The sequence below is a fragment of the Lemur catta genome, chromosome 3 (genome assembly GCF_020740605.2).
Source record: "Lemur catta isolate mLemCat1 chromosome 3, mLemCat1.pri, whole genome shotgun sequence".
Taxonomy (NCBI): Eukaryota; Metazoa; Chordata; class Mammalia; order Primates; family Lemuridae; genus Lemur; species Lemur catta.
In genome coordinates, this window is record NC_059130.1 from 56,084,439 (window position 1) to 56,137,758 (window position 53,320).

The 53,320-nt window shown below is 38.9% G+C and overlaps 1 protein-coding gene and 1 pseudogene across 2 annotated transcripts; one reads left to right on the forward strand and one right to left on the reverse strand.

Annotated features, from left to right (window-relative positions):
- Positions 1-9,249: 9,249 nt before the first annotated feature.
- On the reverse strand, positions 9,250-20,121 carry LOC123634837 (annotated as a pseudogene).
- Positions 20,122-33,957: 13,836 nt separating this feature from the next.
- GBP5 (guanylate binding protein 5) lies at positions 33,958-50,514 on the forward strand. 2 transcript variants are annotated; one of them, XM_045547581.1, is made up of 11 exons: positions 33,958-34,083; positions 41,863-42,071; positions 42,577-42,704; positions 43,927-44,033; positions 44,295-44,491; positions 44,839-45,081; positions 46,138-46,418; positions 47,185-47,397; positions 48,301-48,403; positions 48,699-48,880; positions 50,286-50,514. In XM_045547581.1, the coding sequence occupies exons 2-11, from the start codon at positions 41,882-41,884 to the stop codon at positions 50,394-50,396; spliced, it is 1,755 nt and encodes a 584-aa protein (XP_045403537.1). In that variant the 5' UTR covers positions 33,958-34,083; positions 41,863-41,881; the 3' UTR covers positions 50,397-50,514. The 2 variants fall into 2 exon arrangements, with proteins under 2 accessions (XP_045403537.1, XP_045403538.1); XM_045547582.1 differs by lacking the exon at positions 33,958-34,083 and adding an exon at positions 36,914-37,025.
- Positions 50,515-53,320: the final 2,806 nt, after the last annotated feature.

Here is a 53,320-nt window from a genome sequence, read left to right on the forward strand (position 1 = left end):
GATCAAGGTCTTCGTAAATGAGGGTATCAACACTACTAACTCCCAGGCCTTCCTTCCATTTTAATGTGTAACTTCAGGCAATTCCCCTCCATGCTTTTTTTTGCTTTTAAGAAATTGAGCCTTGAGTACAGAGAGTTAAGTTCATTGTATCCCTCAGTATTAGTCTGTGCAAGGTATCAATTTTGTTTAACTTTAATATTTTTTATGTCTTTCCCTCCAATTCTCATTCCCATTTCCTCCCCTGCCTTCTCAATAAATCTTCTCTAAGGTACTTGCTATGTGTCTTTAGATATATACATACTATTTTTAAATATACAGTATTATTTTATACATGTATGTGTTTTTAATTAAATGCGGTATATTTTACTACAGTATGTTTCTTACCATTTTCACTCATTGTTGTGTTGTTCAAGATTTGTCCATCACAGCATGTTAGCTATCCACACTGTAGTGTTGGGCATCTAGGGTGCTCCAATCCCCCCACACAGACACATGTCCATTTATATGTCCCTGTATAGAACTTTGCAAGAATGTCTCTGGAACATACATCCGACAGCTAGAAGCAGGGTTATGGGATGAGTATTGCCAGATTGCTCTCTAGAAAGAGCATTCTTCCATCAGAAGAACAAATGTTCTTGTTTGCTATCTTTTTGCTGACAGTGTTTTCTGATTCTGATTTTATATATTTATTAGTCTTCAGGTTTCCCCATTCTGTAGATACAAATAATCTATGTAGTTTATATGGATGTAAATCTTTTGCTCATTTCTTTATCAGCTTAACTAGCTTTTTGTTGTTATTGTTTATTAACATTTTAGATATTAATTCTTTGTTGGGTTAAGACATTTAAAATTTCTTGTCCAAATCTGTCACCCTTCTGTTAACTGTATCTATGTTATATATTCCAGATATACCTAGATATAGATATCAAGTCAATTACAGATGCTGTAACTAGCTTTGCCAAATCATCTGTATTTCATGGTTTGGGGGTCCCTTGATGAAAAGAAATTCTACAATTTTCTCCCTATTGTTTGTGATTTTTTTAAGTCTTATTAAAAATATCTCTCCCATCCCAAGATAATAAAGATGCTTTCCTATGGCCTTATTTGATCCTTCTGAAAAGTAATCAGTTGCAGAAGAGGCTCATTCCAGCTAAATTGGTAAATTCAGAAGAAGTATCACTTGGCTACTATAGCAGTTCAACTGTAAGGAATATGATAGTTTTTATAGTTGAATTTTACTAAAAATGATCCAACTTAAGCTTTGGAAAAAAGCTTAGGTCATCAATTAGTCAGCACCTAGTTTCTGCCAAGCACAGGTTGGACGTTCCAAAGCCATGTTGGAATTGGAAAAAGCCAATGGGAAAAATGAAGTGAGGTCAAGCTGAGTTCAGCTCCAGATTTGGGGCATGATTTCAGAACTGCTGCCCAGGCTGTCCACAGAGTAAATGAGGCACAATGATGAACAAAACTGTATATATTTATGTGTAATGGAGAAGTAATCAGCCATTTTAGAAATGTTTTGACTGTGACAAGAATGCATTTCTCAATCATGGATCAAGAGGACAATGATCAAAAGAATGCAGGGAATGAATGCAAAACTCACCAAAGAAATTGAAATATTAAAGAAAAATAAAACAGAACTTCCGGAAATGAAAATTTATTCAAGGAATTATAAAACACAGTGGGAAGTCTTAAGAATAGGTTAGGTCAAGCAGAAAAAAGAATCTCACAGTTTGAAGGCAACAGCTTTCAATTAAACAAGTCAGTTGCAGAGATAGAACAGAGAAATAAAATTGCAAAGACTATAAGAAATATGGGATTATGTGAAGAGGAGTAACATCGGAATCATAGGCATCCCTGAGGGTGAAGAAGAAAATACACAAGGGTTGAATAACCTATTTTAGAGAATAATGAAGGAAAATTTCTCTGGCCTTGCTAGAAAGCTAGATATCCAGGTACAAGAAGCTCAAAGGACTCCTGGGAGATTCATATCGCAAAGAGGAAAACACCACGACACACAGTCATCAGACAGCCCAAAATAAACACGAAGGAGCTTTGTGAATCTGGGTGCACCTGAGTTAGGTGCATAAATATTCAGAATTGTTATGTCTCCTTGTTGAATTTTTTCTTTTACCATTATATAATGACCATCTTTGTCTTTCATTATTTTTGTTGATTTGAAGACTAAATTATGTGAAATGAGAACTGCTACACCAGCTTTCTTTTGGTTTCCATTTGCATGGAATGTTGCTTTCCTTCCCTTTACCTTGAATCCTTGTGGGTTCCATGTGTTTCCTGAAGACAGCAGATACTTGACTTGTGTATATTTATCCATTCACCAGCCTATGTCTCTTTAGTGGGCAGTTCAAACCATTCACATTTGTTGAAAGAATTGATAAGTGGGGTGGATTTCTGTTCATCCTGTTCAGTTGAACCTTGTTACTTTGTTTTCTCTCTTAAGCCACTGTGGTATCTGGCCTTTGACCTTTAGCTTTTGGATGATATTACACTGGTGAGTGTTTTTTTTTTTGAGACAGAGTCTCACTTTGTTGCCCAGGCTACAGTGAGTGCTGTGGCATCAGCCTAGCTCACAGCAACCTCAAACTCCTGGGCTTAAGTGATCCTACTGCCTCAGCCTCCCGAGTAGCTGGGACTACAGGCATGAGCCACCATGCCCGGCTCATTTTTTTTTCTATATGTATTTTTAGTTGTCCAGGTAATTTTTATTTCTATTTTTAGTGGAGACGGGTTCTCGCTCAGGCTGGTCTCGAACTCCTGACCTCGAGCAATCCACCCGCCTCGGCCTCCCAGAGTGCTAGGATTATAGGCGTGAGCCACCGCACCCGGCCTGGTGAGTGTTTATTGTGCTGATTTGTGTGGAACACTGTTCTGAGTACTTCCTACAAAGAAGGTCTTGTCTTGATGAATTCCCTCAGTCTTTGCTTGTCTGAGAAAGTCTTTGTTTCTCCTTCATATGTAAACAAAATGATAAAGAGCAGCACCATAATAGCTGGGGACGTAAAAGGTCAACACCCCTCTGAGAGACCAGGACAGATCTTCCAAACACAAAATAAAGAAACAATGGATTTAAACAGTACTCTAGAATAAATGGGCCTGACAGACATTTACAGAACATTCTACCCCAAAACCACTGAATATACATTTTTTCTCATAAGCTCATGGGACATTCTCTAAGATTGACCATATCCTAGGCTACAAAATATGTCTCAACAAATTAAAAAACATAGAAATTATACCATGCTTTTTTATCAGACCAGTGTGAAATAAAATTAAAAATAAACTCCAACAGAATCACTCATCCCTACACAAAGTCATGGCAACCAAACAACCTTCTCCTGAATGATTATTGGGTCAAGGAGGAAATTAAGAGGGAAAATCAAAAGATTCTTTGAATTAAATGATAAAGGGGACAAAAGTTATCAAAATCTGTGGGACACAGCTAAAACAGTCCTGAGAGGAAAATCTGTAGCCATAAATTCCTGTATCCAAAAGACAGAAAGATCACAACAAACATCAAAAACAATCTAAGGAATTGTCTCAAAGAACTGGAAAAGGATAAGCAAACAAATCTCAAACCCAGAAGGAAAAAGAAATGATAAAGATTGGAGCAGAACTAAATGAAATTGATAATAAAAAAACTATACAGAAGATTAATAAAACCAAGTTGGTTCTTTGAAAAGATAAACAAAATTGACACGCTTCTCACTAGCCCAAAACAAAAAGAACAAATGGGGAGGCATCAATTTATCAGACTTCAAGCTATACTACAAGACTGTAGTAACTAAAACAGGATGGTACTGACACAAAAACAGAGACATAGACCAATGGAACAGAATTGAGAACCCACATATAAAACTATCCTCATATAGCCATCTAATCTTTGACAAAGCAGACAAAAACATACACTGGGGGAAATATCCTTATTCAATAAATGGTGCTGGGAAAATTGGATAGCCACATGTAGAAGACTGAAACAGGATCCACACCTTTCACTTCTCACAAAAATCAACTCACAATGGATAATGGACTTAAACCTAAGGCATGAAACTATAAGAATTCTAGAAGAAAATGTTAGAAAAACTCTTATAGACATTGGTTTAGGGACAGAATTTATGAAGAAGACCCCAAAGGCAACCACAGCAACAGCAAAAATAAATAAATGGGAACTGATCAAATTAAAAAGTTTCTGCACAGCCAAGGAAACTATCATGAGAGCAAACAGACAACCTACAGAATGGGAGAAAATATTCGCATGCTACACATCTGATAAAAGGCTGGTAACTAGAATCTATCTAGAACTCAAGAAAATCAACAGGAAAAAATCAAACAACCCTATCAAAAAGTAGGCAAAGGACATGAACAGGAAATTTTCAAAAGAAGATAGACTAATGGCCAACAAACATATGAAAAAATGCTCAACGTCTCTAATCATCAGGGAAATGCAAATCAAAACCACAATGAGCTATCACTTATCTCCAGTGAGAATGGCCTTTATCAAAAGGTCCCAAAACGGGATGGACACACTTGAAGCTCTGACTCTGGGGGGTGAGGGGCAAGGGCAATATATGTAACCTAAACTTTTGTACCCCCATAATATGCTGAAATAAAAAAAAGTCCCAAAACAATAAGTGTCGGCGTGGATGCGGAGAGATAGGAACACTTATACACCACTGGTGGGACTGCAAACTGGTACAACCTCTGTGGAAAGAAATATGGAGATATCTCAAAGAGCTACAAGTAGAACTACCATTTGATCCAGCAATCCCATTACTGTGCATGTACTTAAAGGAACAAAAGACATTCTATAAAAAAGACATCTGCACTAGAATGTTCATAGCAGCACAATTCACAATTGCAAAGATGTGGAAACAACCCATGTACATGAGAAGATTAATAAAATGTAGTATATGTATACCATGGAGTTCTACTCAGCCACAAAAAACAATGGTGATCTAGCACCTCTTGTATTATCCTGGATAGAGGTGGAGCCCATTCTTCTAAGTGAAATATCACAAGAATGGGAAAACAAGCAACACATGTTCTCACCATCCAATTGGTATTAACTGATCAACACTTAAGTGCACATATAGTAATAACATGCATCAGGTGTTGGGCAGATGGGAGTGGGTAGGAGAGGATGGGTATATACACACGTAATGGGTGCGGTGCGCGCCATGTTGGGAGTGGACATGCTTAAAGCTCTGACTCGGGTGGGGCAAAGGCAATATGCGTAATGTAAACATTTGTACCCCTGTAATATGCTGAAATAAAAAAATGAAAAATAAATATAAAAACAATAAGCATCTGTACCCCACTGGGTTATTGAGTAATCATTCTCATGCAATTCCCCTGTGCTTAAATATGTTAAATAAATCTATATGTCTCATCTCCTATTAAAAAAAAATAAAGAATTTACATTATAGCCAATGTTTACATTAGGCTACATATAGAAGCAACGTTATCATTGTATATCATCTGATTTACTTATATATATGGATTTCTACTTAATTATAATTTAAATTTATTATATAAGTTATCTTCATTATAATTTAAATATATAATAACCTATTTATTAATATGTTAGTAAATATTTTATAATTTATATTTAGTTAATACTTATAAATGTACAATATTTATAAATAATATGTAAATGTTATTTGTAATATTTGTAATAACACAGAAATAGCAAAGAGCTAATAAATAATAAATACATAACAATTTATATCTGTTTTATCATAATAAATTTATTTATATATTAAATAGTATGATTCAAATATAACTTAGATAATAATTTTATGTATATACTTCATATTTTATTATAATTCACAAGTTATTATGAATTTAGGTAAGTTCTACATTACCATCAATAAATTTCTATAACTTCTATATTGATAGCAATAAATCACTTTTCCTAGGAAAATGAAATCATTTATATATTACTGAATCAATTATGATTTTTGAGTCACCACATGATGGCAGTGGTTGCAAGCTTTCATCTCTTAGATAAATCCTTGTGCTGCATCCATGAGATCTGTGTTGTTCTTAATCTGTACTTTGGACAGACCATGTCTAGCAAATGCAGACAGAACTATCCCTGTAATGTCTATATTTATAATCTTCACCCCATTCAGTTCCTGTTTTGATTAATAAAGATGTGTTTGAGGCTAGTTTTAATGATTTAAAAATTCATGGTCCAAAACTGTAACTACTTTTGCACCAACCTATTCCTTTCATCAAAGCAGCTCTCTCTGCAGCTCTAAAGGGCCTCTGCTCAGGGACAGGGAGACTGTAAGGGTGGGGTAGGGATGGGAAGGGATTTTTATGGCTCAGTTAGTTTTCTTAAAAATAACCAGAACCAAGTTAGGCTGCAGCTGAGCTTGAGGTGGGATACAGGTCAGATGAAATCCCGGTGTTATCAGGGGAGGCATGTGCCCAAATGCTACTACTGAGCTTGTGTTGAATTAGGCACCAGTAGACATGGGGCTAAACTGATGGTTTGAAATGCACTAGGATTGCCTTTCTCTTTGTTAACGTTGTCTTTGTTGATTCGGGACACAATTAAATGACCGTTGTCCTTGATGGAGCCTGCTCTGTCCTGCTCTTATTGCAGCTAAGAGATGCAAAGGGCTACCAATGGGTTCCTTTTATGAGAAGGAAAGTATGGTAAATGAGATGCAGGGTAAACATCCCACCGATACTGTAAAAGACAAAGATAGAACAAATATACCCAGATTGAAAGATGAAAATTCATGAAAGCAGCATACTTTTTAATCATACATTTGAATTTTGTTTCAGAGTGGCATTCTTCCTTTAGCAACAGTCCAGGTGCACTGATTTCCTAGTGCCCACTCACTCCCTATCCCTACCAAGTAGAATGTGGTCTCACACCACTTTGCTAAAGGGCTTCCTCTTTAATTCTCCTGTAGTGCCTCCGTAAGGAGAACATCAACCAATAGCTGTTAAAAATAATAAACAAATTCAGTAATGTTGCAGGATACAAAATCAACATACAAAAAGTAATTGTGTTCCTAAACACTGACAACAAATTATCCAAAAAGAAATTACAAAAAAAAATCACCTTTCCAATAGAAGTAAAAATAAATAAATAAAGTCTGTAGGGATAAATTTAACCAAGGAGTTGAAAGATTTGTATACTCAAAAAAATAAAAAAGTAATGATAGAAATTGAGAAGCGATAAGACAAATTGAGATATAGCCCACGTACATAGTTGGCAGAATTAAGAATGTTATTATAAAATGTCCGTATTACCCCAAATGAACTATACTTTGAATGTAATCATTATCAAAATTCAATGGCTTTTTTTTGCACAAATGACAAAACAATCCTAAAATTTGATTCTATAATCAACAAGAACTTAAATAGCCAAGGCACTTCTGAACAACAAAATTAAAGTTGGGGGCCTCACACTACATGGTTTCAAAATCTACTGCAAAGATAGGGTAATCAAATAGCCTGATACTGCCATAAAAACAGAAACATAGACTAATGGAACAAAATAAAGAGTCAGGAAATAAATTAACTTATATACAGTCAAACAATTTTCAACCATGGTGCCAAGAATAAAAAACGGGGAAAGGACAATATCTTGATTAGATGTTACTGAGAAAATGGAATCTTCAGAAGAATGAATTGGACCCTTATCCCATACGCAAATATCAAATAAAAATGGATTAACTATTTAAACATAAGACCAGAAACCATAAAAATCCTAGAATAAAACTCAGGGGAAAAGCTCATGAACACTGGATTTCACAATGACTTTTTGGAGTAGACACCAAAAGCATAGACAACAAGTGCAAAAATAAAGAAGTGAAATGACAGGAAACTAAAGAGTTTCTGCACAGGACAGGAAGTAATCATCAAAATAAGAAGGTAACACACAGAAAAGGAAAAAGTATTTTCAAATTATATACTAATAAGATGTTATTATTCAAAATATATGAAGAACTCACATAACTCAATAGCAAAAATCCCAAATAACCCAATAATTTAAAAATCCCAATAATTTAAAAAATGGACAAGGAAACTTGGTAGACATTTCTCAAAACAATACATATAAATGGCCAACAGATATGTAAAAACATGCTCAAGATAAGTAATCTTCAAAGAAATGCAAATGAAAATCATACTGAGCTATCACCACACACATTCTATGGAATGACTATTATAAAGAAGTCAAAAGTAGGTTGAGCATGGTGGCTGAGGTGGAAGAATCACTTGAGGCCAGGTGTTCGAGACCGACCTGGGCAATGTAGGGAGACCACATTCTATAAAAAATAATAATCAAAAAAATTATCTGTGAATGATTGTGCGCACCTGTAGTCCCATCTATTGGGGAAGCTGAGCCAGGAGGATTGCTTGTACGAGGTTACACTGAGCTATGATTGTGCCACTGCACCACAGCCTGGGAGACAGAGCATAACATTGTCTCTACAAAAAAAAAAAAAAAAGCAAAGAAACAATGCCAAAAGATACCAAGTGTGGGCAAGATTGTGGAGAAAAGGAAACCCTTGGACAATGTTGGTAGGAATGTAAATTTGGTATAGGCATCATAAAACACAGTACATTGTTTCCTCAAAGGGGAAAATTCCGAGTGCCTAATGGCTGCCAAGTACATAGATCAGCCCTATCAGTTCTACCACTTGCTGGCTGTGTCATCTTAGGCAACTTATTAGCTTCTACCTGCATTACATTTCTCAAACTGCATAATGTGGAGGACAGTAGTACCTAATTTACATTATTCTGAGAATTAAATTAGTAATCCAACAAAATAACCTAAAACTGTACGTGGTATAGGAAGTGAATGCTCAGTGTGTGTGAGCCATTCTGCTCAACATCATCATTACGACAGTACATACCAGTATGACAACCGTAATCACTCCATATCTAGTCGGCTATTAATTTGTCCATATTAGCTAAGATTATAAGCTTCTTGAATACAAAGTTGTTTCTTTCATAATGTATCCTTTGTGCTTAGCACAAAACCTATTCCATAGTTTGATAAATAAATGGTTTGTTTCACTTGGATTCCCTATTCTAAACGCTCCTTAAGAAGAAATATTTCTGGTGTATGAGTAGCAAGTCATTGTGGATTTAAAAACTAAAATTATGAACATATCTCCATACTCTGTTTTCTCTCCTCAAGTGATGCTGTGGTCTTAGATTCTCAGAAGGAGCAACAAAGACCCTCTGACTATACTCTGTGGGTCATCCTCCTCTCCCCTTATTCCTCACCTTGACTCCTTTCCTGGGCACTAGCTCACACTCCCATTTAACCTTTCTCCTTGCTTCTAAGTAGAGCTTGTGCCCTCCAGGAATGCGGAAAGTTCCTCTCAAAATGCTTTCCATCAGGGGCTGTGAAAAATGCTTAAGCTCAGCCTTGCAATATTTCTTAGATGCCTCTTCATTCTGCTGCAAGAAATCTTTCATCTTTTCTTCCATTTTTATCTGCCAGGGAAATATAATAGAATGAAGTTGTTAGAAGGGAAGGTCCAAATGTGACATGCCTGGTAGAAGCAGTGTCATGGCCTCAGAGTGGCCTAAGGCATGGGAAGGACAAGAATCAGAAGACATTTTTAGTCCTAGTTCCAACCAATTTTCTTTGTGACCCTTGAAAAGTCCTTAACACCCTCAGGGCCAGGCTCATCATCTGTAAAATGATGCAGCTGTGCAACATGACCTCCATCTTTCCTTTAGCAGTGCTATGGTTAACCATGAGCCATCCACCAACAATGCCCAGTGGAAAATTGAATTGTGGCAGTGGTATAATAGTATTCTTAGAAAACATGGGTTGTTTATGTATACCTAGAAAAGTAATTTTCCCAGTAATGGCTTGTGTGTGCTCTGAACAGAGGTGGTAACTCTTGGAATGCTTCCAAAAAGGATTTGACATGGGAAGATATAGGAATTTAATTTTTTTTTTGCTTGCATTTATAAATTGTGATGTAGATGGTTTTCCTCAATATGTACTAATAGATTTTTGTCACTTGTGGATTGGTAAAAGATAGACTGAAAGAGGGATATCTACTGAAAGTGACCGCAGCAAGCAGATGTAAGATGTTCCCCAAGAGTTTTCCCCTTTGTTTCCACACTCTCTGTGGTCCCTGGATCATATTCCAGTATTATATGACACAAATTGACATCTAGAAAGGGAGATGCTTCAAGTGGGCATTACCAAATTACACGAGTTCCTTAATGTCAGAAATGTTTCTGTTCCTGAAGACAGAAGAGATAGTCAGAGGCATTAGAAAGAAGAGAAGCATTGGAGGTATGATTGCTCACTTAAAGACCGAGAGGGGTAACCCAGACCATCCAGGGAAGAACTGAGCTCAGTAGACGTCTTGTTTTCAGCTTATCATACACTGAGCAGAGATCCCAGACGCCCTGAAATGGACTTCTGACCTACAGAACAGTGAGCTTATGTAAGTGTATATTTTTGTGTTTCTTCAGTCTCAAAGTCAGGCAAATGCTTCTTTATTTTATTCTATTTATCTTTCTAAATATGACAATTAAAAATTATATACATATGTAATTATAGATGGATACAATTATATATGCCTATATATAACATATACATTATGATGTTTTGAACTATGCAATATGCAGTAACTACATCAAGCTAATTAACATGCATTACCTAATATTTTGTGGTGAGAATGCTTAAATACTTCTGTCATCTATAGTTACCATGTTGTATAAATGTGTTTTTTAATCTGCTAAAGCATCGTAATATGTACAATAGAAAATTAATAAATTTCCTATCCTTTAGAACAATAAAGAACTGTAGCCCCTTAGAGTCCTGTTACTTACAGGAATCCAAGCTCCCTCAACCGTGAGAAGGGAAAGAGCCATGACATTGAAAGTGTAGACTAAGTATCATTGTCAGAGGGCAGGAATCAAGAGGAAAAGATACAAAGACATTACTGCAAGATTCTTCTGGAACTCCCGCTCATCATCCTTGAAGGAGCGCTCCAGGAAGACCGCAATGGCGTCCCTCTCACAGGCCGCGTGCACGTCCAGCAGCTCCTGCAGCGTGTCCGCGGGGAGCCGCGCTCGCTGCGCCATCTGCTGGCCGTAGTGGTCGGCCGCCCTCTGCACAGCCGCTGAGTTCTCCAGCTGGGCCAGGGTCGTCACCGCGTTCTCCACGCAAGGCACTGCGCCACTGTTGATGGCATCCGCGTAGGTCACCGCCAGGGTCCCCAGCCCTGAATGAGTTATGAAATTTGGGGGGGTAAATGGAAAGGTTTCACTCATTGTTTTACAAGTATTGTACATCAGCATTCTAAAAAATCACAAGATTTCTATTTCACTTGAAATTTCCCTCCTTCTCCTCCCTCTTTTGCTTCTACTATTACTACAACTACTACTCTTGTTTATGAATCCACCTTTTTAGAGTAACATCACTGTTGTTTCTATTCCCTTTCTCTTATCATTTTCCAACTCATCACATTACAAAAATAATTGCTGAGCACTAGCCATACAGTCAAGGGTTTCCTAAAAAACACTTTCCCATTTCAATAAAATTTAAAAGGTATTTATGAGGCAGACAAAGTCAATTATGTCATTTGGGGGTCCTAGTTCTGAATGTAAATGCAGGTCTCTTTGTAAAAAACAAATCATCGAGAATTTCAAGACAGTGACAGAGCATGAAACTAACTGAATGGCTCTTCTCAGCACAGGCCACATGCTCATGAAGCCAGCTCTATACATAAGATGATACGGAATTTTGTATCTCAGAATCTCAAGGGACTTGCAAGGACTCATGGCTTATTTATTGTCTGTTATATATGAATTCATAATATATCTTGAATACTCTTACTCAAAAACATATCTATCCAATATCCCATAGGAATTCAAGTCACAACACAGTTGTTTATCTCCTTCACAGTTGTTTGTGCTTGTAAGTTTTCTTGAGATAGCGTAGGCCTCAATAAACAGTCACACAGGGAAAGAGACTCATGCTTTCCAGTGACAATGATTCCCTCTCTTAACCTCTTGGTCTTTGTGAAGGTGAAGATAGATGAACAGAAATTTTTTGATTGCTCCTGGAAACTACAATGTTGCTGGTCTTCTGGCACTTCTTCTACATGTTGCAAGAGTTTTTTGTCACTTGTTGGCCAGTCAAAGATAAAGCACTTCCATTTTGGGAAGAAATGCATGCCTGATATACTTTCTAGGCATGTTGGAATTTTGGATTTGGGGATTCTCACCTGCAGAAGTAGAAATAGAGAAAATACTGAAGAACAACTTCCAGGCAAAGCTGCGGATTTACATTTTCAGGGTTCCTTCCATCACTACAGTCTTCTGTGTCTCTCTGTGAATCCCCTTTTATCCAACCATGCAATCAACCTAATGCTAATCTACCTGAGGCAAGGGAAATCCATTTCTGCACAGAGTCAAGGAGGGGCTTCTGGAAAGGAAGGGAAGGTATCCAACCCACGTGAAGAAATTATAGGTGATTTCCTCAGCCCTTCTATGATATCTAGGAGATTGACTATCTATTATGTGTTTGTTGAATTATTAATTAATTAAAATATGGTAAGAAGTCCTTTTTTGTTTTAAATTATGTATATTTACAGTGTATATGTTTTGATATATGTATGCATAGAGAAATTGTTACTACAAGTAAATAAAACATATATTCATAACCTTCCATAGTTATGTTGTTTCCCTTCATTTGTGATAAGGGTAACTGCCATGTATTTTCTTTGTAAATTTCTAATAACTGATACAATAAAATATTATCAACTACATTTCTTATGCAGTATATTAGGTCTCTAGACTTATTCATGCTACAAAACTGCAGGTTTGTACACTTTGACCTAAATCTCTGAATTTCCTCTCTCAACCTGTCCCTGGTAACCACCATTCTGCTCTGTTTCTATGTATTTTTTTAGATTCCATATAAAAGTGAAGTCATTTTTCTTTCGTTGTCTAGCTTGTTTCACATAGCATAATGTATTTTTTTAAATCTTACTACCTCCGTGTCAGAAATGAAATGTGTAGTCAAAAAATAAAATCTGCTGGAAACCTGGATGTGATGCTGTTGGGGAAGATGTCAGAAAGAGACAGAAAATAGCCAGGTGAGTACAGAAAAAACTTTTATCAGTCAGAATAAAAAGAAAAATTACACAGTGTGAATATGTTTAGGAATTCTTTTAGTAAAATCCTCTGAAGACTGTGGTTACCTAAATGAAACTAGGAGACCTCAGCTTTCTCTTACCGGGTTATACTGGACTTGACAGTGTCTTGCAGAGGGATTCTGTGACATACACCAGTTGTTCAAAATATGTGTGTGAAAGACTGAATAAATGATTGAATGAACAAAAATGAATACTTTTCTAGCTTTCCTCAGATAGTCACTCTCCTATATATAATCTAGGTAATTAATTTATAATATTGAAAGACTGACACATGGGATATGGATGCAGAATTCAGAGGTTGGTGTTACAAGGAAAGAATAATGAAGGATTTTTTTGCAGCATTACTGGAAAGATATGTCAATGTTATTACTGGTCCACTTACTCTATAAAATCCTGTCTTGGAAGGATGTAACTATACAGGTATTAGTAAAATATAGGGTGTGAAATATGTTTTAGAAATTAGGTCAATTACTTTCTCTATGTGATTATTTGTATATCACCTTCCTATCTATTGAGCTATGTTTCTTGAAAACAGCAGGATCCATGACTGAGTCTCAGATGTATGTGGGCCTTAGGAAGTGATAGCATTGACTGTAACGAAAAATATTTTTTCATGGCACCAATTCGTCAAAAATCACGTGGTACAATATTGGGCCCTAAACTTCCTCAGGAAGCTGAAACTCCTGCCACTGGAGATGCTCAAGTGATAATAACCACAAAAAGCATGGCCACCTATCACCAATCACCATTATTGTGAACCGCAATCCAGTCTCACAAACATTTCTGTTCAAGTGCTAAGTGACAGCATTAAACTGATCCCACCCTGCTACTGAACTTTCCCCTACCGAGGCCATACTCTGATACCTGGAACCAGCTTCAAGGCATTCTCCAGGTACTCATCTTCTGTGCTTGGGTGCCCATCTAATTCCAGCTCCAGGGTGAAAATCCCATACAATCCAAACAAAGTCTGGGAAGAAACTTATAAACTCAGTGGTGTTCTCTACTTCATCAGGTCCTGGGCAGGATTTGGCCCTGATTAGCTCTCTTAGCTCGGTCATGTAGCTGGTATCTTAGCTAAGGAAGGAGCAGCAACCTAAACCACCATATCCAGATCTCACCTAGAAACAGGTTTCATGAAAATTCCTTTTGTACATTGCCCTCTATCCCATCTGGCCTCATAATACATGACAACTGAACCACACACATACAAAGAAACAGTCTCAATAGTCATTAATCTAATCTCAATAAAACGTGGCAGTTTGGTTCCTGGAAGGATACTGAAGCTGCTCCAAGGCCTGGTGGATGATGGTGTTCATGCTGTTGTAGACAAAGGTGCTGCTCAGAAGCACAGCCAGGGCGAAGATCCATGAGTCAATCTTAAGGCTACCCTAGAGTTAAAGAAACATAGAAGTGGATCCACCGTTTAAATACAGCCTAAAGCCATCTGCTCATATCCATGTACCCAAAACTTAAGTCCTACTGGTTTTCCTGAAATTGGGAAATAAATGTAACCTCTACATGCTTGTTAGCTTGATTCAGTAAATGAAACCAATCAGGTGTAAACAAACAAAACAGAAACTTCAACAGCTCTACCCGCCCTAAAAAGAAATGTTTTCATGTACAATAGCCAATCTCAAAAAGTCTGAATACTTCTTCCTCTATGTTTTGTAAACTGTGCTGTAATTGCTATAAAGAGAGCTTCTTACTGCTTGGATTGAAGTCTCCTGGATCATACAAGGCTTGTATTTTTTGCATGACAATGAACTTTAAAATTTTTCCTAAGCTGATCTGATTTTTTTTTTTGAGGCAGAGTCTTGCCTTGTTGCCCAGGCTAGAGTGAGTATCGTGGCGTCAGCCTAGCTCACAGCAACCTCAAACTCCCAGGCTCAAGTGATCCTCCTGCCTCAGCCTCCCGAGTAGCTGGGACTACAGGCATGCGCCACCATGCCCAGCTAATATTGTCTATATATATTTTTAGTTGGCCAGATAATTTGTTTCTATTTTTAGTAGAGACAAGGTCTCGCTCTTGCTCAGGCTGCTCTCGAACTCCTGTCCTCCAGTGATCCTCCTGGCTCGGCCTCCCAGAGTGCTAGGATTACAGGCGTGAGCCACCGCACCCAGCCCTGATTTTATTTTTGACACTAGAAAGCACATTACAGTGAGAACTTAAGAGTCTACTCCTCAATCATTCATTTGATTGTTCATGCACTATTTCAGCTGTAGTATGTACAGCTGAATACTAGGTCAAGGGATATAAATCTGGAAGATAATGTTAAATTCAAACCATTTCCTTGCCATTTACATTGACCACTTTCATCACTTTATTTCTTTTAGGTATAAAAAGAGATAATGGACACCGTCAATGTGTAAAATGTTTAATACAATGCCTAGAACATAGTAGGTGTTCAGTAATCAGTGAGCAATAATCCTTTGCAAATTGTCTCAGTCATGGGCTATATTAGGGATGCAAATGTTATTCAATTGAATTCACTTCAGCTATGTACAATATGCAGACCCTGCATTCGGTTTTTCCATGCAAACTTCCACAGAACAGTCCTTAACCTCAAGAAGATGACTTTCTGGAGTGACAGGAAAACATGTCACCACAGAAAAAAACCAAGAGGCTAATCTTTGCCAGGAATGGAGCCAGAGGTATAATGTAAAAAACAAAACAAACAATAATCAGAACAAAAAGTGGAGGATGGGGAGAGAAGGCAAATAGATAGGAACCTGTGCCCTGTGAGTTCAAAGCAAGAAGCAACAGTGTCTAACAGGGTATGATGGCAATAGGGAATGATGGCTGGGGTTTTAAAGAGTGGGTAAAATGAGGATTGTGCAGATGAAGGGATCAAGAAGGTAGAAGGCCCAACAGAACCTAAGTCAGAACTGTTAGGGTGTGCTCCTGGGAAGGTACTATAGAGTTATTTTGTTTGACTGAGGGAGCATTAGGTGTGTGTAGAAGAAGACAAGGCTGGAAATGAGATCCAGGGCAAGACATGAAGGGCCTTGAAATAGAATTAAATACTACCCCAAGCACACCACATGTTCCATGGCAGCCAGTAGTTCTGCTTCTGTCAGGCACCCGTAAATTTTGTATTTTGCTCCCTTGAACGTATGTAATTTTGAAAAAAGAAGGTTTATGTAAAAATGTATCTCAAATCTTTATGTTATCTTGGGTTTACACTGAAATGTTCACTGAGAACTTTAAAATGGTATCTTTGAATTTACCATTACTAAATGAGACCCCACATCCACTCAACTTTTTGCAGTATGAAAGCCGAAAACCTACTAACGCTACTTTCAATTTATATTCAGACTAATATAAACAAGGTGAAAAATTTATGGCACCTTATACTATACAGAAAAATTTCCCAGAAATATCCAATTTACAATGTTTTTGGTAGAAAGCGATAAATTCATCTCCAAACCCAGTAACTTGTACTAAAATCTTTATGAATGTTCCTGGTGTACCTGTAGCTTTACTTTCTTTCTTTCTTTTTTTTTTTTTTTTTGAGACAGAGTCTCGCTGTGTTGCCCAGGCTAGAATGAGTGCCATGGCATCAGCCTAGCTCACAGCAACCTCAAACTCCTGGGCTGATGCAATCCTACTGCCTCAGCTTCCCGAGTAGCTGGGACTACAGGCATGTGCCACCATGCCTGGCTAATTTTTTCTATATATATTTTAGTTGGCCAGATAATTTCTCTCTATTTTTAGTAGAGATGGGGTCTTGCTCTTGCTGAGGCTGGTCTCGAACTCTTGACCTCGAGCAACCCACCCGCCTCAGCCTCCCAGAGTGCTAGGATTACAGGCATGAGCCACCGTGCCCGGTCTGGAGCTTTTCTATAGATTTTTAAACAGATTACTTCAATGAAACCCCAGTTTCATGATTTCTACCTCCAACCCAACGAACTTCACACTCTTTGACTAGTAGCACCCATTCAATCCCAAAGGTTACAGCTCCTTCTAGAAAGCTTTCTCTAACTTGGACGATTGTGTTAGGCTCCCTCTTCGTGCATTTTGGCACTTCACATGATCACTTTGTTATCTTCCCAACTCTTCTCTGAGAATTTATTTACTTTGTTCAGATTTTAGTGCATAGGCTTGAAATTCAGGGCTCTGTGTTTAGCATATAGCCCCAGAATTCAGCTGTTCTGTAAGGATTAATTAAATTGTACCATTCATCCAAGTGTTAAAAATCATATATATTATTTGACCTTACCGAGGAAGTAAGTTCTAGAATAGAGAATTTAGATTCATTTCCAATAACTAGATTTGCAATAAGCAGGGAAAAGCCACAGAAGATGACGTTATGAATAACACCATGAGTAGAGAACCAAGAGTACGGAAGATTTCTCAGTGACTGTGCCTCACCTTTCCCACATCATCCAGACCCTCGGTGTCCAGAAGGACCAGGGTGTGGTTCTGCTTGCAGGGGTGGGGCACACACCACATCCAGATGCCCTTGGTTTCAGACCTCACGGTGGAGCCCAGACGGAAGCCTGTATGGGAAAGGAAGAGAAAACATACAGTGACAGCAGATTCCATGCAGCCCAGGGGTTACATCGGTTAAATCTGTAAAAATCAAAGTGCCTGGCAGGGGAAACTGTTGCTTCCATTTCAGCAAGAAAAATCAATTTTATATATTTGTGTGTGTGTGTGTATATACACACACATACATATGTATATGAATATATAAAAGACTTTCTGAAGCAGTGCTTGTGTCCCTATTCACCACATATTTTTATAAGCTCAGATAGATTAAGTTACAGAATTACTGTAAACTCTATGAACCTGGTGCTGTGGACTGAATGTTGGTCCCCCCACCAACTCTTATGTTGGAAGCTTACCCCAAGGGTGATAGTTTTAAGAGCTGGGGCCTATGGGAAGTGACAGGATCATGAAGGGGCTTGCCTCAAGAATGAATTTAGTCCCCTTAAAAAAGGGCTAAAAGGAGCCTCATTGTTCCTTGTCTCCCCTCTGCCATTTGAGGACAACAAGAAAAAGCCCTCTATGAAGAACGCACTCACTAGACACTGAATCTTTTGGTGCCTTGATATTGGACTTCCCAACCTCCAAATCTGTGAGAAAACAATTTTATTATTTGTACATTACCCTGTCTACGGTATTTTATAATAGCAGCAGGAAGTGAAAAAGGCTTCTATATATTGTTCTGTGACCTCAAGAGTAAAGAAAAGAATGCATTCATACTAAAATTAGAAAGAGGGCTGAGCCTAGAGCTCTATGTGTTTGGTTCATCTTCATGTAGTGATTCCTTCTCCATTTCTGACTATCACGTTGAGAGAAGGATGTCTAAGTGGAGGAGAATCTGACATGGAAAGGACAGTGTCAAGCAGTCCCACTAGTCCAGTCTGCTAAAACAGGTTTCCAGGAGTGGAGAAATGAGAATTGAACCTTAAAATGTAGTTGAGGAATCTGTGATATCAGTCCTTGAATATGTAGTCAACCAGACCAGATTTATTAGACAAGAGAAACTACTTAAGTGTTTTCAGGTGGATGATAAAAATATCAGGAAAAATTTAAGAAAATCAGTGGGTATTACAATAAGGAGTAATTAGGAAGTCATACCTTGGATTATTTAAAAAGATTTGTCGAGTTTTAAAGGTGGTATGTGTGAAAGTTGTCAGTATAGAAATGAAGTCAATGATCTGACGCCAAACCCTCATAAAATGGAGACAGGAGAACATGAAGGAAGAGCAGCGACCAGGGACAATGCCAAACCACAACCTTGCATCTACAGCACAGCCAAATTAATGAGGACATCTTCCCAATAATAGCCAGTCCTAACTGCACCCCTACAAGTGGTCCAACTTGCAATCAGGGTCCTTGCACTCAGTATCTCTTCTATGAAGACCCTTCTCTAGCAGCAGCCGATACACAGGACACTCTCTGCAATTAGCTCCTGTAAACAAATGATCTTTTATTTCAAGTCAACCTGCATGTACTTCTCCCTTTTGGCTTTTAAACTTTCTCATTCCCTGAACTCCCCCAGATAAGCTTTTGACCTGCCATCGCATGCATATCTCGAATGTGTCAATCTCCTCCTCATTTCTGAACAAATTCATTTCTTTGCAGAGCTACTGTCAATTGTTATTCTAGATTGACAGAAGAACTCAAGCTATCATAATCCAATCACTCCTTTTTTGGATGAGGAAGCTAAATCCCAGAAATAGTAAGTGGTTGGCATAGTTAGATAGACGGACAGACTGCACTTTGACACAGGCCTCCTGACTCATAGCCTGGTGCTCTGTAAGCCACACCAACCCCCTGGCACTAGGCAACATTCTCATGTAAAAGAGATAAAGGAAACTAAAAACACTATTGATCTTAACTTAAAAAATAGTAGTAGAGAAATTAGAATATCGAATAGAGATTGAAACATGTATTCTACCTTAAAGTTCATGGAAGCTTACTGTTACCATGTGAACATTTTAGTAAATGTTTTCTAATTCGTTATTATGTAAGTTAATTCTGTATTATTACCTTATTCTGTCCAGTGAGGTATATTTACACTTTAAATGTGAAAATAAAGGCAAGGTGGGAAGATATAGTGAGTTGACTCTAACCCTCTAGAGTGGCTGTATGGAGCTCATCAGTGCTTTGAAAGTGGTTTTCAATATTCGCCCCTAACTCCTAACTCCCTAACTTTACTCCTCATGTCTCCATCCTGTGCACTGACCATGCACACGGGCAGAAGGCGCTGTTGCAAGCTCTGCTGGTGCTACTCACCCTTGCTCTTCCCAGCCAGCTTGTTCATTAGGTAGGACTTGCCTGATGGTAGAGGCCTACAGTAGCCACCACCACCATAGGCTGGGTAACAGCAGACCGAGTCCTCAAGGCTTTTGGATTAACCCTCAGTTTCTCTTTATTGTTCTAGATGAGGCACACTGGGTCTGGCATGTGGATCTTTGAGGCCATGTCCAGAGTGTCCTCTTGTCTGCAAGGAAAAATATGAAATGGAAGATGTCTTTCTGTTCAGTTAGCTGAGCTGAATTTTACAGTATGGACTAAATTTCTATTTCCTGTCCTTGAACTTTGTTCCTTATAAACTCGAAGAAGCCCTTTGTCCCTTCTAGGCTATCCTACAGCTTGGTACACTGGCTCTCTCTATAAAATTAACTTTACTTTGAAATAGACTTACAGAAAAGATGCAGAATGGGTATGCAAACTTCCAATATACCATTTCCTCACATTCCCCTAGTATAAATATCATACCTCATCATAGAACAATTACTGAAACCAGGATTTTAAGATTGATACAATACTTTTAACTAGTGTTTATATCTTATTCCCATTTCATCAGTTTCTCTCTAATGTTATTTTTCTGCTCCACAATCCAATCCAGGAGCCTTCATTGCATTGAGATACTATGTTTCTTCAGTCTCCTGGGTTCTTTGATAGCTCCTTACTCTTTCTTTGTTTTTGATGACCTTGACATTTTAGAAGAGTACTGGCCTGTGATTTTGCAGAGTGTCCTTCAATTTGGGTTTTTCTGAGGTTTCTTCAATATTAGACTGAGACTATGCATTTTTGGCAAGAATGTCACAGAAGTGGGGGTCTGCTAATCTCAGTATATCTGATTAAGGGATTTACCATGTTCACATGACTTATTCTGACACTATGACCTTAACTTTGATCCCTTGGTTAACCTGCTCTCTGCCAGATTTCTCCACCCAAAAGGACTATGTATCATTTTGTAACTAGAAAGTACCATCTGGAGAACCACTTTGGAGAATATGCAATTATAATGTCACCATACTTGGGTATTCTTTTTTAGCCACTACTTTTAGCATCCATTGATGATTCTTGCTGTAGTGTTTGAATAAAGGGGTTTTCTTTTATAATCATTCCTGCTATATTTGTTAATTGGAGTTCTGCAAGCAAGAACTTTCTCCGCCTCCATTTATTTTATATTTACTCATTCAATCATTTACTTATATCAGTGTAAACTTTCTTGATTTTTAATACTTTACTATCATCGTATTGTGAGTCAACTTGTCTTAGATTTGGTCATGGAGAGTTCTTCAAGCTGGATCCCAAGTTCTTTGACATGTTTCCATCACATTTTCAGTGCTTCTCTCCCTTCTGGCACCACAGCACATTCCAGGCTCATCTCATAGTTTTCCTGCTTCAGCCCTAGAATCCACCATTTCTCCAAATAGCTTGGGTTGTTCCATGAGATGATGGTACTTAGACACCATGATATCACACTAGGTGGTGTTCATTATTATCAGACCTTCTCTGGGTCAATGTTAAGATGTCTCTTTGTGTATACTAGCCTATGTATACACAGATCTATTTTTTAATCATCCATTTTGATATATAAGCTTACGTTTCTACTGATATTTCCAATTTGAATCCAATACATCTGAGTTTATCCAGGCTTTTCAAATTTCTTCCCTGATTTTTTTCTCTAACTATGAGAGACAAAGCTCTCATCATACATAATAAATTTAATTCTTTACTAGATCCTACTATATATATATAGTAGTTTCAAAATTGTTCATCAATAAATCTGTGAAAAATAAATTTTACTTACTCTAGAAAATTATTACTATACTGTTCTTTTTGCCTTTAACTTTAAGAATACACTCAAAACACTGCATCCAAAGTTTTGTTTTTTCTTTTGAGACCCAGTCTCGCTTTGTTGCCTGGGCTAGAGTGAGTGCCATGGCATCAGCCTAGCTCACAGCAACCTCAAACTCCTGGGCTTAAGCGATCCTACTGCCTCAGCCTCCCAAGTAGCTGGGACTACGGGCATGCGCCACCATGCCCAGCTAAATTTTTTTCTCTCTATATATATTTTAGTTGGCCAGATAATTTCTTTCTATTTTTTTTAGTAGAGACGGGGTCTCGCTATTTGCTCAGGCTGGTGTCGAACTCCTGAGCTTGAGCGATCCACCCGCCTCGGCCTCCCAGAGTGCTAGGATTACAGGCGTGAGCCACCGCGCCCGGCCCCAAAGCTTTTTTAGAGTACTTCTTTCCTTCTCCACCCTCCTCAGTATGTTAAATTATTCATTTCTCATGCAGTTGTGTTCCTTGTTACTATTTGAGTTCCACTTTGGCCTTCCTTATACCTTGGTGTCTTAGTTGATTTGAAGTATGTATTTATATTTAGAGTTTGTGAAATATCATGATAGTAAAAGTCAGAGCTTTATAATAAGCTGTAGTCAGAGAAGTGTCACTTCTCCTTAACCTTAGCACTCCATGCCCATTGCAGCTGTCTTTCTGTCCTTTCCACCTCTTTCCCACTCGTCCTGCATAGTCCATCTTGTAAGCTACTGGTCTCCCTTCTTAAGTTTTTTTCCCACAAATGCCATATACATATATAGTTTCTTATTCACATTTTATAATATGAAGACCACATCATGTAGGTATATGGAAATCCTTCCATATCAGTCATAGAAAGCTTTATCAATCCTTTTGACAGGTGTGTACTTGATTATGTGGATATTTCACCTTATTTGACCAGTCTTTTATGAATGACCATTTGGATTGTTTCCAATATTTAGTACCTACAAACAGTACTTCAATAAATACTCTGCTAAGCTTTGTATGTGTTTTTAATATGGTTGCAGGAGTAACTTCAGGACAAAGTACAACAAATGGGAGTGCTGTGTCCAAAGGCAATAGTGTGTTATTTTGTTAGATGTTGCCAAATTCCTATCCAGAAGGGTGTAGCAGTATTTTTTCCTCTGACCTCAGCTGTTTATACTGGATGATACAGAATATTATAAGCAAATCTTCTTTAACCAAGGCTTGATAACTTGATAATTTTCATAACTGTATAAAATTATAAGGAGTGAAAAGTCTACCTTTGTTAATGCCTCCCTTTGTGCTTTTATCGTTCATATTTCAAACCCTGTAACTTAACATGATCATGATACAACCTTTACTATCCCTTTGATATGCAAGCAAATATAGACTATAGTCACCATGATTTTCATTCTTATCCTATAATAAAGAGTAGTTTGTATCCATTATAGAGTTGATTACTTCTGACTTGCTCCACTGAGGACTTATATACAATTATCTGGTTTCCCATTTCTTCAGAGGAAGATGACAAAAAAACATTTATTTTTCTATGATCAAGATCCATTTCCTCCTATAACAGTAGTCCATAGGAACTGCTGGTAAGCTGATAGGCTGCCTCATTTTATAACATGAGATATACCACCGTAAGGTGGGACTCAATCAGTGACTGATTCAGAAAAACCATCAGCACAAAGATTTTATAAGTCCCAAATTACAATAACTTGTTGCCTCCTGTTGAAGATCCCAAGTTGCTTACCATCCTGTATCTGGAGCTATAAAAGTTCCAATAAATAAAGCGATGGGATCTGAGTTTAGTTAAGCACATACAAATAAAGATAAAGGTAATTTAAGATGGTGTCAAGAAAGAAAGAACCTCAGAACCTCCCATCTCTGTGTAGGCTCCAACTCTGCTGCAGCCTAATTCAACACAGCAGGAGCAGAGGGCATTTAAGGGACACGCAGCCCCCTGAAGAGACCAGGATTTCATGTGAACTTGTGTCCCACAGCAGGCTTGGTGCAGCCTATCTTGGGGATGGCCATTTTAGACAAAACACGTGGACTTTTATAAGACTTGTCCCATCTCTGCCCCAGTCTTACCTGGAGCAGAGATTCCCTCAGAGTTGGGAAGAAGGCAGCTTTGATGAGAAGGGTGCGAGTCCTTATCCTCTCCCCTCTTTTTCTGAGTTTGGCTGCACTGCTTTCACCCTTTTTATCTGTGGCTGGAGCTTTGGACTTTTACTTACCCTTCCAGTCCCCTGGGGCTTTCCAGATTACATTTAGGGAGTTGTATTTATACATTTAGTGGAAAAGGAACCTGTGCAAAGAGGCAGAGTAATATGATACAAAGTACCAAATGGCAGTGACTAATCTACTATGAAAGGAATTGCTAACAGCTGTGCTGGTGAGAGGGTTTGACATGGTTTCTCAGCCAGAAACTTTCATTATTGAAGATCGCTTGCAATGAAAAAAAAAACTTCATTGAATCATTTAAAATGATGTCATTTATCTCATGTTTGTGGCCAGTTTGGAAGCATGGTGATGAGAAAGCCTCATATAATATAATTTAGATACAAAGACCTTCAATATTAGACAGAATCACAATGGATCTCAATACTCCTGTTTAGTAATGAGGACTGTAAATGCCCTGAGGGAATGTCCATGTCTTATATACTTTTGCATTCTCAGCACCTAAGCCATGTCCTGGCCCTTAACACCTAATAAATAATAATGATGATGATAGTTTCCATTTATTGCATGTTTGACTCAGACCCAGTGAAAACTTTTGTACATGGATTATCTCATTGTATTCTTATCACAAATACTTTTAACACACTGTTGCAGAGAGGTTTAATAACTTATTAGTTACCAAGTAATATTTGAACCCGAGATTGAACCCAAAATATTACCAATATTGCCAAGAGGAGCAAGCTGCAGTGTTGTTTTTGGGTCCCGTAACCAGCTCTGGTTCCTCTGGAGAGGCACTCTAGTGCCTCAGGCTGTGTGTGGGGCCCTGGGACTTCCAGGTGTGTCCTTATTCTCCACCTCAGCGGGGACAGGTGGGGCAGTGAAGCTGGGCAGAGTTGCATTGGGTGAGCCTGCTCTCAAGCTCCACAAATGATGTTAGCGGGGTCAAATCTCTGTTCTCTTCTTCTGGGCAAAGCTGCCAGGGAGGGGCTGAAATGGCTCCACTCAGCCAAAAATTTTGCGTGTGGAGGTGGAGCTGTGTGAGACCCACAGCCTGGAGCAGGCCTCGCTTCTTTCCACCCTCCCCTATTCGGCAGTTTCTCCCAGACCTCTGCTGTCAGGCTGGACCACAAGCCAGCAGATGTCCCCTGAATGTGATGGAAGCCAAGAGATTCCCTGCCAATGATCACATCTTGAGCTGGGAGCCCAGTCCTCCTGTTGGAGGAGGGTTGCCCTTCCAGCACCCTGCAGCTAGGACCTGCTCTGATTTTCTCCTGAAGGCACACACACCTCAGTAGGCTTGTTCACAAATATCCCTTCTGTGCCCCCAGGGCAATGCGATCAAGACCTGGGTATATGGGATATGGTCTGGAGGCCTGTCCCCCAGGCCCTAGAGATCAACCCTCAACCCTGCCAGGGAGAAGAATGCTGGTCTCAAGTCACCCATGGGGTGCCCAAGCTGGATCAATGTCTTGCTGTCTCGGGGTTTGCCCTATTCTGCTGGAGTCACCAGGTAAGCAGCACCAAGGAGGTCCAGTGAGTAGGGAGCTCACAGTCCGAATACCCCCCAGTCTGTTACAGGGCCCCCAAACGAAAGGTCTCTTTCTCTGTGGATCCCTCTGGGTGGTGGCTGAATTGTCTCTGTTGGCAGCAGCAGGTAGGGGAGGGGAAGGGGAGAATGAAGCAATATGGCACCTGCCCATAGACTCCAGTCTATGGGGTGGAAGGTGCCCCAAAGGAGCTGGGAGCCTGTGCCTCGTCCACAAGAGGCTTACTGCTCACTGGCAGCAGCTATCTCTGGGCTGGTGTCGGCGGATCTCTCCAGCAGCTCGTGAACCCACCAGCAGTCTGAGATGCAAGGGTGGGGAAATCTAACCCCTCCATCTGCCCTTGTTGCTGGTCTCCAAGCCTCTCAGTGTTTAGATCTTGCCAGTGCTTCTCCTTCCAGTTCTGCAACCTCTTCCCGTGGAGTCTCCTCTAGGTTCAGGCACCCTTCCTTCTAACCCTCATCTGATCTATGTTTGCCTGCATGTTTGTTTTTTTCACTTTCATCTGAAATCTTTCCTTAATTTTTTTTTCACATTGTTCATTGTTCTACTTCACCCACATTAGGATGGCTGCTACCAAAAAGACACAGAATAACAAGTGTTGGTGAGGATGTAAAGAAATTGGAACCCCTGTGCACTGTTGGTGAGAATGAATGTAAAATGATGTAGCTCCTATGGAAAAGAGTAAGGAAGTTCCTCACAAAAATTAAAAACAGAATCACCATATGATCCATCAGTTCCACTTCTGGGTGTATATCCAAAAGAACTGAAAGCAAAATCTGGAGATATTTGTACACCCATGTTCATAGTAGCATTATTCGCAATAACCAAAAGGTGGAAAACAACCCTAATGTCCATTGATGGATAAATGAGCAAAATGTGATATACATATACACTGGAATACTATTAAACCTTAAAAAGGAAGGAAATTCTGGCACAGGCTATAAGATGGCTGAACCTTGAAGATATTATACAAAGGGAAATAAGTTAGGCACAAAAGAATAAATACTGGATGATTCCACATATATGAATTACCTGGAGTAGTCATATTCAGAGAGACAGAAAGTAAAATGGTGGGTGCCCAAAACTGAGAGGAACAGGGAATGGAAAATTATTCTTTAATGAGTACAGAGTTAAGTTTAGGAAGATAAAAAAGTTTAGGAGGTGAAAGGTGATGATAGTTGTGCAACAATGTGAATGTACTTAATGCCACTAAACTTTACATTTAAAAATGGGTAAAATGTTAAATTTTATGTTATGTATACCTTGCCACAATAAAAAAAGAAATAAGAAAAAAAATCTTTCCTTCTCACAGAGACACTCTGGCTGGAGGTATTTCTCATCTGCCATCTTTCCTTTCCTCTCCCAGTAGATTTGTTTTACAGCTCATTGCTCAGACTTGTGTTGCATTGTCAAAGCTGGTGGTCATCGTTCATTTAAATTAGGCAGACTCAAAGAAGGAATGGCTGTCAGAAAGGCAGTTAACAGTGCCTGCTATGCTTTCATCATGTCATTGTCTTGCCGTGCAAAAAACTTTTTAAGTCACCTTGTTACCTGTTGAAAATGCTCTAACCTTCCTTGGCAGGCTTTGAGACTCCTCCATGATGTAGCCTTTCCTCTATCCCAGTCTCATCTTCATGGGCCTCCTCTATAAATCTACATGGTGCCAAACCATCCTGTTAGCCATCACCCAAATATGCCTTGTGCTTTGCTGCTGCTATGACCTGAATGTGTTCCCCAAAATTCATATGTTGAAACTTACCAATGTGATAGTATTAAGAGATGGGGCCTTTAGGAGATGATTAAATCATGAAGGCTAAGCCCTCATGAATGGGATGAGTGAATTTATAAAAGAAGTTGAAGGGAGTGCCCTAGGTATGTTTTGCCCTCCTATTCCTTCTGCAGTGTGAGGACACAGTGTTCCTCCCCTTCAGAGGAAGCCGTGTTCAAGTTACCACCTTGGAAGCATAGACCATGCCCTCACCAGACACCAAACCTGCTGGCACCTTGATCTTGGACTTTCCCACCTCGAGTACTGTGAGAAATAAATTGCTATTATTTATTTTAAAAAAATGAAATATTGAAAACTTGAAAGCATCCTAAATGTGTTTCCAAGGCAAGTGCAAATGTCATAGCCATATTAATAAGCTGTTCAAGAGTATACATACATATACCCTCCAAAAAGAAAATGATCATGTGAAAAATGGATGTTAAAAACAGATATATGTAAATGACATCATTTTGTAATAACAATAACAACAGTAAAAAAACCAAAATGTCTGAAAACATATGAAAGATGCTTAATACATGGATCACTAAAATGAAAATATATTACCATTACACATCGGCCACATAAAAAGCAGGCAATTTCTCACCAGTATAATATTAAGTAAAAGATATCAGATATTAAATAGCACATACTTTATGATTCCATTTATATAAAGTACCAAGGCAAGACAGTTATCATCCTTGATGGGGCAGAGGAGAGGTGGTAGAGACTGAACTGGGACATGAGGAAGGCTCTAGAGGTCCTGCCATGTTGTGATTTTTTATTTGAGTGCTGGCAATGTGGTTGTGTTTAGTTTGTGAACATTCATAGAGTTGTACATTTATGAAGTGTGTACTTTTCTCTATGAATATTTATGGTTTAAAAAGTTTACTTAAAACTCACCTGGGAATAAATCTAACAAAATCTTCAAGGATTATACACTTAAAACAATGTAATATTACTGAGCAATTTAATTAAGGATAATAAATGGTAAGACATATCTAGATCCTAGACTGGAAGATGCATTATTTTTAAAATGTCATTTCTCCCCATATTTATGTATAGATTCAGTGCAATTTCAAACAAAATCACAGTGGATGTTTTTTAAAAAATTGGCAAGTATATAAAAGCTGATGCTTTGGGGAAATCCAAAAGTCTATGTCCATCTGGCTGCTGAAGTAAGATGTGAGAGGTCTGCTGACTTGCATCTGACCACCACTGTGTATGAAACTACAACTGCATTAGAATAATGATGTGGATTCTAATTTCACCTTCCAAATCTCCTGTAAATTTCTCTCATTAGAAAACTCTAACCCAGATAAATAGATGTACTCCATAAATATGCACAAGTATTGTGTATTCATAATAATTAAAAATGAAAAATATTGGCAAAAAATCAATAATCAGTACCATTCTATATATCAATGTATTAAGCAGGGTAGGTTAAAGGCTGTAATAGGTAACCCCCAAATCTCGGTTGCTTGACACAAAAGAGGGAATGGGTTATCAGTTTGGGCACTGCTGTGGTAGAGATGTTCAATTCCAATGGAATCTTTTAATGAATGTTACAAAATGCATTTCAGAAGTTTTACCCTGGAATTTGAAAATGGAAAGCATGATCCATTAGCTCCCAAGACCTTATTGATGAAGGATGGTCCCACAGGCTCATCTTTCAGGTTGTAACAGAATGAATGCTAAGCCTATTCTAGTAGGAGATCCAGGCGGCAGCATCAGAAAAATCTAAGGACAGAAAACAAATGGCACAGTGCTCATCAGCATGAAGCTTGTCCCAGCCCCTGTGGAACTGGTTGTAGTAACAGAACCTGAAGTATGAAGTGGGGCCATGAGAAGTTTGAAGTGGTGCACAAGGAGTGCTGCTGCAGTCCAACTGGTAACACCATTTGATCCACTTGTCCCCTCCAATGGGACAGCCCATCATAGAGTCTCTTTCAAGGTGCTATCAGCTGGAAACTCTACAAGGATTTAATAAATGAAAGGTGGTGGGAAAAACTACCTCCCATTTGTAATAGCATGTTTTGAGATCATAACTGATAGCCTTCATCTCCCTCTTATACCACTTGTCGTAGTATGTTCTTGCTGCTATGGCAAAATACCACAGACTGGGTAATTTATAAATAATAGAAATTTATTTCTCACGGTTCTGGAGGCTATGAAGTCCAAGCTCAAGGCAATGGCTGATTTGGTGTCTGGCAAGGGCTTGCTCTCTGCTTCCAAGGTGGTGTCTTGTTGCTATGTCCTGACATGGCAGAAGGGCAAGAGGGACCATGACACTCAACCTCTTTTATAAGAGCACTTAATTCCATTCATGAGGGCAGAGCACTCATGACATACTCATTTCCCAAAAGACACCACCTCTTAATGTTATCACTTTGAATATTAGGTTCCAAATATGAATTTTGGAGGGACACATATATTCAAACCATAGCATCACTCATTCTAGATTTCCTTAATCCTTAGTCAACACTTTGGAAGCTGCAATTTGCTTGTGAAGTGAACCAAACCTTCACCCTAAGAAGTCTGAACCCTTAGTTACCTGGTTTCTTTTTGACTATTGTTGCTGGTATTTATTGTCAGTTCAACATAGACCAGAAAAATCAAGCAATCCCCTGTGTTCCAAACATACTCCTCCACACCCCTACTGGGTAGAAATAACCCTAGTTCCTCATCATAGTCAAGGTAAATGATAACCACCAGTGTTATGGTTATATATTGCTGCTCAAAACTTAATGGCTTAAAACAATAAATACCTTATTGTAGCTAACGATTTAATTATAATGTCAGTCAGAAATTTGGGTCAGCCTTGGCTGGGTGACACTTCAGCTCTAAGAGGTTCCAACGGAAGACACTCTGTGGTATTCAGTTAACAAATGCTCTGGTCTGTAGGGTTCAGATGGCTTCACTCACGTTTGTGGCCTTGTTGGCAGTGGTTGGAGGCCTGAGCCCATTTATGAATGTCAACTGAAATGCCTAAATTAGTTCTTATCTCTCTAGCATTCTAGTCTTAGGGTAGCTAGACTTCTTACATGCAGATTAGGGACCCCAAGGAACATTCTTAGCCATTATTTTCTTTTCCATGGCTTTCCAAGAAATTAAAAAATGTCAGCCAACTCCAACATCCTTATAATTACCATGGACCCATACTTTTTAAAGCCCCATCACATAACCCAGTGCTTCATTTCCACCTGTATCTCATTCCAGTTCACGCACTTGTTAGGGGCTGCCACCTCCCCACTTATCAATACCACCGTATGGGGCTTCGTGCTCAGACCTCCATTACCACCTGTCTTAGTCTGAGTTCTCCCAAATTCAGAGCCTGAGACAAAGGCCCAAGTGAAGAGTTTTTTTTAAGAAAAATGATCCTAGGAGAAAATATAAAGGATCAGGATAGAGGATTGGGGAAGTAAAACAGGGAGGGAGAGAAGGCTAATTAAAAAAATAAGTTATTGGTCACTACTGTGGGTAACTGCTATTCCATCTCACTAGAACTCTCTGAAACACCTAATGAAATGCATCTCAGAATGAAACACGTAAAAAACAAAATGGAAAAGAATTTCCTCATTGGCTTCCATTATTATGGATGTTAACTTTCTTACACTTCTGGGTTGTACGTGGAAAGGTGTTGAGCAAATTCTTGCTGGAATGCCACGCTGCAGAAGCAACAAAGATATAAAGTACCAGCCCTGCTGAGAAGCCACCCAATGATACCTGTACAAACCTGCTGAATTGGTAATAACTGCAGAGGCCATAGTAAGATATAAGGCCAAGGAAATTTTTAAATTGTGTACAAGAGGTTTTCAATACACCTGAGAACCTCAACTCAGGGTATGAAATTATCTGACTATTCTAATTCCAGTGTTTGGATTTCTCTATTTGCAAAAAACCAAATTGAAAACATATTACTGCTGCAGCTAAGGATGGTCCCAAAAGATATTGGTGTAAAGAAGTGTTCCTGTGGACAGATTTTAAGAAGTTCAATGGGTTATCAATTTTGTGTAAAGGAAGAAGTAGCCTGCAGTCAGGTTACACACAGAATCTTGAGCAATGGTGAATGTTTTATCTGGTTGGCCTCGGCTTAGAAGGAGCACAACTGGAAGAAGATCAGAGATAAGGAGGTCTGTGGGTGAATCTATAGAAGTGGGTATATAAAATGGGCAGATTTTTATGTCTATGTCAATGTCCACCAGACAGTGTATATTTTAGAGAGTCACTGAACAATAAGGCAGCTAAAATGACCCATCCAGTAAATTTGAGCGAGTTTTTGTCCTCAGCTACCCAATGTTTGTACAAAGTAGACAGGATGGCAGAGATGGGATCTTTGCATGGACCCATCAGCCTGGGCTCCCTCTCACAGCAGCTAAACTCACTACATGTTAATTGTTGGCCTGAAAACAACAGAAATTGATACTGAGCCTTCAATATAATAACGTCCTTCAAGAAGACCAACTAGCCACTAGATGGCAGAGTGATCATACCATTCCAATGAACCCTGGCGGCGGCAGCAGTACATTTTTACTAAAATTAAAATAAATTCTCTGCTTCAGTGATTTCACCAGCACCTGTTCAAAGACTCATAGTGTCTGGTTTACCGTTGTAAGATCCTGCTAAACATCAGCTTAGAGAAATTTTTGACTTTACAATAAAGAGGCACAATGTGAATGTAACCACAGAATCCACAAGTCCTTATATGTCATCAAAAAGCTGCCAGCCTAACAGAAATTGGAGCCACTTAGAGATGTAGCTAAATTACATCGTGGGGCTGGGCATTGTCACTTGAAGTACCACATATAATTGTTGAACTAAAGGCCATTATATGCCAGCTAGAATTTATAGGCCTGGGAACCAAGGGGTTAAAAATAGGAGTCCGTCCCACTGACTCATTTAGGAATCTGAGATCCACTGCCCCACAACCTGGGTCTCTGCTAAACTAGAGGACCAGTTCTCAGTGGAGTTAAGTGGTATTTCTACCAGGGGTCATAGTAAGATTCCACGAAACCTGAAATGACAGCTGCCACCTGGTCATTTTGTCAACTTCATGTTAGTGGACCATCCAGCAGGCAGTAGAAGAGCTGGCTCTACTGGCAGGCTTAAACGACCATGATTTTAGTGAGGAAAAAGTACATAAGAGAAGCAGGGAAGAGATGTCTGGAACTCAGAGCATTTACTGGGATACTCTTGGTGCTTCCATGATTGGCAGCATAGAAACAGGTTTTCTGGTTCCTGAGGAATGATGTATGTCTCACCACCAGAAAAGCAACTGCTGATCAAGGATGAGCAAAATCTAGAATGGGTATAGGAGGCAAGGTCTTTTGACTATGAAATCAGTTGCAGCAATGAAAACTATAGCTTAGACTTTCCTGATGTGTATAATTTAAAAATATAAATAAATTATGACTAGCTACCAAATTGAAGAAGCTGGGATAGAAAAGAGTGAACTTTATGTGAGCTATGAGGGAATATGGGTGCAACACCCACAGCTTCTGTGAGGGCCATCTCCCCTTGTCACTCACCCTTTCTGCACATTCCAACGGCATCTTATTGCAAATATCAAAGATCCTTCATGTGAGGATTTGCTCTCAACCCACATGTGGCCAAGCCAGGAGTGTTAGGAGAGTATGCTTTCAGGAGCAGTCCGCATCCAGAGATTGAAGGAAGTTGGAGGAAAAGCACCCAGGTTGCTAACCTATCCTAAAGGCCGGTTTTACAATGTTTCCGAGAGTTACCGCAGGAGATCTCAGCTCCTGGTTCCCTCAAAGGGACCTGCTAGATGTGTTCCTATTTACTGGCTTCATTCTCTTCCAGTTTTCACTTTCCCACTCTTCTACCTTGCTTCTTGGGATCGCCATCCAAATAAATACCCCTTGCTCACAAATCCGTGTTTCAGGAACTGAACCTCAGAAAACAGACCTAAGAGCTCCTCTGTTCATTGTATAATAGAGATAAAAACCAGCCATCTTATAGGATTGTCATCAGGATAACATGAGATATTTAAGTTGTCCAGATCTTAGAATTCAGTTATTAAAAAGGAGCAATGATTGTGATGATGATTATGATGATGATTCATTCAGCAAACACGGAAGGACTATATAATGAAGTTATTGGGTTTAAATCTTAAGATTCAATTACTAGTAGCTCTATGATTTTGGACAAGTTAGTAAATATCTCTGTATCCTACCTCTTGGAAAACTGGAGGGAGATATTTGTTGGGAGAATTCAAATAGGGCAGTAAAGAAGTTAAAAAAAATAGGTGCCAAAAACTTTGTCCTTGCCTGTGAGTTAAAGTTCTCACCTACTGTAAAAGCAATAAACTTATGTGAGTGCATCTAACATTTCAGAAAATTAGCCTCAAAAGTCATATTGGGTTCCCCTGACCTTGCTTCCAAACTGGAGATATATGTCATCATATTTCAAATTAGGTAAAATACCATATACTTCGAACAATTGCAAACTATCTCCAAGTTCTCTTCTAGAAAGTTTGCCATTTCTGAGAAATCAGGCCGAGTACATCCAGCCTGTCCAGCAAGCAACCAATAGCTGGGAAATTCCCTTCATCATCTAGCCTAGTCACTGAATTAGCTTTATGGTTTCAGTTTCCAAATTCTTCCCCTTTTCACTTGGTTTGTATTTCACGTTCAAATTGTCTGCTTTAGGAGGAAGGAAGAGGGGGTGGAGAGAAAAGAAATCCCCAGGATTGGGTGAGGAAGAAGTATATCAGAAATCCTCACAGCTACTATAAATTAAGAAACAAGAACTTGAACTTGTACCGGGTTTGCATCAAAGCAGCTTTCTTACCAGCTCTATAAGATCTCTTCTGATTTTCTAGTCAAGGTAAGAAGCGGGCAAGAGAGGGAAGAGATTTTCAAGGTTCAGTTAGTTTTAAAAAACATTCTATGCAGGATAGGATGCAGCTTAGGCTGATGTGGTATATCGGACCTCAGTAAAGACTAAATTGTGGTGTTATCAGACAGGCAGCAGAATTCATTAAGAGCCAGTTACATTTGGCTTCCACTGAATTAGACACAAGCATGTGTGGGGACTAAACAGAGAGTTTGAAATGCCTTCAAGCTGATTTTCTCCGTTTGCCATTTTATGACCTACCAGGATCATAATTGTTACTTAAGTTACCTTTGTCTTTAGTAAAACCTAATTAAGCTGGTTCCAACTGCACCCTGAAAGTTTCAAGAAATATGATTGTATTATTACTTTTTGGTGCAAGACCCTATTTTTTATTTTTTAAATTTTGTTTTAATAGATTTAGGGGGCACAAAGTTTCTGTTACACGGATAAATTGTATAGTGAAGTCTGGGCTTTTAGTGTACCTATCACCTGAATGGTGTACATTGTACCTGATAAGCAATTTTTCATCTCACACCCCTCTCTCAACCTCCCCCTTCTGAGTCTCTAAGGTCTACTATGTAATTCAGTATGACCATGCATATCCATTGCTTAGCTCTCACTTATAAGTGAGAACATGCAGCGTTTAGTTTTTTGTTCCTGGGTTACTTCACTTAGGGTAATGGCCTCCAGTTCCATCTAAGTTGTTGCAAATGACATTATTTCATTCCTTTTCAGAACTGGGGAGTATTCCCTGGGGTGTGTGTGTGTGTGTGTGTGTGTGTGTATCACATTTTTTTAATCTGCTCATCACTTATGCTGTGATAAACATGTGAATGCAGGCGTTCTTTTCATAAAATGACTTCTTTTCTTTTGGGTAGACCCCCAATGCTGGGATTGATGGATTGAATGGTAGATCTACTTTTAGTTTGTTGAGAAATCTCCATATTGCTTTCTATAGAGGTTGTGTTAGTGGCCTCTAAGTGGAAGTTCATCCAAGTTCTTGGAGATCGGTGATCATCAGGAAAAGAATTTCAGGCAGGACACACCATGTCAGCCCAGTAAACAATAGCTTTTTTTTTTTTTTTTGAAAGCTAAAGTATCTCTTGGGATCTCAGGAGAAAGAGAGAACCAACAGAGCAGCTGCACCAGGAGGAAGTGGTGTGGTTTTCAGTCTTTTGAAGTCTTACTAATTGAGAGAAGGAATATTCAAAGCTAAGGGGTTGGCTTTTACTAAGAATTTGGGTAGTAATTCCGAGAATTGTTTTCTCTCCCCATTTTTATACTTTATATGGTTATCTCAGAATTTTCATGGTGATTTCAAGGGTGGAGAAGTTTTAAAAACACAATGTAAATGACATTATAATTACCCAAAGTTCATGTAAGGTGACAGAGATAGCTGACAAGCTGGCTGAAGCCTGTTCTTGCCTGTGGTGATCAGCCCCTCTAGTTAGCTTCCAGTTGAGGATTGTTTACTTTAACACCTGCACTTACTCTGCCAGCCCCTGCATCCAGTCTCAGCCCTGTCTCCTAGTCTCCTAGTCTAACCGTTGTAATAATATACATTCCCATCCACAGTGCATAAATGCTCCCTTTCCACTGCATATGCTCTAGCATCTTGTTTTTTACTTTACATTAATGGCCATTCTGACAGAAGTAAAGTGGTATCTCATTGTTGTTTTAGTGTGTATTTCCCTGATGATTAGTGATGTTGAGGGTTTTTTTCATGTTTGTTGGCCATTTGTTTCTCTTCTTCTGAAAAATGTCTGTTCATGTTTTTTATCCAGTTTGTAATGGGGTTATTTGTTTTTTTTCTTGCTAATCTGTTTGAGTTCCACATAGATTCTGGATATTACTCCCTTGTCAGATGTATAGCTTTCAAATATTTTCTCCCATTCTGTAGGTTGTCTATTTACTCTGTTGATCATTTCTTTTGCTATGCAGAAGCTTTTTACTTTAAGTCCATTTCATTTATTCTTGGCTGAAAGTTATTCAGATTAATAAGATTAAAGACAAGATCCCAATTCTTTCCGGCTTATAAGGTTTCTGTTGAGAAGTCTGCTGTTAGTTTTCCATTGTAAGTTACTCGATGCTTTCATCTCACAACTTGTGTGATTTACTTCTTCATGTTGACTTTGGTCAGTCTAATGACTATGCTCTTGGTGCCGTCCTTTTTTTCAAAACATCTTCCAGGAGTTTATTGAGCTTTTTATGTCTGCGTGTCTAAATCTCTCGCAAGACCAGGGAAGCTTTCCTCCATTATTCCCTCAAATAGGTTTTCCATGCTTTTTGCTTTTTCTTCTTCTTCTTCAGGGATACCTATGATTCTTATGTTTGGGCATTTTACATAATCCCATATTTCTTGCAGACTTTGTTCATCTATTTTGATGCTTTTTTCTTTATTTTGACTGACTGGGTTAATTCGAAAGCTTTGTCTTCAAGCTCTGAAATTCTTTCTTCTGCTTAGTCTAGTCTGTTGTTAAAACTTTCCACTGTATTTTGAAATTGTCTAAATGATTCTTTCATTTCCAGTTGTTTTTTTTTTTTTAATATCTACCTCTTCAGTGAATTTTTCATTCATGTCCTGAATTATTCTTTTTGTTTCTTTGCCTTGGCTTTCAAATTTCTCATTGATCCCATTGAGGTTACTGTGATCCATATTTTGAATTTCATATCTGATATTCTAAAAGTTTTCTTTTGATTGGAGTTCACTGCCGGAACTGCTGGAGAACTAATATAATCCTTTGGGGATATTGAAACAGCCTTTTTTTTTTTTTTTTCCATATTGCCAGAATTCTTATCGTGGTTCCTTCTCTTCTGGAACCTCTTCCCTCAGCTTGAAACAAATAGCTTTGTGGTTCACCTGTTCTCCTCCGCTGGGGACTCTGCTGTTCAGTGTAGAAAGGGAGAGGTACACTGCCTTTTGGCTCATGCAGGTAAGTACTCACTGTGCTGTTGCTGGCAATTTGGGGTGTTGGACCTCAGACCTCTGGGACAGTGTTCAGGTGCCAGTGCTGGTTGGCTAGGTTAGGTAATCCCAAGTACCCATGCCCCTGGCTGGCATGCTTGAGTCCTGGAGGGACCAGATGGAGACTAGGCTGGCAAACTTACCCTCAAGCCTTCCTGGGTTCAGGCGCTGGCTGTGATAGTGAGGGGTGGCGGGCTATCCTGCTCCATATCAATGCTCGGGCAGGAGAAGGCCGTATGCCCTGTGAGCCTGTGACAGGATGGCTGGGCCCCTCTTGGCAAGATTAGCAGAAGCAGGGAGCTGTGGGATGCACACGGCACTCACACCTCCCACTCTTAGCAATGACACCAGTCTCTGTCCTTTAGGTCACAAAAGTATCCAGATCCCCAGCTCCCACCCTGGCCTAGCTGCAGCAGAGGCCCAGCGTGTGCAGGGCTACCAGACTGGCTGTGGGCTGTGACTGAAATGCTCTGGTAGGGCAGATATAGTTCTGCCATGGACTTGCCACAGGGAGAGTAGGCTCCTCTCAGAGGAGACGGGCCTCTAAGGGAAAGAGCCACCCTCCCTCCATGGAGGTGGTAGTTTTTGTCTTTGGGGTACACAAATGAGCCCAGATTCTATTCTCCCTTCCTGGGCTGGCTGTGGCAGAGGTGGTAGAGAAAGCTCCGACTTCTCTATATATGCGGGGCTCCCAGAATGGCTGGGAGCTACCGCGGAAATGCTCCAGTGGGGGAGGGATCCTTGTGCCGGGGCCTTGCCTGTAGGCCTCTCCCGGGAGAGAGAGGCACCTAGGGGAGAGACTGCTAGTCCTGCCCTCCCTCAGCTCAGGCCGTAGTTTTTGTCTTTGAGCCACACAAAAATGCTTGGTGTGGCTTTTTAGAGGGAAAGAAGTAAACCTCAAGCTCTGTGGAAGCCTGGGTATGTATGATAGGCACTCTGTCAGAGCCAGGACAGCCATTCGCAAGTGCCCTGGCTTAATCGTCCCCTGTAGAACCCTCACCAGTCCTGAGCAGAAAGAGCTGTGGTGGCCTCAGCAGTAGTGGGTGGCAGAGGGCAGGAGGAGGAAAAGGCCCTGAATGGGCAGGGGCTGGTACCCTGGTCCCCACCGTCACAAGGGGCCCTCTGGCATGCTGCACTTTCCTCTGAGCTGGAAGCAGCCTGCCCTGAATGCCCAAGCTCTAGAGGCTCACAGTAACCCCAGGGCCCACCAGTTCCCCAAGGTTGCTGCTGTCCAAGTGGGTGCTGAGGAACATTGGCCGTGAATCCAGCAATATAGAGAATCAGGGGCTGAGATTCTCTGGTCAAGACAGATGCAAAAGTGTTGCCTGTTTGTGGAGGGAGGGAAATGAGCTGCACCATCTGTGCAGAGCCCAGGATCAGTGATCAGAGTACTACTGGGGGTATATCCTCCCTGCAAGCCTAGAACTGCCCATCCAGCAGCACACTCGTGCCATGAGCTCATGCTTGTGAGCAGAGGTGGCTATGTGTGCGGCACTGGGTTGTTGGAGGAGGGGAAGTCTCTAGCTCCATGTCGGCCCTTTCTAGGCTCCCGTTCTCCTTCTGCTCTGGGGTGGGGACACTGACCTACCCTATAGACTCCTCTCTGTACCTGCATCTCCACCGGGAGGGGTGAAGACAACTTGAGCCAGGGCCCCTTAGGTGCAGAAGAGTGCATGTTACACCTTCCTCTCTCCTGTAAAGCCCTCAGCACTTTCTAGTCTCCTTGCAGCAGCCCACCCTCCAGGAAGACTGCTGCTATCCTGTGTCTCTCTGTTTCTCTCTGATTGCCACAGTCCAAGAGAATGGTGGGGAATGTTCGTGTGGGATCCAGTGACAGGGAGACTAAGGGGCTTTGACTTCACTGGCAGGATAGAGGCACCCAGAATGTGCTTAGGCAATGTGGTGCCTGCCATCTCAGCTGGGATCCGTGGTGGGGTGCAGACTGATGCTTTGATCTCAAGATGCTATCAGTGTTTTGGTGGCAGCAGTCCCTGGATTTGTGAGGCTAGAAGGGCTCTCTGACAGATCAGGAGCTGGCAGACTGCCACAGGTTGGAGGGAAGGAAAAGTAGACACTCCCACTTACCCTTTCCAATAGACTCCAAATCCCTTGGGGGTCAGCCTCTGCCAAAACTTGCTCCTTCTTGTTCTTTTCAACAACTTCTTCCTATGGGATCTCTAGTAGAGATAAATTCTGGCAGCATTCCCTCAGTATTTCACTTGGGCTATGCTATTTTTCACCTGAAACTGTTTCTTCTTTTTAGGATGATCTGGCAGTCGAATCCCCTCCCTAAATCCTTTTTTAAATTCCAGAAGCTGAATGTGAATGCTTTGTCTTGCACTTCTGATGTAGCAGCCCTGCACTCTGATTGTATTATTTTCATAAGAAAGAGCAATTCATGAGATGCAATATAAATAGCTTAAAAGTTGAAACTCAGAGAAGTTTCGTGAAAACAGCAACAAACTTTTAGTCATTGTTCGACTTTGTTTGAAGGTGGATTTCTTCCTTTAAAAATAGTTTTGACTTAATTTGTTTGGTTTCTTGGCTCCTATCCTTACTGTTTATCCCCTTTTGTGTTGGATTCTGTCTCTACTACTCTGCTGCCTCTAAGATTATGAATCACTTAATTTAACATTGGCCTAACTGGATTCCTCAATACTATCTGGCAATTTTTTTCACTCCTTGGAATTCTCTTCTTTTGAATTTCTTACCTTGGCACGTGCTTCATGCATCTTGTACTTGTTTGATTTCCATTTATCTCCTTGATAAGATCCTTTTCCTTCAAACTCAAATAAAAAACAACACAAAATAAAGCAAAAGCAAACAACAATAATAACAACAAAAATAGCACAGAACCCGCACTAGAATTGTATGGCTGAAAACAGAGATGTTTTCTTTCAGGAATCCCATCACCAGCACTTCTGAGCATTTTCTCTATATTGCTTGGCATTTTCCTTCTTTGTATTTTTTTTTCTCTCCTTCAGCACTCTCTCTCCTTTTTGAGCTAGCAGTTATACTGATGTAAATAAATTTTTATTTAATCCCACTTTTTTAAGGAAACAGGCTTAGAGAGTTGAGTGAAATGCCAGTGTGATATGGATAGCCAGTTGCAGGGCTGAGGTTCGAAGTCAAGCCTCAGTTACTGCAAAGGCAAAATGTGCAATTTGTGTGTGTGTGTTGATCCCTTCTTGCATTGGTTTTATTTACAAATGAAACTCTCTTATGAAACTCTAAGAGAGTTAGGGAGAATGTATCCCCAAACAGGCTAAGTTATGAATGACAGAGCAAACAGTATGTGTGCAGCTCAAACACATTGAATCTACAATGATGTTTTAGAGATTGGACTTTCCTTAAAGCATTAAAGATGCTACTCAGATAACATTTAGGGACAACATAAAATGCTCTTTTTAAAAATATATGCACAGCACTAATGTTATTCATAAGGAAGTCTGAACACTCAAATTATTACTAGTTTCCTCCCCCATTAGCAAGATCATCCCAAAGCATAAGAGCTCATAAGTCCCCAATATCTGTTTATCTACCTAATTATTGTAGATCGTCACTGCAAGGTTTCCATAGCTTTCTAATTTAAAAATTATTCTGGCCCTTGCTATATACAAATCAGGCAACCAGAATTCTACAAATATAAGGTACCAATTGCATTGAAAGTAGCTTGGAATGGAAAGAGACTTGGTATTTAAGTTTCTAAATATATTGTGGAATTGCCTCTTTCTGGATAAGGCTTACACTAAACATTTTCTGAATCCTATGCTCTAGTGCTTGCTATGCCATTTGCAAATGGATCTCCTATTATCTGCTCCCAAGCAGTTTCTGTTTTAATTTATCTATCACCAAGATGATTTCCAGGGCATTAGCTATGAGGAAGGGGGGAGAATTGGTCTTTATAATTGTAAAAAAACAATTTTCACAGTCTGTTAGAAAAGAAATGGAGAACCCAAACCTTTTCATTGTAAGATTTCAGTGAAAGAAGAAATCAAGCAGATGATAAATTTTTAGCTTCTTTAGTAAATAATCACCTCTAACATAGAAGAAAACTGTTCTTTATAATAAGGCAAGGCAGAAAAGCAAACATTTGCTTCTGTCTCACGTAGCACAAAAATGTTTTACCAGAGACTCTTCAGGTTACAGGAATTCATGCCCAGAAGTTAGGAAAAAAAGTAGTTAAGCATTAATAAAGGAAGTTGTTTTACTCATTTAATCAATCATAAAATGATCATGCTTTGAAGTTTTAGTTTAATAAAGCACTTTAATAATGATGGAAAAAATTCCTTAAGAGATATATTTCTAAGAAGTAAACAGCTATGATTTGTTACATAATGCTGCATAATGACCTGGCAATATTCAGTGTAATGCAGTTTGACTGGACAGAGACCTAACTAGGAAAAAAATCCAAGTTGATATGGGGTAAAAGCAAAAAGAGCAATGTAACAAATAGTAGTAACAAAGAATTAATCTAGGGATTCAGGGAGGTAAAAACTGAGAAATATAAGTCAACCAAAAATCAGTGGAGTAAGAGTTAGACTCAAACTAGCAGTAGGTTGGACTCTGGAAATGGGTTTCCCTATGCCCACCAAATGTTTAAGAACCAGTAGGATAGCCTATGGGAGACCTATAAAGGGTCTAGGACCCATTTTACTGTGGACTTCTTTGGTATCAGTTTTTATTTAAAAAAGTTTTTTTTTTCAGAAACTTAGGTCATGCTTGGAAATAGTACATTCACAGCAAAATAACTTTCTCTGCGTAAACACTATGAATTATAGCCCATCTCATCTTTTCCCTTGCAGGCAAAGTAACATCTGGGACATGGCTCCAGAGATCTACATGCCGGACCCTGTGTGTCTCATTGAGAACACTACGGAGAAACTGACGGTTAATCCAGAAGCTTTGGAGATCCTGTCTGCTATTACACAACCTGTGGTGGTGGTGTCTATCGTGGGCCTCTACCGCACAGGCAAATCCTATTTGATGAACAAACTGGCTGGGAAGAACAAGGGTGAGTGGCAGCAGCAAAGCTCTGCAAAGTCCCTTCTGTCCACCCACATGGTCAGCATCCAGGGTGGCAATGTGAGGAGAGAAAGTTACAGATGAGGATGGATATTGAAAACCAGTGTTTAGGCCACAGCTGGTCTTTCTATCTTCTGGGAGATGAAGGGCAGCTAATTGTTCCTGATATAACACCTTTTTTTTTTTGCCTTAACATTTCCTTGGAAAAAGCATAATATGTTTCTCTCACAAAGGGTAAGACATCAGTGAAATAATTTCCATATATAGAATTATAAATTAGCAAAATTTTAGTAGCACAATATTATTTTAAAAAGTCAAATTTCTAACCTGTATTTGATATTATTTCCCCATTCCTCTGTTGTCATTCAGATCAATACTGGTTGTACTCTCTGCTGTTTCCTCATCTTGCTTTCCTTAAACCCTAGCTCAGTAACCAAGAAAATCCCCTATTCCAGAGTCCCTTCTCTATTACAACCTCTCCACTCCCCTGGTAGGCTTCTCTGTTGGCTCCACGGTGCAGTCTCACACCAAGGGAATCTGGATGTGGTGTGTGCCTCATCCCAAGAAGCCAGACCACACTTTAGTTCTGCTGGACACTGAAGGTCTGGGAGATGTAGAGAAGGTAAGGAAGGAGGATTCCTTTTTTTAACTTCCTCATTTCTGGACACTCTTTATACAGGGAGTTTTTAGGTTTATTTTTCTAAATCGTACTTGTACTTAACCAAAGTACATCTCCATTCTTTCCCCTTTCTATCTTTAATAGTCAGAGTTTAGAAGCCTGAAGTGAGAAAATACATTTATAAGCAAGAATCAGTACTGAGAGAACTGCACTGATGTTGAGCTAGGCAGTTAACCCAAATGCATAAAGATGGTGCAAATGAAATCACTGTTACCTGGACCCACACATTATACTGGTTAATAGTGGGCTCTGGGCTCAGATGAACTCATGCTAAAATCAGGGCTATGGCAATTGTAGCTCTCTGACTTTGACAAGAGAAATAAGTCTCCCTAAATCTTTTATTTTCCCTTTGGTCTTTTTCAACTCATTATTTGAACAGTAGATACATGGACCTTTTCTAATTTTATGCTTGTAAGTATTGAACAACCAGCTCACTGGATAAAAAGAAACAACAACCTTGATTTGTAGCACTTGACTATTTCCTGAAGGCTCCCATCATAACTGATTTCAAGCTACCCAAGTGGAGACACTAACCTCAGTCTTTGGAAGGGATGTACACAATCTACTGTCACGAGCTGGTGTGAGCTGGCTCCAGCGTACAAATGCATCTTTCTCTTGAACCTCCATTGTTTTTTATGGGTTTTTTTTGCTTGTTTAGTTTTGATTTGCCAAGATTCAAAGATGGTAAGCCATAATTTGAGCTTCAGCTTCCTCACCTACAAAATGGAGATAGTAATTATAAACCATGTCAGAATGATTTTTTAAATTAAATAAAATCAGTCATGTGAACTGCATTATGGATAATCATTATTCAATAGCATAGATATATTTATGGTAAATATAAGCCAATTTTGTTTTGTGCTCTGAAAAACCTTGGCTTTGAGTACTCGGATAACCCCCACTAACTTTGACTATACACTTTGCAAATATCTAACAGTGATTATAAAAGGGACTGGTGAGTTAACAATATATGGATGGGTATAAAATTATTATATCAGTGTTAACAAGAGAAGTACTCCGAGTTCACATTTTTGACAATTGTTTTTGTTTGTCTGTCTGTCTGTTTGTTTGTCTTCTTTGATGTTAGTAGATCAGGAGCCTATTTTTAAAGATTGCTCATCTGGGAATCCCAAGAGTCATGACTAAAATTTGTTCTGACTTCTAGGTTGACAAGAATGATACCCAGATCTTTGCACTGGCAATCCTCCTGAGCAGCACCCTTGTGTACAATACCATGCACAACATTGACCAGGGGGCTATCGACCTCCTGCAGTATCCTTTTGTGGTCTAGGATGGCACCAAAATCAGAAAGAACTCCTCTATTCACCGGCTGTGTGTCTGTAAGTCCTTGTGAATGACAAAAACAAAAACATGACAAACATTGAAAGTACAAAGAAAAGAACTCTTATAAACTCTGATAAAATTGTGATTTGGTTAAGACCCAAAGGAAAATAAAGGGCTGGAGAGATGCAGAATTAAATATGGGCTTGGATGCAGTTCTATCTCTGCCAGTTTTGCTTAATTGTATCTCAGCCATGTGACAGAACTGACAGATCTGCTCAGGACAAGAAACTCACCTGACCTCGATGGGGCTGAAGATGCTGCTGACTCTGGGAGCTTCTTCCCAGACTTAGTGTGGACTCTGAGAGATTTTTACTTAGGCCTAGAGACAAATGGGAAACTTATCACAGCAGATGAATACCTGGAGAATTCACTGAGGCCAAAGGAAGGTAACGGGGACTTCATATTTGAAAAGATGGAGAAAAGTAACCTAAGAAATTATCTCTTTTGTGTATGTGGTTAAATTTATAGTTTTCAATATTTACTTACCTAGATCTACAAAATAAATAATGATTATTAATTTATAATGAACAAATAAATTCAATATTAAATTGCATTACTCCTTTGTTATTAGAACAAATTTCTTTTTTTTCTTTATCTGATTAGTTATCTTTTATCTTTTTGCTTAGAGTTTATGAAGATATATTAAACTGTGTAACATCAGGAAGAAGGAAATTTATCTTAGGCAAATGGATGAAAATTCTATACTGAATAAATTCTATTTTTCCTTCTCTAGATAGCAATCAAGGAATTCAGAATTTTAATTTTCCCCGTCTATGTATACAGAAGTTCTTTCCAATAAAGAAATGCTTTATCTTTGACTCACCCACTCACCGAAAGAAGCTCAGCCAGCTTGAGACACTGCATGATGATGAGCTAGATTCTGAATTTGTGCAGCAAGTGGCAGAATTCTGTTCCTACATCTTCAGTCATTCTATGATTAAGACTCTTCCAGGAGGCATTAAGGTCACTGGATCTTGTAAGTACTATTTTTAGGATTTTCTGTCAATTTAATGTGAAGAATAAGAGACATTTATAAGAGTGTACTTGCAGTGTCAATGTTGACAAATACAGAGGCAATTCCTACCATGAAAATTACATGTATCTTTTTTATTAAGTTCCAGTGGGTATCAAACATATTTCTAGTGTTTTTTAGTAATGCCTCAAAGCTACATGTAATAGGAACACAATCTAAAGATAAGATAAAGTCAAAGAAGTTTACCCATACGTGACTCACTGTTGAACTAGACTAAACCATGTGGGCTGGCAGCATTTGTTCAACAAATATATTGGATCCTTATTATGTGTCACAGCCTTTGATTGGCAGAAGAGGAGCAAGACATATATGTTCCTTGTAGAAATGGAACTTGATTGAAACAAACATTATACAAAGGCCAAATTATCTAGAATTTCTTTTAGAACCCTAAAAGAAATCTAAGTAGACTTCTTGGTCTGGTTTTTCCTCAGAACTCTGTAATAATTGCTACATTACAGAGGGAAGTTGAGTGGAAACAAAGGAAGTAAAACAGGAAAGTTCCAACAAAGAGTAAGGGAAACCTGGTCTGAATTACTCATTTTGCACTTTTTCAGAAAAGGATAGCTCTCATACTAGCTTAACCATACTAAAGTGAAAGAGAAAAGGGAATTCCAAAGAGAATGGAAAATTGAGGATGAGGGAAAAAGAAGGGAAGATTAAAAATGCAAAGGCCCATAGCATTCTAAATAAATATGCATGACTTTTATATTATCATCTCCTCATTTCTCTGTGGGAAAAGGATGAAACATGTACAATCATTTACATCTTGAGATTTCCTCTATTTTCTTCTTTGAACACAGTTGCTTTTCCCAAAGAAGGAAAATCCTGGCTTCTTGATCATACAATTTCTCAAAGGAACTTATGTGGGCCACTTGAACACCATCCAGAATACTGAAAATTTCAGGCTATTCACTGTTAAACGTACATTCCCAGAATTATTAATGTAAGTCATGCCTTCTTTCTATGCAAATAATATAAGCATTTCTTTTTTCTGTGAAGGTCTAAAGAACCTGGTGATGATCTATGTCAATGCCATCAGCAGTGGGGATCTTCCCGGCATGGAGAACGCAGTCCTGTCCTTGGCCCAGATAGAAAACTCAGATGCAGTGCAAAAGGCCATTGCCCACTATGACCAGCAGATGGGCCAGAAGGTGCAGCTGCCCACAGAGACCCTCCAGGAGCTGCTGGACTTGCACAGGGCCAGTGAGAGAGAGGCCGTTGAAATCTTCATGAAAAACTCTTTCAAGGATGTGGATCAGAAGTTCCAGAAGGAATTAGAGGTAATGACTTTTTTTTCTAGTTTGTGGGGATAAGGGTCAATAGAAGGCAAAGTATTGCTATGAATGGTAAAATAGTAGTTAATTAAGAAAAGCAGTTGCTACTAGACTGGAAAACAATAAGAATCACTTATGAGGCCATGATATTACTTTTATTCTAAAAACAAACAAACGTAACTACTCCGGGCCTTATAGATTCTGAAGTTTTCACACATGTATACAACATATCTTTACCATGTTATACCCATAGACTACATTTGAATTAATTTTATTGTTTTAAATAATCATATTTACAAAGTATTAATTAACTTTCCCATTTTATTAATCAAGCATACAGAATTACGAATTGGATCCACTAAAATATGATGTATCCAGGTTTAATAAAATAGGCTGATCTCATTCCAGCCCATTATTCTATTCCACCTTCTCATTGGAAATCCAAGGCCTAGTAAAACACTGAAGTGAGGAATGTTGTAAAACAGTAGGCTGCATTTAACATTAGCATGAGGCTAGAGGTCTGTGGTCTGAATATCACACCTAAAGCAGAAATAACAAGAAAGGGGAGTTTTGGGAGATTTCAAACCCAAAAGTAAATGTCATTTTTATATAGAGTGTCATCCTTGAAACTTTTCCAGTTTGGTGGGAAGAATATAGTCTTGCTTGCATTCCTCTACATTTCTAGAAAAAATATAGATTCTTTTTGAGAATCATTTCCAGAAATACTGAAGTATCACTAACATCTTTGCCATGGATTGTTGTCTCTTTGAAGACCCTACTAGAAGCAAAGCGTAATGACATCTGCAAACAGAACTTAGAAGCATCCTGGGATCGTTGCTGGGCTTTACTTCAGGATGTTTTTGGTCCTCTAGAAGAAGCAGTGAAGCAGGGGATTTATTCTAAGCCGGGAGGACATACTCTCTTCATTCAGAAGACAGAAGAGCTGAAGGCAAAGTACTATAAAGAGCCTAGGAAAGGAATACAGGTATCCCTAGTTTTATCTATTAATTGTGGAAAATTGCTGGGAGGCTTCTTTAAAAACCAGTGAGGACAGGAAGAAAGGCCTGTATACAGGCACACAGATGATGTTTATGTCTCTGCCTAGTAGTAGTGACTCCTTCGTTGAATAAGTATTCATGGAAAAACTATGTGCCTGGTATTGGTTTTCCTAACACAGAATTTACATTTTAATATTAGCTATGGAATTAAATTGAACCATCATCATAATCACCAGACTTCTATTGCAACCATCAGCATTCATTGCAACAAAGGTATCTTTTTGGTTACACAGGACAGAATCTCAATAATTAAAACTAATTTAAGAAAAATTGGTAATCCATTGGTTTACACAAACCAAAAGCAAAAGGTTTTAATTTAGTTTCAAGTATAGATACATTCAAGAGTTTAAATAACGCTATCAATTGTCCTCCTTCCTTCTTTCTTTCCAATCCCCAATTCATTTTTCCGTTTCTTTTTCCTACTGGCTTCATTTCCAGACAGGCTAACTCTACATGACAATGAAGATGACATCAACAGGACCAAGCTGAGATAGTCCTTAGTGCCTTTGTCTCAGGGGAAAGGAAGCATCTTTTCCCCAGCATGTATCAGTCTTTGAAACACCCAAGCATCATCAGTTTCCTCCTTGCCGTATTTTTCCACCTGTGAACAAGTCCTTTGCATCTAGTGGCCTTGGGCGCTCTGACTGACCAGCCTAGAGGCATGCCCAAACTTGTGTTAATCGAGGACAGCCTTGAGTAACAGTTCCACCAAGTGCAGGTTGAGCACCTCCTATGGGAATAAGATACTGGAAGGAAAAAGAAATAAAGATGTTTACAACATTCCTAATCACCATTTCCTACTTTTAACTGTATGTTTTTGGGGTTGCTAGGCTGAAGAAGCTCTGCAGAAATATTTAAAATCCAAAGAGTCCGTGAGTAATGCAATTCTACAGACAGACCAGGCTCTCACAGCAAAGGAAAAGCAGATGGAAGGTGAGAAGAAAACAGAAATGATGCAAGAGAGAAAAGGAATTCCTATAAATTTGAAATTACTCTCACCTGGCCCTCATGGGATCATTAAACTAAAGCAAGAATGGCAAACACGTCCTGGCTCCTCAGGCAGTGTCCGAGTGTGGCATGATCAGCTGCAGTATGGCTGTCTGGGAGGGAAAAACAACCCCAGGGAATATTCCCCATGAAGTTGAAGCAATAGCAAATAAGAGTGGGAGGCAGAAGGAAGGGGCACATTAATCCTGGAGAGATTTGTGTTTTTACTCTTTCTTCTCAGAGGCGCGTGTGAAAGCAGAGGCTGCAAAGGCTGAAGCACAAAGGTTGCAGGAGCTTCAAAGGCAGAACCAGCAAAGGATGGAGGAGAGGGAGAGACTCCATCAGGAACAAGTGAGACAAATGCAGCTAGCCGAAGAAAAACAGCAGGCAGAGCTACGGAGGATGCAGGAACTTCGGATGCAGGTATTGATCAATTGTTTCATCTCTCCCCTGTCTGTAACCATGGGAGCATGGAGCAGAGACAGACCAAGGGGCAGGGTGGGGGAAGGCAGCATAATACTGTGGCTCAGGGGAGGGACTCCGGCACCAGACTGCCGGGGTGCAAATCCAAGCTCCACCTCTTAATATATATATGGTTTAGGCAAGTTATCCATCCTGTCTGTGCCTCTTTTTCCTCTTGTGTAAAATGGAGACAGTAATAATACCTATTCTATAGGGTTAGTCTGATAATTAAATGAGTTCATATTTGTGCTTAGAATGGTGCTTGGCGCAGAGTAAGCACTCTATATTGTTAAATAAAAATGAAGGCATTTCTAGCCTGTAGTAATTAGCCTTTCCTCTTAACTCATTAACTGCTCTGGACAATCTTTTGCTTTTGTCATAGATACCTTGTTAAATTAATTTCATATTATTGTGTCTATGCCCATCCTTGCCGTGATCATCTGTGGTTCTGAATGCTTTTAACTTGCAGAGTTTGTTTCATCCAGTCCTTTAGTTTTATTTTCATTCAATAAGCAGTAGTTGTTATTTACCAAGCACTGTCAAAGCACTTTACATGCATTATTCACTGTAAAGCAGAACTATTGTGTCCTCATTTTTCAGATTTAGTTCCCAAGAGAACTAAATGCCAATATATCACACAGCCTAGCAAGTTATCAAAAATGTGCCTCTTAGTGAGTAGTTTCTGCAGTGTTTTTGCTTCTTCACATCTGGTGTGAAATTCCTATGTCAGCACCCTAATGAGACAAATGCCATCCTAATTCTTCCCCTTGGTTGTCAGTCTACCTGTAGGTACTAGTTTTTCAAGAGCTATTCCAAGAAATTTCTGAGATTGCAGCTGTTTCCTGAAGAGCAGTATGAGCAACCTGTGGTTTTTGATCTCAATCTTTTCTTCTACTTCTGCCACCAAAACTTTGGTTACCTGGAACAGATTCTCTCATCTAAGGTGCAGACATCTCACCTGATTTTGATGTCACCTAGACACCCTGTTTTTGTGTTAGCCTCCTCTCTTAAAAATATATCTAACATTCTCCTGTGTGTGAATGAGAATTGAAGTCAACATGTGACTACGATTGTCCAAAGAAATTGTGTAGTATAAGGGGAGAGGGAGACTTGGGATGGAATTCTAGGGACAACAACGTTTCAGGGATTGAGAGATGACAATGTTTCTGGAGCTAGAGAAAGAGAAGGAGAGTGAATAATTACAGAAGTAAGTTGAACACACATGAATGGAAAAGAGATATTCAGGGACTGTCTATTGCTACTGTGGAGTAATATAAGTAAGGACAATGAATGACTTATGCAACCAGAAAAAAGTTTGATCTTACTTTTTGCTAAACTTTAATAGTTTGTATTTATCACTCTTTAGAAAGAGGCTGAAGACCGCAAAGCGGCATTGGAAGCTGAAATCAGATGTCTCCAAAATCAGGTCCAGCATTTCCAGGCTAACTCATCGAATGATCAGTGTATCTTACTCTAAAGTCTAAGCACTGGAGCTTCCCTTTCTTACTCTTTTGCACTGAAGACACAAAGGAACAAGAAATTATAGAACTTGGAACAATCAACATTTAAATAAAGTTTATAATTATTACATCAAACTTTTGTATACAGTTATAAGGTTATGATGCTGGTATCTGGTAAAATGTACATCTCAACAGTCCAATAGTTTAAATGATGATTGCTTCCTTGAAGAGATTATGAATTATATAATAAGGGACATTTTATCACTGCTTTTATTTGGGGTTTATATTGGGATGGTTCTACCCAATGCCACCTGTCTAAATTTCCATATTTGTCTCAGGGTATTGTAAACTATCTAGGAGGTGTCATCCACATAGGCTCAGTCACATGGAACTTGGCCAAGGTCTTGGGCTCAGCTGGGTATCACTCCTGCTGATGGTCATGTGCTGGATGCTGTCAGAAGAAAGCACAGACAGTAAAGTGGAAACAATGTGTAGTTCTCAACGAGGTGGAGGCTACTATTCTGTGAGCAGTGGCATGATTCCGCAGCATGGTCAATAGACCACCTACATAGAGCAATTCCAAGCTGAAAGCCAATAATGTTATAATAAAATAGAGATCCATCAGAAAATGAAAGGAATGTGGTGATAGATATGTTAATTTAATCTTTCCACTTTGTATTCAAAAATCATAACACCAGTGTGTACCCCATAAATATATACAATTATAATTTGTCAATATATAATGCAAATTTAAAAAGAAAAAAGAAATCTGAGGGGCTGAACACAGAGGCAAGTTGACTAAATGAAATGGACCGACACAACTAAAGGGTGAAGGCTCCTTGGTTTCACAGGTCTTTGAAGAGATAGGCCCTGCGTTAATTGCAGAAATGTCATTTCTTGGTAAGCCAGGATTGAAAATTATGAGCTCACAAATGAAATAGGCTCAGAATTCCTCATAGAAAATTATAAAATGAGGCTACTTTTGTTATACCATGGCTCATTTTTGGAGTATATATGTCATGTTGGTATCATTTGTCAAAAATTTAAAAATAGAAAGGTATTACCTAAATATGTAAGGACTTGCCACACAAAAAGCACTTAATTTTGATCAAATTCATTTTTATTTTTTTAAATGGAAAACAAGAAAGACCTAACGGAAGAAAACACCAAATTTCTAATTGCATCGAAACCAATAAAACCTTATGGAATAAAATAATTAAGAAGTATTATTGAAATTCAAAAGAAAAAACTTTTAAATGTAACTGAAATACACAAAACTTATAAAAATAGTCAGAAATAAAATTGTCAATACACTTAAGTCAATATATATTTAATATATATCAAATAAATAGAATGTATTTGGGAGAAGTAAATTTATTTTAAAATTTATATGAAAAAGGCACAAGCAAAAAAACACCCAATGCAATTCCAAAAATTAATAAAAATAACAAAGGGGGAGGACTAGCTTAAAACATACTTTAAAACATCCTAGTAATTAGCAAAGTAGAGAGGGATATGAATATTCAAGCAGTAATAAAACAACCTTTAAAGTTTAAAAATCAGTTCAAAGTCAAACATACATTCAGTATGTGATAAAGCTGATATTTTATACTAGTGAAAGGACGTGAAATATTTAGGTAATTGTATTTAGACTATAGGTAGTGATCTGGGCAAAAAAAAGGTTCCCTTATAACTTATACCAATATAAATTTCAGGCTAGGTGTGGTGGCTCACACCTGTAATCCTAGCACTCTGGGACTCCAAGGCAGGAGGATCACTTGAGGTCAGGAGTTTGAGACCAACATGAACAAGAGCAAGACCCGTCTCTACTAAAAATAGGAAAAATTAGCCAGGCGTTATGCTGAGTGCCTGTAGTCCCAGCTACTTGGGAGGCTGAGGCAGGAGGGTAACTTGAGCCTGGGAGTTTGAGGTTGCTGTGAGCTAGGTTGATGCTACGGCACTCTAGCCCTAGCAACAGAGCAAGGCTCTGTTTCAAAAAATTAATTAATTAAATAAAATTTTTAAAATAAAAATTCAGATCAATCAAGATAGAAACATGAATATATAACTATAAGTTATATAATATCAGAGAGTTTAAAAAAATATTGGAACAGGGAGGAATTTTCTAAGTATATCATAACGGGAATGCTTAAAGGAAAATAATAGTAAATTCAGCTACATAATAAAAGACATCCTTCATAGGAAAACATAGACAAAGGAAAAAGACAAATGACAAAAAGACGAATAAATTTTAATTCATGTCACAAAAAGAATATAATTTCTTAAGCCACAAGGGTACATTTTAAATAAGTGAGAGAAAAAAATGTCTCATTTAAAAATGGGCAAATATATAAGAAGAAAATAAAGATATTCAGTTGCAGTGATAATATTGAATATGCAAATTGAAACTATGAGGCATCTGTTTCACCTCTACCATATGCCAGGAAAAACGCGTTTGATGGTACATGGGATTGACAAGAGTTTGGGGAAACCAGAAATTTCTCACATTTGCTAGCAAGAGTGCAAATTTTACAATTATGCACCAAAATATTAAACATACACACTTTTGATCCAGTAAATCCACATTTAGGAATTTGCCTTATAGACTTATTTACTTATGTGCAAAATGACATAGGCAATAGGATGTTTGTTGCAGCATTGTTGCATAACAAAAATTTGCAAACATTAGAGTCTCTCTGTAGCAACTGGTAGTAAGAATTGCAAATTCTGACACATGGAAAATATTCAAAAAATGGTTGTTGAACTGAATGGATTCTCCTTATCAAAATGAAAATTGCTTCATTTGACATGTTTATGTTTATCTATAATTATAAAAAATACAATTATTGAGATATTAACATAATAAGGAAAGATATATTTTTAAATTACCACACCTTGAAGTATTGATAATTTTTTTTGGGTGGTAGTGGGATAAATACTA

What these genes read in the sequence shown, in the direction of transcription:
- GBP5 (XM_045547581.1), top strand. Translation starts at nt 41,882, where the DNA reads ATGGCTCCAGAGATCTACATGCCGGACCCTGTGTGTCTCATTGAGAAC. An exon ending in AGCCTAGGAAAGGAATACAG is followed by an intron (nt 47,398 to 48,300) that starts GTATCCCTAGTT and finishes TGGGGTTGCTAG; the next exon opens with GCTGAAGAAGCTCTGCAGAA. An exon ending in TGCAGGAACTTCGGATGCAG is followed by an intron (nt 48,881 to 50,285) that starts GTATTGATCAAT and finishes ATCACTCTTTAG; the next exon opens with AAAGAGGCTGAAGACCGCAA.